This window comes from Henckelia pumila, chromosome 1 (assembly GCF_033568475.1).
Source record: "Henckelia pumila isolate YLH828 chromosome 1, ASM3356847v2, whole genome shotgun sequence".
Taxonomy (NCBI): Eukaryota; Viridiplantae; Streptophyta; class Magnoliopsida; order Lamiales; family Gesneriaceae; genus Henckelia; species Henckelia pumila.
The window spans coordinates 82771190-82843278 of record NC_133120.1 but is presented as its reverse complement, the minus strand read 5'-3'; the positions used below and the strand labels follow the sequence as shown (position 1 = coordinate 82843278).

The following is a 72089-nucleotide window of genomic DNA, read 5'->3' as shown; positions in this document are numbered from 1 at the left end:
CTCAGACCCGAGGGATGAGATTCGTTGCCCGCTCGATCGGTATGATTTTACCAATCGAGCGAGGTGTAATATTTTAATTTTTTTTTATTTGGTTTGAGTATTCTTTTAAATACATGATTAATTGTTTATTAATCGTTAATTGCCCTAAGATGAGATTAACAACCCGAGGTCCCCATAGTATAGATATGTGTTTTAAATTTAAAGAAAAATATTTGTGGCCAAAGATAATCCAGATGTTCGATGGTGCAGTGTTCTCTCTTAGTCGTAACTGCTCTTTCCCCTTTTCTGTTTTCAGGATCTCTCAAATGGCATATTAAACGGGGGATTGGTACTGACTAGAAGATTAAAGTCTGCGATCTGTCTACTACAGTCTTCAATTTTCTGGTGTTAGGTTCTCCTAATTTGGTGTTTAATTTCTACGGTAAATAATAACAAAAGACACGGTCATATACACTTGGTCACATTTATGTATTGTCCTGTTGTATTTCTAAGCAAACTTGCTGTTTTTCATTTCATTTACAAATGTGTTGAAATTGATGTTTTAATAAAGAATTGGACGCTCTACTTGTTCCATAGGGATGTCAATTTTTCCCGCGGATTCGGGTACCCGAGAGAAAAACCCAAAACGGGGCAGGTTTGAGAAAGTATTTTCGGGTATGGGTTCGAGTTCGGGGATTTTTAAAAATCCCCGAAATATATTGGGGTGGGTATGGGGATATCCTCATACCCGAACCCGCCCCGATAATTATAATAATACAAATATTTTAATTATTAAATTTTATTAAATTTAAAATATTATTAAAAAATAAAAGTAAAAGTATTATTATTATTATTTCGTTTATATATATTTTTTATACATTATATATAATACATTCGTTTATGATAACGTAGTTTTTTATAACATAAAAATATTATTTGAATCTTATTCATGTTACGTACACATATAAAATATTTATATTAATCTAAATATATATATATTATTTATTTTTATAAATTTAAAAACAATATATAATCTTGATAAATTTTTGATACATAATATTTTTTAAAAATATTAATTTTGATTTATAGAAATATTTTGTATTTAAAATATTTTTATTAATTTTAAAAGTTAATATTATAATAAAAATTGACCCAAAATATTTTAGGTATTTTATTATAAAATTGAATAATAATTTTTATATTCTTATATAATAAAATTTACTAATATATATATATATATATTTATATATATTATAATATAATTTATTTATTATATATATAAATATAGAGGAATGTTAGGGGTGCACGGGAACTTGGCGGCCACTTCATTTCTTTTTTTTTTTTTGAATTTTTTTTATTGGGCTCAATCAATTAATGTAACGTCTTCTTCCATAAGCCTTTTCCCATGCTTCCTCAATTCAAAACGTGGTCTGGAGGCCCTCTCCTCTCCTCCCCTCCCCTCCCAACCCCATCCCATGGCGGAGAACGACAGAAGAGGTGGAGGAAGGTGGAGAAGGAGATCCGGCAGCTTCTGTAAGAAGATGAAGAAAACAAAGCTCACAAATTGGGTTTTATTTTTATTTTTTTTAAAAAAAGATCAGCCCAACTGGCGCCCAAGTTTCTCTGCACCCCTAGGGTGCAGGGGAACATCACCCTATAAATATATATATTTTCGGGTATGAGTATGAGGATGGTGACTTGATCCCCGCGGGGATGGGTATGGGGAATCCTCGATAAGAACTAATGGAGATAGGGGCGGGTATGGAGATCAGATTTGAATTTGGGGACGGGGATGGGAAGACGTCCCCGTCCCCGACCCGCCCCATTGCCATCACTTCCACTTCCACAGCTCTTGCACACTCAGTTGAAGCAAAAACTTCATATACACTTGTTTGAAAAATAAATTCGATAATTTAATTTGTTATGAATGATGTTATATTTTTAATTTAATTTTTTTATTGTTAGCACTCTTATCTTCATCAATATTTTTATTTTATTATTTTTATTACATATTATTATTGTTATTATTTCTTTTCTATTTAAAAACAAAAAAAAAAAAAAGAAGAAGAAGAAAGTCTTAACTCTGCATTATCTATCTCATATTATAGATAAGAATTGTTCTCAATTAATTAATTTCTAAAAGATGCTAATTTATCTTTTATTTCATTATTGATTTTGTAGAAAATTCGTCACTATATTTTTAGTTGTTTATTTTATATATACTTTTTCTGATTTTAATTATAATTTGTACTTTTGCAATTTCACAAATATCTTTTTTTGTGTTTTTTTTTTTGTAGAATGGGTTCAAAAAAAGACTAATTAAAAAAATTTATTTTAAAGATTATTTTTGAATTTAAGATCCAAAATTGATTACGGCAGTTAAGGGAAGTTCATTTTGGAAATTCGCGCTCATAACTGAAAATCAAGATTTATGCTAACATATTCAAAGTTCCCCAAAAATACCGGAATGGGCTCGGGTTAGCGCTGTTGCAGATCTGCTGTGGTGTTTCTATTAGGAGGATCACAGACATGTTGGCTGCCACGGCGCCACGTATAATCTGAATCTGTCCAATGGAAACTTAATCGAGCTGCGCGGTCGGGTTCCGCCTGAGATTTGAATGTATTCGATACAAAAGCTGGCTGCAGAAGTTCTAGAGATTGCATATCACGTTCCATTGACAATTAGGAAGAGTTGGTGGTCGATGAGGATTTTAGGGAGAAGACAAGTGTAGTTTGCCACCATTGACGCCCTAGTGTCTCGACTTTTGGCTGATCGTCTGCTTGTGTAGCTATGTGCTTTCTGTGGCCAAATTATATTATAATCCAAGACAAATATCTGTGGCCAAATTATAATCCGGCTCTTTCCCGTTTTCAGGATCTTTCAAATGGGCTATTAAATGGGGAATTGCGATCTGTCTACTAAAGTCTGCTGCAATTGATTTGACATTTTTTTTGCCATTGGGATGACAAATTTCCCCGCGGGTTTGGATATCCGTGGAAAAAATCCGAAACGAGGTGGGTTTGGGGTGTTAGGCACATGCAGCTGCCATATTTGACCAACCCACTAAAAAAATTCATTTCACATGAATTTGACAAATGTTGAGGCCTACAAGGATTTGTCAGATTTGAAAATTTAATGGAGAAGGCCGAGAGCAATTTTCATGTTCACATTTTTTGGAAAGCCTACAAATAGATGCCTTCGTCCCTCATTTCAGATATCCCAAAAACGAAGCAATACACAGCTTTTTAAAATAGAGAGAGCATAAGAAAAATAGTGAGAGTTTTCCTGATTGTTCTCTTGGTGAGTTAGAGAAATTATTTTCTCGGTAATACTCGGAGTTTGGGTTGGTGAGAGAAAGTGTTTTGTACACACTTGTAATATTTCTCCGGTTATAAATATTTGCAACAGCTCCGTGGACGTAGCCTATATTGGGTGAACCACGTAAATCTTTGGTGTTCTTGTTGATTATTTTATTCCGCAATTATTATCGTCATGTTCGCTCCGGCATATCCATAACATGAGGAAGTATTTTCGGGTATGGGTTCGGGTAAAATCCCTGAAACATATTGGGACGAACCCGCCCCGATAATAATAATAATAATAATATTATTATTATTATTATTATTATTATTATTAATAATAATATACAAATAATTATCAAATTTTATTAAATCTAAAAAAATTTTAAAAAATTAAAATTAAAAGTATTATTATTATTTTGCTTATATATATTTTTATACATTATATATAATACATTCGTTTATGTTAACGTAGTTTTTTATAACATAAAAATATTATTTGAATCGCATTCATGTTACGTACACATATAAAGTATTTATATTATTCTATATATATATATATATTATGTATTTTGATAAATTTAGAAACAATATATAATATTAATAAATTTTTGATACATAGTATTTTTTTAAAAATAATAATTTTGATTTATAGAAATATTTTGTATTTAAAATATTTTTTTAATTTTTTAATTTTAAAAGTTAATATTATAATAATAAATTTGACCCAAAATATTTTAGGTATTTTATTATAAAATTGAATAATAATTTTTATATTCTTATATAATAAAATTTACTAATATATATTATAATAAAATTTATTTACAATATACATATATATATATATATATATATATATTTTCGGGTATGGGAATGGGGATTTGGTCCCCGCAGGGATGGGTATGGGGAATTCTCGATAAACAAATAATGGGGATCAGGGCGGGTATGAAGATTGGATTTTAATTTGGGGACGGGGATGGGGAAGACATCCCCGTCCCCGATCCGCCCCATTGACATCCCTAATTGCGTGTAACTTGGTGTGTTTGTAGATTGACAAACCCAATTTTTTGAATCTTCATGGAATTAGCATAATGTGTTATGATTATCCTAGGATTTACCTACCGAATGATTTTTCCACTGCTTCTGTTTTGTTGAGTTTGCGGTAGTATGATTTTTCGTAAAACTACACAGGTGGATAATCTTAATAAAATGTTCATCCACCACCCTTGCAAGAAGAGGTGTGCGGGTAAAAAACATAGGAGATATCTTCATCCGCATATACTTTTAGAAATTATTTTGTACGTTACAGTGCATGTTATACATGATGTGATGACGCATGTCTGCCATGCTTGGAACTCAATAATCAGTACAGACAAGTTCATTAGCGATCATCATCAAAATTCAACTCCTTGAATCTTAATCATGAAACGACCAAGAACCACAAAGGGGATTTATGTTGAAAGTCGAAGAGGTCGTCTTGAGATGTGCAAGTTCGATTGCAGGGATTTTTATTTTTTTTGCAGCAGTGTTAATGGTTTGGTGTTGGCCAACCCCGCCAATAAAGAAGACCATAGCGTTCTTTATATTGTCAATCCCTTCACAAAACAACGTGAACCTCTTCCATGGGAATCAGGTGTGGTACTCCGGACAACTTTATCTTTTACCGAGGCTTCGATGAAGTATAAAGTTGTGAGCTCGCATTGTCCCAATTCTCTACCAAAAATATCAGTGCTAACAATCGGAGTTGATAATGTTTGGAGGTACCTTGAAATGCAGCACATGTCATCGTTATTTGAAGGTCCATTTGCTACTCGTGTCTATGTGCACTGGATCAGCGAATCCTCTGTGGTGACAATGAATGTAGAGACTGAAATCATTTATGAGTTTGCTCGGCATGTTCATCAATTTGGATCTATGCTCCTAGCAATGGGTCGTAATCTATCATCTTGTCATTTGTTCCAACTTCCAGAGTCAAGTGAGTATTTGATGGAAGTTACGGAAATGAATCCGGAAAATGTAGAGTGGACCAAGTTTCTTAGCTCCGATTTGAAACCTCTTAGTGATAGATTCAAAGGCTTGAAATCGGTCAATCTCTTTGGTGTGTTAGCTGGTGGGGAGGTATTTTTATTCGGTATTTCTGGTTCTGAGAAACTTTGTGCAGCATATAATGTTTGGGCAAGAGAAATTCAATCATTTCAGTTAGGAATGAAGGTTCTAAATTGTTATCCCAGAGCTCATGTGAACACCGTGATTTGGTACGAATGAGGAACAGTGGTGTTTCACAAAATTTGAGACTTAATTATTTTGATCGTCGATGTTTGCAACTGTCGTCCTATATGGTATTTTCTTGAATTATATTACATTAAATTAAAATCTCTCTCTTTTGTCTTCCTTGCAATTACCAAACTTATTTAAATGAACTAATATATGTCCTTGTCGAGTGGTCAGTCGTAATTTTTATGGCATTCACAGGGAGCGATAATAGATTTTATGCACCTGTAGCAATAAACAAAATAAACAAGTGAAGTAGTGGCGGATCTACACGATCCCAAAAGAGTGCAATCGTCAATTTAATTGTATTAAGAATATCAGGTTTTTGATTTGGCGAAGAATACAAATAAATATGACTTTTTTGGGAAAATTTTCTAAGTGGATACGGCTTCACACATTCCCACAGCTAACACATCTGTAATTCATTGTGAATTTGTATATTTGTCTGATACTTGTGCAACCACCATTAAAAATATCATGGCACACTACTTATTTAATCGAAGGAAAATGCAACACCCTGGACCGGCATATGCAAGATATTCCATGCAAAAACTTAAAATGTTGGAACACTTCAATGTATAAGAAACAGAACAATCAATGCTTTCTTCACGCATTATCAAACATCTCAAAGAATAACTTTAGTATAGACTCTCCGCTGAAGTGGTGCAACGAATGACGAAATCATATGATGTTGTATGACCATCAATATGATAATGTTTCACATCTCTACGGCTATAGAAAGAAACACTATAAGAGATACAATGACGCAAGACACAATGATGTAAATTTAAAACTTGTAGCGACAACTAAAATTCCATGGAATACTCGTACGTGTCTGACGAAAAATTATCTACCTAATACTGGTGGTCGTATGTGTTTTTTTAGCCAAAACTGATCGTTGCTTGCATGCAAAGAGACAAGTTGTGAAGCGTAGCTCACTAGCTGAAAGGCGCATGTGACATAAGCTTCTACAATGTTTCATATGTCATGAAAACAATGCCAACACTCGGAACAACCTTGTAGTATTCTGGCATGATTCCTCTTTATAAACCACGCAGCCCTTCAGTGCGGATTGTGTATCGAAATATTTCAAACAATCCGGTATTATACACTCGGGCACGACCAGCAACCCCTTAACCAGTTGCTTTCTTCTCCTCACAAGATCCAGTGTAAATGTTGTTGCAATGAACAATAACATAGAAAAATACATAATGTATTGATACTCACCGAACAACAAATTCATTCATTCCAATATTTAAATCCAATATTTCACATGATAGAACTATTTTACTAGCTAGAAATTAAACAGCAGTATTTACAGCCATTCACCACTAAATTTTTTAATAAGTATTAGATGGTTAATTAGTTAGTTAGTTAGTTAGTTAGTTAGAAGATTAGTTAATGTAATTATTTCATATAAATACGTGAGTTACTTTGTATCTGTAATCATCATTTCAGTTTATTCAATACAGAGAAGATTTCAAGCTCTCGTGTTCATCTTGTTCTTCACTGTAATATGGTATCAAAAGAATATTCACGCATCTTGCGCTTTGATTTTTCTTGATTCAATGGAATTCGCATCTCGATCGATCTTCTTGTTCTTCCTGTAGTACGTTGAATTTTCTCAATGAATATCAACAATTTGCTTGGATCTTCCATATAGGCTGACAGATCTGTTGTGGATGATCAGCTTAATCAATTTTTCATCCATCACACGGATAATCCAGGAATGATTCTTGTTTCTCAACTCCTCAATGTCAAAAATTATGCAGCTTGGAGCCGTGCGATGATCATTGCTTTATCAGCCAAGAACAAACTAGGGTTTGTTGATGGCTCGGTTTCTAAGCCTGAAGGTTCTGATGCAGTTCTTCTTTCTTATTGAATCCGCAATAATAATATCGTAATTTCGTGGATCTTGAATTCCGTTACTAAAGAGATTGCTGCTAGTATAATTTTCTCTAATTCCGCTGCTGATATATGGAATGATCTTTGAGATCGATTCCAACAAAGTAATGGTCCTAGGGTGTTCCAGTTACGCCGCGATCTACTCCGTCTTGTGCAGAATCAAGATCCTATCATTGTTTACTATACAAAATTGAATACATTGTGGGATGAACTCAGTAACTATAGGCCAAGTTGCACTTGTGGTAAATGTACTTCTGATGACGTCACAGAACTCACCCAATATTTTCAACGAGAATATGTTTTCTCATTTCTCATGGGTTTAAATGAGAGTTTTGCTGCTATTCGTGGTCAGATCTTATTAATCGATCCTCTTCCTTCGATTAACAAGGTGTTTTCCCTTATTTCCCAAGATGAACAACAGAGAAATATTGGATTCCCATCAAATTCACCTACTGATGTTTTGAATATTGTTGCGTTTGCTGTTAAAACAGACAAAACTCATAAAAGTCATGCCACCAACTCAAGTTCCAACACCTTCCGAGGCCCCAAGAAATAACGTCTTTTTGCACTATATGTCATTCTCCAGGGCACACAATTGATACCTGCTACAAGATCCATGGATATCCTCCCGGATATCGTCATAATACTCGACCACCGAATACCAACTCGTCTTCTGTCGTCGTCAATCAGTTGTCGGCACCGCTTACTCACGCCGCTGCTCCATTATCTAATAATACTAGCCTTCGTAATTTTCTGCAAACTCTCAACCAAACTCAGTGTCAACAACTCATGACAGTTTTATCCAGTCATCTCAATTCTACGATGACTCTGCCACCATCAAATGAAGGGCCCTCTAACACCTTTCACACAGGTGCATGTCTATCTATTACAACCCACTCTATATTCTCTAATCCATCTACTTGGATTTTTGATTCAGGTGCCTCAAGGCACGTGTGTTTTGATAGAAAAGTCTTTTCACATATGCGACCCCTTCATAACTCTACGGTCTCACTTCCGGATCAAACATATTTCTCTGTTGATTTCAGTGGTGATGTCTGTTTGGGCTCTCATCTGGTTTTGCATGACGTTCTTTATGTTCCGCAGTTTAAAATGATATTCAATCCTTGATGCATTTTTCATTCAGGATGTCACCAACCAGATGATGATTGGCAAGGGTAATTGCATCGATGGCTTATATGTTTTTTCCTGTACCCTCTCGAATTCTTGTACTCTGAAGGATAATCCAGAACTTGTTGAGCATAAGAAGGACACTTTACATGCTGCTGTCGACAAGATTTCTGTACTTACTTGGCATAATAGACTAGGTCATCTGTCTGATCATAGGCTTGATGTACTGAAACATACTTTTCAATTTGATATTCCAAAGAATTACATTTATACTCCTTGTTATTTTTGTCCGCTAGCAAAGAAAAAACGATTACCGTTTATCTCACAGAATCACACGTCTCAAAATGCATTTGAATTGATACATTGTGATACTTGGGGTCCACTACAAACAATTTCTCACAATGGACATCGATACTTCCTCACACTTGTTGATGATGCCATATGTTTCACATGGGTTTATTTACTCAAGAATAAATCGAAGGCTGCTCATGTCATTATTCGATTTTACAATATGGTGCTCATCCAGTTTTACACAAAGATAAAGACTATACATTCCGATAATGCAAGAGAATTCAATCTCACAGAGTTTTTTCATCAAAAAGGGATTATTCATCAACTTTCATAACTCCCTCAGCAAAATTTTGTGGTAGAACGAAAGCACCAGCACTTTTCAAATGTCGCAAGGGCCTTACTTTTTCAAGCTCGTATCCCTTTGATGTTTTGGATTGAGTGTGTTCTTACAACAACCTTTTTAATTAACAGGACACCATCCCATATCCTTCATAACCAGTCACCGTTTGAAGCATTGTATAAAATTCCAGTTGATTACGTCTCTTTACGGGTCTTTGGTTGATTGGCCTTTGCTTCTACATTAACTCAGGCTCGCACTAAATTTGAGCCCCATGCCAGACCTTGTGTTTTTCTTGGATATCCGTCTGGCATGAAGGCATATAAGCTACTTGACATTAATACTAATCAAATTTTTGTCTCTAGGGATGTGGTATTTCATGAAGATATATTCCCCTTCCATTCGAGGCCACATACCACTATGGTCGTTGATCCATTTCCAGAGTTAGTTTTTCCCCATCCTCAATTGGCTGCCTAGGATGTAATGATACCAGATGGTCTTTCCTCGACAGTTCTTGAACAATCACTGTCCTCTCCTATTTCGATTATACTTCTCCATCGACGTTCGATGTGTATTTCTCGAACTCCCTCATATTTACAAGAGTTCCATTGCAACATGTTGTCAAATACATTGGATTTACCTCCAGTGGATTCCAAATATGATTATCCTCTGTCAAGTTTTATTAGCTACAAGCCATTGCAACTCTCATATTGGAATTTCGTTCTCAATTTTGTATAGAAATAATCATGACGAGCCTCTCATGCCCGACTTCACGATTTCTTTGGATGAACCTCATTCTTATGCATGTTTCCCTCCTATGATATGCCTCCATAACTTGTTGGTGTTGTTGAAGTGCCATTAATATCAGTTCTTGTACTGGATCATCATCTCGCTCATCGATTTCAACATGTATTTCGTCTTCTCTTGTCGAGTTGTAACTTGAGATAGAGCTGTCTGTAGAATGAGATATGTTTGGAGGAAAAACATTCTTGTATATGTGTTTGCGAAATGTATCTTAGTAGAATGTAAATCTCGTAGCACAATGTATATATATATAGTTATTATCATTCAATAGATACTTTGCAACGACTAGTTTGCAACGGTTATTTGTTGACGGCTAGTTTGCAAAGTTGATAAAAATTTAAAATCACATTAATCGAAAATAAAATAATTAAACATTATAATCACTCGAAAATAAAATAATTAAACATTACAAATCACTCGGAACCACAATAATTAAAAATTACAATCACTCGAAAATACAATAATTAAACAATACAATCACTCGAAAATACAATCGAAATGCGCAAACAGTTTATATATCCCACCTCGACCTGATATCCTACACATACATTTATGTATGATAAGTTGCTTCGTAGTTATCTGTGAGGTGTCTTTGTTCAAGATCTCGTACTCCTTCAACTTCAATCGACGATTCTTAGCTTCAGCATTGGACAAGGAAGCTTTTGCCTTAATCTCCTCAACTTCGAGTTGTTTTTGTTTCAGATCGACTTCAGACCTCTTTACGCTTGTGTACTCATTGAACTTTGCAAAAATATTGTCATAATTTACTGCCAGATCCTCCATGGTCGATTTTACTTTGTCTTTTCCCTTTCTTTTTGCTGCCTTATGACCCATTGGACGAGTATCTTCGTCATCTAGGTCTATACTCACATTTTGGTTGGAAGGTGTGTTTCTTGCTCCTGAATCGGAGTTATTTGTATTTTTTGTGGCCACAAAATGATCATCGAATTGTGGAGTAAACATTGGATGATATTTGACAATTCTACACACATGCTCGAGATTGAATGCAACACCATTATTTTCGTCACGATATTTTTTGTACGCAAACCTCAATGTATCTTCGTCACTATGACCACTGCGATATGAACTATAAATACTACTGTAATTTGCCTAGAATAGATTTACCTTCTTTTAGTGTTGTGCCAATGTGACCGTATAACATTTTTCATTCTTTTGTTTGAACCTGGAGGACGATTCTCATTGTAGTAGTTGGAAACACGTCCCCAAAAAGCATTTGCCTTCTGATCATTGCCGATTATTGGATCATCGCTGATTGTGACAAAACTTCTCGCCAACACCTCGTCTTCAACCTTTGTCCAAGTTGAACGCTTTCTCGTACTCTCAGTATTTGAAACCGTTTTTTCTAAATTACCCACCTCGATTTGGGATTCTCGATCAGAAAGTTGAGTCTCCGGGACAAAAGTCTGAGTTGTGAGTTCATTCGGCATCGGAGATGGAAAATGCATACCAGTTGTGTTTGGAGTACCATAGCCTTGAACAACCGGCAACGTGAAATGTGGATGACTCATGTTTTGCCAATATTCGGCTGGAAGCGGTTGATGTGGACCTCAGGGGCATAATTCGGATGATTCATAAAATTTCCAAAACCTTGGAAATTTTGAACATTTTGTGGAGAAAACTGCATATTTGAAAATAGATGTGGATATTGATGATTTTGTGGAATTTGTGGATTTTGGGAAGATGAATTTTCTTGCAGGTTGTTTGTAGAATTCAACAAATTTGTAAGAAATGCTCTCATATTTTCATCCATTTCGGATAGAAAATAAGATTGTAGAAACTTAAAAAAATTAGATGAAGAGAATATGAAGAGTAAAATTTGAGGGTATAGTGAGTTGAAATGAATACACATTGGTAAGTAATTATAGATGGGATTTGAAACTAGCCGTTAACTAACCGTTACAAATTTTTTTAATTTTTTTATTTAATTCAAATTTAATAAAAATTAAATTGCAATTTTTTTTGACAAGAATTAAATTGCAATTAAAAATATAATAAAAATACAAAATCAATCCGTAGGGAAAAAGCAAGTAAACAAATCATAAAACAATACTATTAAAAAAAAAGGCTGCAACCGCATGGGGCCCGCATGGGGAGCTCCCCCACGCGCCCAAACACCAAGCACGCACCGTAAAAAAATTTTAAAAAAAGAGATAGGGACATTCAATTGTCTGAACGTCCCCCCTTTCTCTCTCTCCATCATCCATCATTCAATACGAAAGTTGGCTGCAGAAGTTCTTGAGATGGAATGTCATGTTCCATTGAAAATTAAGAAGAGTTGGTGGACGAAGAAAATTCTAGGGATTTGAAACTAGCCGTTAACTAACCGTTACAATTTTTTTATTTTTTTATTTAATTCAAATTTAATAAAACTTAAATTGCAATTAAAAATATAATAAAAATACAAAATCAATTCGTATGGAAAAAACAAGTACACAAAGCATAAAACAGTACTATTAAAACAACAACAAAATTAAAAAGAAAAAAGGCTTCAACGGCATGGGGCCCGTGTGGGGGGCTCCCCCACGCATCCAGACTCCAAGCATGCGCTGTAAAAAAAATTAAAAAAAAAAGAGAGAGATGAACATTCAAGTGTCTGAACGTGCCCCCTCCATCTCTCTATTATTTTCCTCACCCATAATGAAGAATAATGGAGAATGAGTGTTAAATGAGTGTTAGTAATACCCATTGTGGGTATCCTAAACTAAGCGTAAGATTAACTCTAAAAGTAACAGTTTCCCCCCAAAAATGGTCATTGCTTATGCACATGATCTTGATCTTTATCAGATCAATTTCCATGGACAACACGTTATGACCGTGGTCACACGCGAATCTCTGATCGTTGATGATTTGATAGTACCATGTTTATGGGATTGCTTTAGCGGCTAAATGGTATCGGAATGACGGCGAATTAGGGCCTCTTGTAATCAACAGGGATCACAGGCATGTTGGCGAACATTTACAATCTGAATCTGGCTAACGAAAACTTTATTGAGCTGCGCGGCTTGGTTCCGCGTGAGATTAGAAGGCATTCAATACGAAAGTTGGCTGCAGAATTTCTTGGGATGGAATGTCATGTTCCATTGAAATTTAAGAAGAGTAAGTGGACGAAGAAGATTCCAGGGATTTGAAACTAGCCGTTAACTAACCGTTACAATTTTTTTTTAATTCAAATTTAATAAAAATTAAATTGCAATTAAAAATATAATAAAAGTACAAAATCAATCCGTAGGAAAAAAACAAGTACACAAATCATAAAACAATACTATTAAAAAAAATTAAAAAGAAAAAAATAAAAAGGCTGAAACCGCATGGGGCCCACGTGGGGTGATCCCCCACGCGTCCAAACGCCAAGCACGGGCCGTAAAAAAATTTTAAAAAAAAGAGACATTCAAGTGTCTGAACGTTCCTCCCTTTCTCTATCCATCATCCATCATTCAAGTGGGTACCCTAAGCTAATCATAAGATTAACACTTAAAGTAACAGTTTCACCCAAAAAAATGGTCATTGCTTATGCACATGATCTTGATCTTTATCAGATCAATTTCCATGGACATCACGTTACGACCGTGGTCACGTGCGAATATCTGGTCGTTGATGATTGGATAGTCCACAATATTGCCAACTTCCATGTTTATGGGATTGCTTTAGTGGCTAAATGGTATCGGAATGACAACGGATTAGGGTCTCTTTCAATCAACATGATCACAGGCATGTTGGCGATCACTTACAATCTGAATCTGGCTAAAGGAACCTTTATTGAGCTGCGCGGCCTGGTTCCGCATGAGATTATAAGACATTCAATACGAAAGTTGGTTGCAGAAGTTCTTGAGATGGAATGTCATGTTCCATTGAAAATTAAGAAGAGTCGGTAGACGAAGAAGATAATAGGGAAAATACAAGCGATGTTCACCATCGTTGACGCCCTGGTGTTGAGAATTTCGCCTGATAATCTGCTTGTATAGGTATGAGTTTTAAATTTTAAAAAAAAAAACAGAAATGCTGGATGGTCCAATGTTCTCTCTTAGTCATAACTGATATTTCCCCTTTTCTGTTTTCAAGATCTATCAATAGCATATTAAATGGGGGATTGGTACTGACTAGAAGATTAAAGTCTATAATCTGTATACTAAAAGATGTTACTAAAGGATGCAATAGAGATGAAAATGGGCGGGACGGGGATGAGGATTTCTTTCCCATCCCCATACCCGCCCCGATCCCCATAATTTTTATCGTGGATTCCCCATCCCCATGGGGACCAAGTCCTCATCCCCATAACCATATCCATATATATATATATATATATATAATATTAGTAAATTTTATTATATAAAGATAGAAAAATTATCATTCAATTTTATGATAAAATATATATAATATTTTGGGTGAATTTTTTTTATAATATTAACTTTTAAAATTAATAAAAATATATTAAATAACAAATATTTATATCAATTAAAATTATTGTTTTAAAGAAAATACTATGTATCAAAAATTTATTAAGATTATATATTGTTTTTAAATTTATCAAAATAAATAAAAAAAATATACATATATTAATATAAATAGTTTATATGTGTACGTAACATGAATGAGATTTTAATAATATTTTTATGTTATAAAAAATTACGTTATCATAAACGGATGTATTATATATAATGCATAAAAATATATATAAACCAAATAATAATACTTTTAATTTTAATTTTTTAATAATTTTTTAGATTAAATAAAATTTGATAATTAAAATATTTGTATACCACATCATCATTATCATTATCATTATTATTATTATCGGAACGGGTTCGGGGATTGAGATAGCATCCCCATACCCGCCCCAATATGTTTGCGGCGATTTTCAAAAATTTTCGAGGAGTGAAGATATCAACGGATGATCCAATCATGAGCGTTCCAACACATATGACGGGTATGAGTTTTGATACCATGTTAAAAAATGAGACTTGGACCTAACTCAACCCCAAAAACTAGCTCAAGGGAGAGAGTTATCCAAGACCATATATTGAACTCCCAAGAACTCTATCCTACCGATGTATCTATCATACCGATGTAAAACATATTTCAACAGATTCCATTACGAGATATGGTCATTACGAGTTTTTAGTGATGTCTTTTGTTTGATGAACGCACCTGCGGTGTTCATGGGGATTTGATGAACCGGGTGTTCCGCGATTATCTGGGCAAGTTTTTCGCAGTCTTTATTGACGATATTTTGGTCTACTCGCGAAGAGTTGACGAGCATTCGCAACACTTGAGGCTGGTATTGCAAATTCTCCGAGAAAAAAACATTTATATGCCAAGTTCAGTAAATGCGAGTTTTGGATTGACCAAGTAGTGTTTATTGGTCATGTAATTTCTTGGGAAGGCGTATCAGTTGATCTGAGTAAGGCTGAAGTTATTTTGAATTGGTCGCGTCCGATGACAGCTTCAAAGATTCGTAGCTTTTTGGGTTTAGCGGGGTATTGCCATAGATTTATCGAGAATTTCTCACGGATCGCTAGACCATTGACACAACTGACAAGGCTTTTTCCTTTTGTCTGGGCAAGCGAGTGTGAGCAGAGTTTCGACGAGTTGAGGAGTCGACTGACTACCACACCTGTTGTTGCGTTACCATCGGGACCCAGAGGCTATGTGGTTTATCTCGATGCATCTCTTCAAGGGTTGGGCTGTGTGTTTACACAGAATGACCGTGTGATTATCTATGCTTTTAGAAAGATCATGGTTTGATATGCCTATTAAAATTTCACACGAGTGAAGTGTGTATGTTCAATATTTACAAGGATATTTGGTGCAAATAACTCTAAAAATTAATACAATATCATGGATGACTCATTGCAAGACCGTCTAATAAAAAATGTGTTTACAAAATGTGACATTTTGTCTATAAATAACTGCATTCTCTCTTTATTTTACACACAGTCTTCAATTTATTCCGCCCAATTCCACATACACAATTTAATTAACATTCTTCAATATTTTTTTTTCACAGCTAGTCTCCACGTAGTCTTATTTATTATCACTAATAAATTAAAAATTAATTATACTTAGAATTCAAAAAATAAATATAAAATATGAAAACAAGAAATGATGATATTCAAATGTAATATTTTTTTCATATAAAAAATGCATATGTTTGTTATTAACTACTAAAATGACCAATATAAAAGTATTTCAAGGCTTGAATATATTATTACTAGCAAACTGGCACACGCGTTACGTGTGTAACAAAATAAAAAAATATTTATTAATTTTTTTTACTTTTATAAATTTAAGATTAATATAACTCGTAATTCCATAACTTTGTTGATTGCGTATTAAAATGTATCCAGATTTTTACAAAATCGAATTCCTTTCTTTTAGAAAAGATAATCATACGGTTTCAAAATTCCAATTTCTCTATATCATAAAAATTGAGTGTGTTAATTAGAGGGAAGTTGAAATTGAGTGTGTTAAGTGAGAGAATTGAAAATTTATTGCATAGTACATGTTTGAAGGAAACAAATTAGAGAAAATGAGGGAGGGTAATATTGGTATAAACAAAAATAGACCAAGATACTAAACAGTTATTAAGAGGTACTCACACGTAATAAATAGTAATAGATGAGTTAAACTATCTTTAATCGAGAAATTATCTTCATATTTCAATGTCATATGTGTGACATATGAATATCTCATATTTTAATGAAAATTTACATTAAAATAATCTTCATATCTCAGTTTAGTTTGAATGATAAAATAAATAATATATAGATAAGTAATGTAATATAATAAAAATTAAATAAAAAATGATAGTGTATATAATTTTTGATTTGATTGATAGATTATAGTTTATTTGATTTAATTGATTGAATTTTATATAAAAATACAAAATTACCATTTTGTCCTCGTAATAATAAATAAAATGTGAATAATATTATTTATAAGAGATAATATAGTAATTTAAATTCATTAATTTGATTGATGTAAGATAAATAATTAATAAATTGATAAATAATATAACGAAAAAACATGATATTAGATAAGATAAATAATACATACATTAATAATAATTCCTATCAAACGGAGCCTATTATATTGATCGATTTATAGCACAGAAAAATTGTAGTATTATTTTAGACCGCTAATTGCTTCACACACTCTCTCTCCAATAAAAATAAATTAGAAAATTATAAATCGTGTGGTATTAAGTAGATGTGTCAAAATGGGCTAGGTTCGTCGGGTTGGCCCGCCCCGCCATACAAAATAGGTGGGTTGGGTTGTCATTTTACCAACCCGCCTAGAGGTGGGCCGGCCCGCCTAATGGTGGGTTGCGGGTTGGCCCGTCAAAATCCGACAAATTACACATAGGCCCGTTGGGTTGACCCGACCTGCCACTTAAAATAGGTGGGTTGGGTTGGTGTTATTCCAACCAGTCTAAAAGGTGGGCCGGCCCGTCCCGCCCCATCTAATGGTGGGTTGCGACGGGTTGTGGACTGACCTGCTCTGCTGACCCGTTTTGACATCTCTAGTATTAAGTTCAAACATGGGACGAAATAATATCCCCACCAAATCTATAAAAAAAAAATAAAACGAAAATCGAAAAAGATTAAATCAAATCAAAGCCTAAAAAATTGGTAACGTACACGAGACACGAGTCAAATCTTTAAAGTCGCACTGATTTCCCGCGTCATCTCCCTCCCCGTGTATATGCGTATTATATATGTGTAGTGTAATATTATTATTTTTTTGGTAGTTGTGTGTAGAGTAATTTAGCAAGGCCTTTTGAGTTGAATCAGTAACATGAACGTGAAGCGAAATCGAAAGTGCAAGAAGCCGCGCACGCCTCCCAATGTCAGTTCTATTCAAATGCCCCAAATCTCTGCTTTGTTTTTTTTCAAGTTGCACATTTCTCTGAAGGATTTTTGTTTTATTTAATTGATGTATTCAGCTGTTTCTGGAGGAAGTAATTGGATTGACTGCCAAAAATGGCAACGGTTTGGCATCGAGCGTTTCGAGTTCAAAGTTCGCCTACATTGCTGGTTGTGTGGTGGTCCTGTATGACCTCAATTGTGGAGCTCAATCGCACCTCATGGTGTCTAATCGAAAGCCGAAACCATTGAGCTGTGTTGCTTTATCCCATGATGCAAGTGTTGCTGCAGCCGGAGAGGTATGGCTATTCTACCTTTTCCCGGGCACGTAAATTTACTGTGTAGCGGCAGTGTGTTTGACTGCTCTGATTTTAGGAGGTGATTGAGTTACATTTGCTGTGGTAAAATGGAATTGGGTCTGAATATATTATTCTGCTGGAGATTTTTATCTTGCAACTATTATTAAGTTAACTTAGTATGTAGATTAGACTTCTTAATTCAAACATTTTTAAGTAGATAGTCGATTATACTGGAATCGTTTCCTTTTAGGATTCTATCAAGAACATCTTTGTTAAGAATGGTTTTTGTATGTCTCATAAGTGGTAAGTCCGAGAAAACAAGTGAATCACGTAAATGCTTGGGAAACGTAAGATCGTATGAGTTGTTTACTCAACAAGTGATGCTATATGAGGAAACATTTCAAATGTAAACAACAATTGGTTTTGTGGACTACCATCAAGAACCTCACAAATCACATGTTAAAGACAGAGAAAAACTTTAAGACTGAAAACTGCCACGATATATTCAAATTATTTCAGAACAAAGTTTTGTTGTGAAGTACATTGGTGGATTATTGATGGACAATCCTTAAGGATGGATGCTCGATCCATTAAGTTTTTCTCAGGGTCCCTTTGAGTCCCTATGGTGGTGAATAAAGAAGGTGGTTTGGCTTGTCTTCTTTCCTTATTTTTTTTTGGGTAAAAAGAAACACTAGTCATTCCTAGAAATGGATATTTCAATGCAAGGAATTATTTTAGCAGTTAGAAGGCGTTATTCTTTAAATACAAAAACATCTGCGTAGAGTTACCGTATTTGCAAGAAGATGTTATTCTAAATATGTTGTTTCGAATGTCACAGGATTAGTTGTAGATTTCTTATGTTTATTTTATTCTCTCTGTTTTTGGTTCTTTCAAGTTTTTATTTGGCTTGGAAATAAATGGCAATGCCACAGCAAGCCAAGAAGTTCACTAGTAATGTCCATGTTTTCACTTTCATGTTGTTGCAGTCAGGTCATCAACCTGCAGTGCTAATATGGGATCTCACGACCTTATCTCGTTCACATGAACTAAAAGGCCATCAGTATGGTGTGGCATGTATGGTTTTTTCATCTGATGGTCAGTCACCGGTCGAGATAGTTGGAAATTGAATGATGTTTCCTTGTTATCCTCCACAAACATATCATTCTTATCCTTTCTCATCCTGTATTTTGTTTTACAGGTAAACACCTAATCTCTGCTGGATATCCTCGTGATGGGTGTATCTGTCTCTGGGATTGGCGGAGGAACACTTTAGTCACAAAAGTTAAAGAACCTTCACTTTCTTCTCCTGTTACATCCATTGCCTTTTCATCAGATGCAAAATTCTTCCTAACTGCTGGAGAGAAAGACTTGAGGTTCTGGAAAATTGGCTGGTCTGCACGATCTCATGCAAGTATTAGATCCGTGGCATTGAACATGCATAAGAAACTTGATTTTGGTCATTGCAAGGATGGGTCATTTGTTGCTGTTGCATCTCCCCGCAGTACCGGTCATAGCTCTGGAAATCATATTCATGCTGGTAAACTACCTTTCTATGTGTTGACAAATAAAGGTAAATAAGTGTGCTTGCAGTTCATATGTTGATAACATGTCCAATGGATTAGCATTCTTTCCAGCTGTAATTATTGCTTCCCCTTTTGTTAATAGGAACTTTATGCTGCATATATCCTGGTTCATCAATCATCAAATCTGTGGAATTACAGGTAGTATGGTCTTCTAACTAGTTAGCGCACTTCTCAAAATTGATATCAATTCAAGTAATTTTATCCGACTATCGGTTTTTTTGAAGTGTAATGCTGTCGATAAACACATTCTTGTTGCATTGTGCTCACACGCGGTGCCATTTGACAAAAAAACTTTGTCTATTAAAAGCTTTCTGATGCCATTCAATTACACTGTTTTCATAATCCAAAGTGTAGTAGTATAAGTAGTTTATCCAAGGATAAGATAATAACTACTTACATGAAGTTGTTTTATTATCTAATCCAGAATGACCTGTTCGAATTGATTCAACATATCACTCTGCTATGGCCATAGTGATCATCGTATAATTTGTACAACTCTTCTTGCAAAACATTTTTCTGTAATAAATATAGCAGGTGTTGCATGCAATTGCAAAATAAAAATTGCTAGGAGTTGGCTGTCAAAGCACAACATTTCTGCTAGCTTATTTTAAGGGGACAACTCAGGAATTGTACAATTGTTGTTATTGATTTTCAATAAAACGGCATTTGTCCAATTGTCATGCTGTGAAACATTTTGTTTATTTGATCTTGGATAGTTGGCTCATTTTTTTTTATATCGAATACTAACTGAAAATCTGACATAATGTTGGGTTTTGTCTGAATTACTTGTGTTAATTCCGTTCACTTTCCACTTTCATTTGTCATGTATTCATTTTCGCTCCAATATCAGGTTGAGAAATGTTTTGCACTGTCAACATCCTACAGTTTCATTGCCTGTGGATGCAACAATGGAGTCGTGAAACTATTTAGCAATGATTCTCTTACATATGCTGGCGACCTTTGGTATAATGAAGCCAGGAGATGCAGAGGGTCAAATGTTGCGGACTGCAAATCAGATATTAATGAAGTCGAGCCCCAGAATCGGCCAACACTTCCAGATGCCATTGCTTGTCATTTTTCAACCTCCGAGAAGCTTGGCAAGTGCTAACTTTCTTATTGTGGGATATAATTTTAACAGTATTCCGATTGATGTTTTATCTCGCAGTGGTAATTTATGATGACCATAGCCTCTACATATGGGATATCCACGACGTACACAAGGTACTTCGTAAGATTATTATAGCTCTGGTCACATTTGTCTTCTATAATTTACCATCATTTTCTAATTCATGAAACCAATGTTTTTTTTACCTGTGTGAGTGATTCTGATTGTAGTAACACCATAGTATCTTGCTCAGGCTACTAGGTGTTGTGTGCTAGTCTCACATAGCGGATGCATATGGGGCATTAAAAATGTTCCATGTGAAAATATGCATGTTCCTTCTCTATCATGTGCTGTTAAAGGATGCTCTGGAGGATTATCTTTTGCTACATGCTCGACTGATGGTACTATTAGGCTGTGGGATCTTGCACTGCAACATGCCTTGTCAGAAAACAGTCTGTCTATTGACACAGAAGATGTCTCCACGGAAACCGTGTGCTTGGGTAAGTGGCACCTTTCCAAAAAACTTTTTATGGAATCGTTCGAAGTTCTTCTTGATCATAAATTTACCGGGATATGCTCTGTTCTCGCAACGGCGTTGCAGTGAGTGCTGGAATTTTTGAGCGTGAAGCTGTGGCATTTGGTGCCCGCTCTCCAGGGTTTCGATCGATGGCAGTTAGTTCAGATGGAAAGCACATTGCAGCTGGTGATTCCGAAGGAAATTTACACGTCTTTAATTTGTACACTAACGATTATACATTCATTCAGGTATTGAAGTAGCCTTAACTTTCAATTTATTCATCCTGAAAAAGACTAGGGTTATAGAATCACTACCGTCTCTTTGCCCTGCCTTACCCATTTTTTCCTTCAAATATTTTGTTGCTATCTTTTGGTATGTATATAGGATGCTCATGACACGGAAATCATTTCTTTGAGCTTTAATATGGAAAGCTGGAAAAACATTGTTCCAACCGAAGATTCAGAAAGTCATGTACTCCTTGCCTCTGGGGCACTAGATGGAACAGTCCATCTATTTGATGTTCACAGGTTTTTATCTAAAAGTTTGGCATGTTAAACTCACTCCGTCGTCTCATTCTCCTCCTTTTAAATCAGGAACTTTAATCTCATTGGGAGTATTGACTGCCATTCATCTGCCGTAACTGCGATAAAGGTCGCATGCAATGGTCACCAGATTCTGAGTTGTGGTGCTGATAGGTGAATTCTTTCAGATCATGTTGCTATTAAATTTACGGAACATGGAAGACATGTTTATGTATAATTTAAATGGATTTCACCTGAACAATGACATTTCTCTTGTAGGTCTCTCGTTCTCCATAATGTAGCCATGAGTAGTATGGATTGTGATATTTCTTTCCGCAACAGGATTGCAACTAGTTCAACTATTTATGATATGGATGTGGATTCTCAGATGAAAGTTGCTCTTACTGTGGGGCAGGTACCTTGGCATGCACTGTCAGTTTTAATGGTGAAAGATTTTCGTAATTGGCCATGTAATCAGCATTGATTATGTGGATATAATCAGCATTCAGAATGTCTCACATTTTGCTTTGTGTGATGGCCATCATGACTCTCACAGGATAAGAAGATAAGAGCTTTTAATATCCAAACTGGAGGGCTTGTTAAGTCCTTTAAACAAGATGAAGACTTTGGGGACCCAGTAAAGGTACACCAATGTGGACCACAGTCCATAAGAGCTATATTCTCATCTAGTGACCTTATATTATTTTTGCAGGTAGCTACTGATGGAAGCTCCAGTTATTTGGCTTGCTCTTATTCTTATGGATGTATCTGCATATATGACTATATAACTGGGGAGATGGTAGCACGGGCAACAGGACATGGTGATCTCATAACGGGCATTATCTTTTCATCTGATTGCAAGCGTCTGGTTTCCGTAAGTCTTTTCGTCTTCAATTTTTGTTCTATTAGTTGCAATTTTCTAATGGTTTGTAAATCAACTTTTCAAACAAGAACTCATTTTCTCATGCGTAGAGATTAGCAATAATGCATGATTTAACACAGCTGAATCTTTCTGAAAAAGGTTAAAAATATTTTCAAAAGCATAAATAAAATAGCTTTTCTAGTTCTATTTCTTCAGTTCAATATTCCTGCCAAATGGTTGTTTTAGTAAGATATATTTCTTGTCTTAAAGCAGTAACTTGTTCTTATTTATTCTCTATATGGTCAATTAAATATATTTGCCATTGGGCATCATGGGGTAATAAAACTGGAATGGCTCATGGGAATATGGTTGACTGTTTTAGTGCTTTCTGTTTGTAATCAGTTTCTTTCCAGTGGTCAACTTGCTTAATTACTTTGGTCCTGGAATGAAAAGTGTCAGTGCGAGAAGATTATTTTGCTTTATAATACTTGCGCAGAAACACAAGGAAACTTGCATCTCTGGTAAAGAACAGAGGTTGTACAGCATTTCTGGTTCTGCCAACTTTATTAATTGGTAGTTCACATAAGTAGTAATTCCAGATACTTTTGAGTTTGTTGTTGACTTGCTGGTGACTTCAGGTTGCTGCTGATGGTTGTATATTTGTTTGGAGACTCCCAGCAATTCTAACTTCAAGGATGCTGCAAAGAACCAATGAGTTATTTTCTCAGTATTCACCAGAAAACATCCATCAGCCAGTAGCCATGAATCCGATCAAATCATATCGAGTGGATGATCGCAAGTTGAAAAGCTACAGCAAAGAAATCTCTGCAAACAAAAATGAGAACCAAAATTGTGAGGAACTGTTCTTAGAAGAAAGTAATAGCCCTGCAAGTGCAGCTTTTAGATTCAGCATATCTCGGCTTCCGAAATGGGCACGACCTAAAGTTATAACAAAAAACTCTATATCCGTAGACATAGATTCCATTTCGTCCAAGGTAAAACATGCAATGGATGATGAAATACCACAGTTCTAAGTTTTTCCCAAATTTTGTTTGCTTAAATATAATTGTCTTTGGCTGGTTTTTAAACACAACATGCTCATCGCTTGAATTAATGACACAACTTCCACTAGTCTCTAACTGATAGCCCACAACTGAATCCTTCTGAAACAGTCTCGTATACGTACCATACTTCAAATTTATCTTCCCACAAAATGCAGGTTCACCATGGTTTTGAATGTTATAGCTATTTATTACATAGTCAATCATAATCCCTTTGCGTGTGCTTTTAGATTGGACCACAAAATCTTGCTTCCTTGGTTGAGGGCAGTTTATTACCAGATTCTGCATGTCTTGAATCAGCAAGTCTATCCAAAAAAGGTGGCAAGAAATTTCCAGGGACCTTGTCCACAAGTTCATCAGAGACAGATAGCAGCCAAGGATCTCCAAGTCCTCAAGAAACTTTAAAGTGAGCAGCAGTTTTGATTAGGTTTATTCTACTCGTGTCTCTTGCATTTATGTGTGTGACTTGAACAGAAATGGAATGGATGCTCGCTGGTTAACCATTCATACAGTGTGTATGGGGCTATTAGATTCACCTGAAAGTAGTGATGCAAAGGGTGTGATTGTGCCTAGGACTTCAACAGACATCACATGTAAGACTCTGCTATTTGTGTGTTACAGTCATTCATGAATATGCTTTGTTAAAACCACATATTCTGGTGAACGATCACTACTTGCGTGGTGTCCATACAAGCAAATAAACAAGTAGTAATGTGAAGTGCATAGTATGATCTGACAGTCACCTTCAGAATTTTATGACCAAGTATTAAGTTATGCAGCCCGAGTTCAAGTTCTGGATACAACTCATGTTAGCAAGCGCATGAAGCTCTCACTTACAAAGGATGTCCCTTTTGAGGAGAATAAAGATTTGGTTACTGGTTGTACTGAAAATTTTTGGACTAGCGAGTCATACTTTTGCCACAATGATGGCATCCCCGACATGTCAAAAAGTCTTCAAGTGACAAAAGCTGATACATATGCAACATCCGAGGCAGATTCTCAAGAAAATGACTTCTTTGAAGTGAATTTTGGGAGCTTGTCTGCACAAATGAAGGTTTGCAAAATTTCTAACAAAGGATAATTTCCCTTTTTTATCCTTTGAGCAGATAATGAATAACCATAAGCATCATAATTTTCTTTCAGACAGATAAAAGGAAGTCTTCAGCTAAAAGAAGTAGCTATGTTTCACAATTTCTTGTGCGAAGGGATCTTCTTGAGGGCAGAACGATATCTTCTGACAAGCAGGCCCGAGATTCAGCTTTTGGATATCTGCCAGATGCCAAAGAGCCTACTTCAAATTTTATGGCGTTGAACCCTTCAACGTCATTGCTTAATGGATTTCACGTGTCAGAATCTGGGACAAAGGCGAATATATTGGTAATGAAGTAATTATTCTCTGTTTTATTGTCGTCAATTTTGTATCTTACTGGGACCTCATACTAATCTTTCCAGTTTAGCTTAGTGCCACAAAATGCACTTTGTTTAGTTGGGTATAAGCTCTGATACCACTCCATCAATGCAACATGTATACATACTCTCATGGCGGATTATTGACACCCAATTCTAAAGTTTATAACATGTTTACAGGATTCAGGAAATCGATCACCCATCACATTGAGGCTAATAAGTGATATCGCTCGGACTGATTCTGTTGAAATCCCTGTTAGCATTGCAGGTTCTGAAATCCCATTGAAAACAAATGTCATAGATATCAAAGATGAGGAAAAATGTGATGCTGGTGAACTCCAACTCGACTTTAGTTTATGTGAAAAGGCATTGCAAGATTTGGAATCTGCATCTGAGAATGCACTTCATTCAGTTTCCAAATTAGTAAACTTCAATATTGGGAAAGATAAATCAGCGGACATGAAGTTTCTGTCATGTACTGATCGAGCGGCTGTTATGATTCCATCCATAGCAAGAAAAGTTGAGGCAATAGCCAAGCTACTTCAGCCTGCCAGCAACTTATCCAATTGAAAACCTCAGGTCGGTTCTTCAGCTTTATTCGAATCGTCTCAGGACTTATTCTAGTGATATCAAGCATATGTTGAGTCATGGTAGGTATGACTATTTTCTTGCGAGAAATTCAGAGCTCAATGACCATGATGTTTTGGCATAATTTTTATGCATGTCATTAGTATTTTAATTGGTATTCCTAAAACACACCTGAATGCATTTGATATTCTCAAAATGTCATTTTTAACTTTCTAATGAACATATTCACATTAATATGTCTTTGTAAAAATACTAAATGTAAAACTAACTACAGAGTATGCGCGGGACAAATAGAAAGAAAATGAGGGATCACGGAACAGCGGAAGTAAACCACTGACCACAGTGCAATCAGTATGGGCTTTGTTTGACCAACTTGGCTTCTTGGATCTTTGATGGGCTTAAAGTTTGCCCTATTTAATATTTCCAGTGTGTGGTGAACCGGCCTATGAAGGTCTTATTGGGTCTATACATTATTCAACATATTATACCAAAAAGAAATAATTAAATCTAGCATCAAATTATAGCCAAAAAGATAACAAATTTTTAATCTTTACATGTGGTGGGCACCTTCTTTTTCCTCTCAGTCACCAATACATATACATGTATGTAAAAGAAAAAGGAAGAAAAGTGGAAAGAGAAACGAACGGCCATCTTTACTTTTCCTCTAACCTTTCACTAAGATATTAACTATTTGTGATGATTTTCATGCAATTCTGATATTAAAAAAAAATAATTAAGGAAAAGCTTTTTTGACTGCTTATTTCGAAGTTCGAATCATGTCATATGATAATGTAATAACTCTAGAGGTGCATGCATAATGATAAGTTAAAGATCTGTTTGGAATATTTTGTAAATCCCCAAAAATTGTTTGCATAAAAATCACATTATCACACCATTTGTATGCGTTGATAGCTTTAGTAACATGCCAAACTATAGATTCTTTCTTGGGATTCATTCCTGCGCTCAACCTTAGAATCATTTTTTGGAGATCATAAAAATTATTGGGTTTGTCCATGTACTGCTTTGGATTTTCAGTATTTATAATCTTTAATTGTGTATAAAAAGATACTCCAGCGTTAGCTAGCAAAAGTATGGTCATGATTATTTATTTTTTCAGAAGAAAACTATGACAATTACTTCATGTGTTTTTTCCCTTTCTAGGCTTAGATGAGATTTTGTGCATAGGCATTTTGGGTCCAAAATGAAGGCTTCTATAATAGTGGGATATTACTCAACACAATGCTCTTTATTAGACAACTTGTTTTATGTGGGGATAAGCAATCATTGGAATTCTTCTTTCTTTCTGCCTTTTAATTCTCTATTACAACTTCCATTATATATAGTCATCTCGTATTGAAACATTTAATGCTACTGCCTAATTTTGGAAATCCAAGAAACAGAATGCCTCCAATTAGAAACATGCATATATAAAGGATAAGATTTAGATGCCCATTTTTTTTGCTGTGATTATTAACAATAATTATATTCAATCGGATTCGGGACAACATACATTATTTTATGTACTGACTCCCACGAAATTTATAGTGCACGCGTGCTATTGATTTCTTGATTACTTAATTGATTTACAGAAGCTATATTATAGCAAGAGAAGCACTATTCAAGTTGTTTCTCTTATAGTCATTAAATTATGGTGTGCCTATATTTTCACTTGAAGAGGTTGAAAACACAAAATAATGTTTGGCTCTCAACCCCCCTCGAGTTTGGCAGCATGTGGCCCACCTAGTCATGGAATTATTGTTGCTATTATAAATAATAAATATATATATAAAACGAACAAAAAATGAAACATGTCCATGAACAGGAAGGCAGATTTTGATTCTTACTGTTTTAGGATCATTATATTTTTGTGTCTGTGAAACGTGTTTTTTTTTTTTACACTCATCATTTACTTCATGCCCTCACGGAGTATGAGCTAGTTGGATCTGATTGTTTTTCGGTTCATTTCATGAACTAAAATGAAAAAAAACGATTTCTCAAAATATAGAACGAAACTGTATATCGAGTGTTATTTTAATATAAGAATTGAAATAATAGAGTGATCGGTTTTGACTTTTTATTCGTGTAAAAATCATGTCGAAACATGAAATGTGAATTGACCTCAGATTTTGACGTCCAAGGATGCCTAGGTAATTATTATGTTGTCACCCAAACGCTATTTTTATTTTTAACCAAAAAAATTAATTTGGAATGTAATGAAATCAGAACAGAAGCTCTACAGCTGTTGAATGACATTGAATTATTACGTAATTAAGAATTAATTGGACGTGGTACTTTGTATGTAGCCAGGCCTGTAGAATGAATGATGTATGCATAATAGGGTGTACATGTACATACGTACACGAGTGACAGTGATTCAGAGTATAGAGTATAGACTTATAGAGTTAAGTGGTGCTCCAACTCAGAATTTTTACGTTTAATTTGATATGCAAGTCAAAAAAGGAGATTTGAAATGTATATTAAATTTAATAGCGCAATATTTTGGGTTGTGCGGAAGGAAAGCATAAAGAAATCCAATGATAAAATTAAAGATTAAAGTGAAAGGGAAAGGGCAAGATGAATGATGAAACTGGAAATGCAAAAGAGACGGAAGAAAGAGAGCACAAAAACAAAAAGAAACCCCAAACCGAGAAAAAAAAAAAAGCAAAAGCAAAAAGCAAATAAATTGGCGCAGAGAAAGCGATCTAAGAATGGCGCACACAGACACAGGTGATGGCGTGATTTCTTGCTTTTTCTTTTTTTCTTTTTGCCCTTTCGACAAAGAATCTTTAAAAATCCAAAGCTCCCCCAATCCAAACAAAATTGTAAATTTAATAATTGAGTCATTTGTACACTACTATTTTCCCTGCATTGTGTTTGCATGAGCTAGCGGGGTGGCGCAATGGATGTGAATAATTCCGTTGTCACCTTCGCTGACCCAACGGCGCCGCCGCCTCTACCGCCGCAGCCTCCTCGTTCCTCCTTCAGCTGCGACCGCCACCCCGATGAGCAATTCTCGGGCTTCTGTCCATCCTGCCTCTGCGAGCGCCTCACGGTACTAGATAAATCATCTTCCAACACTCCCTCTTCTTCTCGCCGCCCCTCCTCCGTCTCCGCCGCCGCCGCCATCAAATCTCTCTTCTCTTCCTCTTCATCGAAGCCCGCTAACGTTAACTTCTTCCCCCCTCCACCTCCGTCGAAACCTTCCAAGCCCACGTCTGTTTTGTTGCCCCAACTACGTCGTACTAAGTCATTCTCAGCTTCAAAGAACGAATCTTTAGGCCTCTCTTTCGAGCCCCAGAGAAAATCTTGCGACGTCAGGGGAAGAAACACTCTTTCATCGCTCTTCACGCTCGATGACGATGATAAAACGATACCCTCTGCTTCCACCTCTCGAAACCACGCAGAGCGTAGCCAGAATGCTATACGATACGAGTCATGTATAGCGAATAAGCATGTTTTGGAGGAACCCGAAAACGAGGAGAGTGTCAAAGATCCTGAAGATATAGAAACTGGTTTTGTGGATGAGGAGTGTGATACAGATGAAATCACTCCAGTTCCAGATTCCCATTTGGAGAATCTAAGAAGTAATAGTGAAAGAAATGTGATTACTTCTGAGATGGTGGGAGCAAACTTTTTAAATATGAGTAATAATCTGGGGCTCATGAAGGATAATCTAGATATTGGCACTCGGGAGAAGAAGAGTTCTGGGAAAGGATTTTGGGCTGCTGCCTCCGTTTTTAGCAAGAAATGGCACAACTGGAGGCGGAAGCAGAAGATCAAACGGCAGAATAATGGCGAAAACTTACCTACATTACCTGTGGAGAAACCAATCTCAAAGCAGTTCAGAGAAACTCAGTCCGAGGTTGCGGATTATGGGTTCGGGAGGAGATCTTGTGACACTGATCCTAGATTTTCACTTGATGCAGGCCGAATCAGCTTTGATGATCCGAGGTATTCATTCGACGAGCCTCGAGCCTCTTGGGACGGACATTTGCTCGGTAGGAGTTTCCCTAGGATGGTGGCACCTATGGTTTCTTTGATGGAAGACTCCCCTGCCGCACATGTACAGCGCTCTGATATGCAGATTCCGGTGGAAGAACCACCATCAATGACATTGAACTGCTCTACCGAGGATGAGGCTGTACCCGGAGGGTCTGCACAGACAAGGGAGTATTACTTGGATTCTTTTTCGAGGAGAAGGAAGAGTCTTGATAGGTCTAGTTCGATGAGGAAGATGGATCCTTCTGTGGCTACCGAGATTGATAACAATAAGGTTTTGCCTGCAGGTGTGGATCACTTTCACGGGCCAAAAATATTGATTGGGGAGAGAGATTTGAGGGATTCGAATTCGTGTTCTTTTAGGGACGACTGTTCTGAGTTTTTTGAGTTGAGGAGTGGGCTTAGAGATGGTGATTCTGTGATAGGGAATGCAACAAGAAAAGAGTTGAAAAAGAGTAGACGGTGGAGTTGGAGGATATGGGGATTGATAAACCGCCATGGTGGCAGGAACAAATTCGGGGATGAGGAGAGATATGGTGGATCAAACGGGGTGGAACGTTCATTTTCCGAGTCTTGGAGGGAGTTGAATAGGGAAGGGAATGCAGATGGGAGAGGTGGACACGAGAGAAAAGTGTTTAGGAGCAATAGCACTGTGAGTTGGAGGAATTCAAATCACATTCATCAGGCACCATTTGGGAGTTTTAGGAAATCAAGTATTGAAAATGGATATGGAAATGTGTTGGAAAAGAGCCGGAGTGGGAGGTTTTCTCTGAACCGTGGCGATAATGAGCCGTTGAGGATTTACTTGCCGCCAATGAGGAGTGGACGAAGAGGGGGAATGAACCTCAATCCGAATAACTCTCACTCAATTGCGAGAAGTGTCCTACGTTTGTACTGATTTTCGAATTTGGAGGTCTCCTCCGCTGGTTTGGTTCCGTTTGATTCAATGTTGTATTTGCTGCATTTCTTGTGTAACCTACCATATTTACAAATTGGATTCAGTGCATTGGTTAGGAATAATGAGAAAGTCTCGTGTTTCTTTGCTTGTGACTGTGTTTGAGAATGTTTATATTCAGTCATTTAGATGACAGAATTGGTTACTTAAACTCTTCTTGTTGAATTAATCTGCAATCGGTTTGTGTAGAGTTTATGACTTTGGAACAGGATCTTGTCAAATGAAACTTATTCCAACAGTGGGTTCTAACATTTTGATTGATATTCATGATTGTTTGTTGGCCAGCTTTTGTATCAGCCCCCAAAGATCAACACTCCACCAAATTTTATTTTCATCTATTAAAATGCATGTTTTAGATACGTTATTCGCATAGAAACAAGGTATATACAAATATTTTGTTATTTAGATCGTGTCAAATTTATTTTGAAAAATATAACCCTTTTCAGTGTATTGAAATACAGTGTTAAAGTTTACCAAAGTTGAATAACCAAATGACCACATACTTTTATCCAATGAATAGATTGGTTCTTTTTACCAATTTTATTTTACTTTTTTTATAAAAAAAAAAAAAAAAAAAGAGACTGTGAGAGTCTGAGACCCAATGGTCATTTGGGTCTTGGGTACAACTTCATAGAGGCCCACAAGTACTGAATTTAAATGTCATCTAGCAGCCAGACCAAGCGCAAATATATAGTCATTTGGGTTCGGATCCAATTTCATAAAGGCCCACGAGTACTGAATGTGTTGTTTTAATCATCATCATCATTTTCTCGAGTTTTAGCTTCTGCTAGCCACTGGGTCCGAATTTCAAATATTATTCTTCCTTATTTTGGTGTGGGTTTTGTGGTGAGGGATGCATCGGGTGTGAATTTTTTCTTCTTTTTTTGCTTTGGCTCGTCGTTTTTCCGGATCATTCTCCCCTCGTTTCTCGGAGGCATGTGTTCAAATGAGAACGTCGATGGCCATGCGGCATCAATGGATAGTGTGCATATTGAAAACCGATGTTATTAACATAGTTCATGCATGTTCATCATAGATCTATAGCATTCTACCTATGAGCCTTGTGGCTATAGAAATACTTCAAAGTATTTCTTAAATCTAAATGTTTAGATCGATCATCCAATTTGAAAATGCACATGAGTTCCAATAATAAAAAAATTAACTTAGGTTGGAATTTGAAAGTACGGGAGGCAGTGACAGTGCTTTGGTTAACCAACCTAGATAATTTATCTATATATTATCTATTTCTATTACCCCTATAAATATATGAGTTTTATTTGTGAATTCTAAAAAATGACCTCTTGTTGTTTTGGGGCTCATGTTCTTTTCTCTTCTCTTTGGCCAAAATTGTCTCTTCCAATATCAGTGATCAATAATTAATGAACAATAATTAATTAATCGATCATTAATCATCATCATCATTGGTCATAATTTATGTCATTTCTGTCTAACTTAATAGGCTATTTCACATTTATTTGCATTGATCTTTTCGTATTCTTCCCTTCCCAAACTTCCAAACAAGATAAAGAACAAAACATACGATGACATATTGTATGAGAAATCTCTATATATATTCCTTTTGGCTTCCTCAAGTTTGGGTCGATTGCAATTCATTGAATGCGCTTGCTTCGTTAAAGAATGCCGGTAAATGATTTTGCTCTATTACCCTTGCGAAAGGGGACTTCCTTGCTGAATTGCTGATTTGGTGGAGGAACTATTCGTTTAATTCACATCGAATCTCCGGGTAAGTTTTATATAAAAGCGTCATTTATTCAAAAAATTCGACGTCGACGTTCACATTTACTTGTCACATGTTTTGATATATCTATCAGATATTATGTCAAGTTCTCTAAATATTTTGAGCAAATTAAGGTTCACTCGATTTAAAATATAGTTTCCCTCGATTTAGGGTTCCTTACGTACCGGTTATATATGATGCTAAAGTGAAAAGCCTTGCTACTTTGATGATGACTTAAGGAGATTACATCTGAAAAACGATTGAGCAACCTGGTAGTGGTTCGGGCCATTTGTTTGAAATGATGCAGTAGTTCATCTTTGAAAATGTAACTAAACTAGGTATCAAATTTTTTTGTTTTCACGTCACGTGTTTTCTAGGAATTTTAGAGTTCTTATTTTATCATTCCTTTCTTCAAATTATATTATACACGAAAACTGGACACAAAATATACTTGAAATTTAGAGGAAGGATTCGAATTAATTTTTATGTGGCTACAATTTATTCTTACACTTAATTTACGATTTATAAAAATTTTAAGTTCTTCGGAAGTCCCAAGTTTAAAGTTATCGACACGTTTTTTTTTTCATTAAAAACAATTTATTAATTTCTTATAAAACTTCTACATACTAAAATGTCAAGATTTATGTAGAAATAATTTTTGGTTTAAAATTAAATCATTGCCAAAATAAGAAACTATAATTGCTTTATAAAAATCTAAGTTGTATTACTATTTTTTTTTTATCACATTTGAAAGTTCATGGTCTAAACAAATTATATTTGTAATTATATGGATTGTAAATTAAAATGTTAGCAAAAAAAAAAACATAACAAGATGCATGCTTCTTAATTACAAGAATAATCTGCATATAAATTACAAGTTTGATTGCATTATTATTGAAGAATTAATCCAGCATTATTGATCATATTTCATAATTATTTTTATATTATGAAATATTGTTCTAATAATATGAATGATGCGAACATCATAAAATGAATATACAGGCGTAGGTTCTTTTTCGAGTTGTTGTTTTTCCTTTCTATTTTTTCTCATGTCTGTTTGTAGTAAGGGGCCTCTCTTTTATACGCATTGACCCGGCCTCTTCCATGATTGCCCAGAATGGCCCAACTGACAACTGTTTTTGTGATGGGATAGTTGTCACGTAGGATTGACCCCCCCTAATACTAGGAAGAGCCCATACCGAGCCCATACTGTTACACCATGCTGCCTAATGATTTGATTTGCAGTAAGAGTCTGCCACACGTAAAGGAGGTATGGGCTTCCTTTTATATGAAATGACCCTGGGCCCACCGAGTATTACGGGCCCCTGGTTTCCGGGTATTTATCCTTGATATCTGGGCCCCTGAAGGAGCTCCTAGGTTCCCGGTTTATGAGATGACCCCGGGCCCATCACCCGGGACTTATCGGGATGACGCCGGGCTCCCGTCTTGCAAGCCGACCTCGGGCTCACCGTCCGGGCCTATCAGGATAACACCACACCTCCGACAAATAGTCGGGCTAGAACCTGTTTCGCTGTCCCGAGAGATTAATATGGCCCTTCCCCGGTGGTCCTGTGTGGTACACTGAGCTCCACGTCAGCCCTAAATGCTTCGTAGTACGCGTTGTCAGGATCTTGTTAGAGGTCGCTTTAGCTTCCCAAGCACGCTTTGCGCATCTCTTCCGTTCAATTCAAAATAGACGGCTTATATTGCCCAGACCTTTTATTAATACTCCAGCACTTGTGCTTTCTCTTCACCTCCTCATTGCCTCCCTCCCCCCCCCCCCCCCCCCTCCGCGATTGTCACTGATTATCCGTCTTTCGCTTCCACTTCCGTCATTCATCTCCCGCACACTTTCACTCGCCTCGTAATTACGTAAGTATTCTTTTTTCCTTCATGTCTACTGGTACGTCCTCTACCTCTGGGGCGAATGCCAAAGGCTCGCCTAGAGACGAAGAGCCTAGCGGTGACTCGAGCAATGCTCGTTCCGCTTCGGCTCTTCCTTCCCGACCTCGCCTTTCTAGAAAAACTTCCCGCGCAAAACACTCCGTAGCCTCGTCCTCCAATGCGAGGGGAAGAGGAAAAAAGAAAGTGCAGAACCCCACCCCCTTGCCTCCGTTCCGCCAACCCTAGGATGGTTCACACATCTTCCCAGCACCTTATCGCAGGGGGCGGCAGAGGAATTGCGTGGCTCGGGAGAAATCCCCTTATCTTATACTTTGTTTCGCCCCTTATCAGGGAGCACACCCGATACCCCTCCGTCGGGTTGTCATACCTTTTTTCGGGATCAAATCCGTAGCGGTCTTCGCTTTCCCATTCCTCCTTTCTACCTGGCAGTTGCCGACTTTTTTCGAGTTCCGGTTAACCAATTTCATCCGAACTCCTTCCGAATTATGGCATCCACCTACATTCTTTTCAAAATGCATAACTTAGCCATCACCCCACTCATCTTTCACTACTTTTTCTCCTGCCGTTTTAACGAGGGGGCCTTTTTTTTGGCCGCCCGGCAGAATGCTCGCTTCCTTTCCGATATCCCTTCTTTCCTGAAGGGATGGAAAGAAAGGTACTTCTTTATCCGCCCCCCGGCCCCCTTCTCTTTTAGGATCGGGTTTTTGTCCAGCCTTCCCCCTCAACCTGAACTCCCTAAAAACTATAAGGTTGAGGAGCCCTACGTTCGCAGCCTGGCTTTAGTGGGCAACCAAAACTTCTCTTTCCCTGTCCTTTTAACGCATGAGAATATGATAGCTTACGGGTTGAGTACCCGGATGGAAGATCCCCTTAACCAGGTGATCGACGCTTACTGTGCTTCGGGTGGAAGATCCCCTTAACCAGGTTGAGCTCCCGGAGCACCGTAAGCGTCGATCACCTCGTTAAGGGGATCTTCCACCCGGGTACTCAACCCGTAAGCTATCATATTCTCATGCGTTAAAAGGACAGGGAAAGAGAAGTTTTGGTTGCCCACTAAAGCCAGGCTGCGAACGTAGGGCTCCTCAACCTTATAGTTTTTAGGGAGTTCAGGTTGAGGGGGAAGGCTGGACAAAAACCCGATCCTAAAAGAGAAGGGGGCCGGGGGGCGGATAAAGAAGTACCTTTCTTTCCATCCCTTCAGGGAAGAAGGGATATCGGAAAGGAAGCGAGCATTCTGCCGGGCGGCCAAAGAAAAGGCCCCTTCGTTAAAACGGCAGGAGAAAAAGTAGTGAAAGATGAGGGGGATGATGGCTAAGTTATGCATTTTGAAAAGAATGTAGGTGGATGCCATAATTCGGAAGGAGTTCGGATGAAATTGGTTAACCGGAACTCGGAAAAAGTCGGCAACTGCCAGGTAGAAAGGAGGAATGGGAAAGCGAAGACCGCTACGGATTTGATCCCGAAAAAAGGTATGACAATCCGACGGAGGGGTATCGGGTGTGCTCCCTGATAAGGGGCGAAAAAAAGTATAAGATAAGGGGATTTCTCCCGAGCCACGCAATTCCTCCGCCGCCCCATGCGATAAGGTGCTGGGAAGATGGGTGAACCATCCTAGGGTTGGCGGAACGGAGGCAAGGGGGGTGGGGTTCTGCACTTTCTTTTTTCCTCTTCCCCTCGCATTGGAGGACGAGGCTACAGAGTGTTTTGCGCGGGAAGTTTTTCTAGAAAGGCGAGGTCGGGAAGGAAGATCCGAAGCGGAACGAGCATCGCTCGAGTCACCGCTAGGCTCTTCGTCTCTAGGCAAGCCTTTGGCATTCGCCCCAGAGGTAGAGGACGTACCAGTAGACATGAAGGAAAAAAGAATACTTACGTAATTACGAGGCGAGTGAAAGTGTGCGGGAGACGAATGACGGAAGTGGAAGCGAAGGACGGATAATCAGAGACAATCGCGCAGGGGGGGGAGGCAATGAGGAGGTGAAGAGAAAGCACAAGTGCTGGAGTATTAATAAAAGGTCTGGGCAATCTAAGCCGTCTATTTTGAATTGAACGGAAGAGATGCGCAAAGCGTGCTTGGGAAGCTAAAGCGACCTCTGACAAGATCCTGACAACGCGTACTACGAAGCATTTAGGGCTGACGTGGAGCTCAGTGTACCACACAGGACCACCGGGGAAGGGCCATATTAATCTCTCGGGACAGCGAAACAGGTTCTAGCCCGACTATTTGCCGGAGGTGTGGTGTTATCCTGATAGGCCCGGACGGTGAGCCCGGGGTTGGCTTGCAAGACGGGAGCCCGGCGTCATCCCGATAAGTCCCGAGTGATGGGCCCGGGGTCATCTCATAAACCGGGAACCTAGGAGCTTCTTCAGGGGCCCAGGTATCAAGGATAAATACCCGGAAACCAGGGGCCCGTAATACTCGGTGGGCCCAGGGTCATTTCATATAAAAGGAAGCTCATACCTCCTTTACGTGTGGCAGACTCTTACTGCAAATCAAATCATTAGGCAGCATGGTGTAACAGTATGGGCTCGGTATGGGCTCTTCCTAGTATTACGGGGGGGTCAATCCTACGTGACAACTATCCCATAACAAAAACAGTTGTCAGTTGGGCCATGCTGGGAAATCATGGAAGAGGCCGGGTCAATGCGTATAAAAGGGAGGCCCCTTACTACAAACAGACATGAGAAAAAATAGAAAGAAAAAACAACAACTCGAAAAAGAACCTACGCCTGGATATTCATTTTATGATGTTCGCATCAATGAACTTTATCTCTATATCAAGGACGTTGAAACAAGTCGATTGCATTATTATTGAAGAAATCCAGCTGAATGAGATTTGATAAAATATTTGAGTTTTATCAAGGGATTTTGAATCGAGTCAATTTGAATTATTGATCGAGAAATAAGAGGTGGTGAGATGAGACATAAAATCGTTTCTTTCATATCATTTATTGAAAATCCAAAAGATACATAAAATATATTAACATTAGTGGGAATTTTTTTTTTTGTCCTGTATGTTTGGCTCTATGTGATTTTGGTCATCTATGTTGTTGGATTTCAATTTTAGTCTCCATCAATGTTTTTTTTGACAGTTTAGTCCTTTATATGGTGTAGTGCTGATCTAGCACCAATGCAGCGCTGAAGTAGAGCTGGCGTGTGTAGTGTCATATCAGCATTTTCGACGAAAATTGACTTAAAACTCTCAAAAAAAAAAAACCGAAGCATACATGATATATAAACTGAAATATGAAAACATAAAGGACCAAAATCACAATTGAAAAAATTATCTACCAAAATTCTAATTTTTCAAAATAAACCATTTTCTTACAATGATAAAAAAAATTTAATTAAAAAAAATTGACAAATGTAATAATCGATCAAATTTCAATATAAAATTGTTCCGAGAAACTTACAAAATATAAATATATCGACTTGTTCATGACCTTTTTTTTTGGAAAAAAAACACGACTTAAAAAAAATAAAAAAAATGACAATAAAGAGGTTGTTGTCAAGACTCAAGATATTTGTTATTCACCAATGTTATATATGAAGTTACACTCAAAGAAGAGAAAAATATTTGAAAAAAGATATTAATTGATGAAAATGTGATTAATTACTTTGTTCTTATCACAAAAATTTCTCCCATATGCATACTTTTTGTAAATTTCTTCAACATATGTGTTTTAGATTGATCGATGACATTTATTTTTGTAAATATTTATATAACAGAAAGTTTACTAGTCATATTCAAATCTTTTGCATCACGTACAACAATACTAAGTGATAATTTTTGTTGAGTGTAATAATATTTGTCACTGCTTGAGCGATCGAACTATGATGCTTGACCTGCTGTGCGGTTCAAAAGATTTGAGTTGCATCATTTCCACCAGTTATAGCTTTTGGTAAAGCGGCAAGCGCTCGGTCCTGCATTTGGTATCAAAGCCAAGATTATGAGTTTGATTCTCATTATTGGAAGGAATGGAATTATTGAAAGAGAGATTGTTTGGTGCAATATTTGTCCCTGCTTGGTAGGGCGATCATACCATGGCGCTTGAACTGCTGTGCGGTTTAAAAGATTTGAGTTGTATAATTTTCACCAGCTCTAGTTTTTGGTAAAACGGCTAACGCTCGGTCCTACAACTTTGTTATGTGATGCGTCATCATATTATTTCCCTGAAAATTGGGTCAATTTGTTATTTTTTCCCCCTTTCAAAGCTTAGTATGAACAAAATTTTTGGTAATCTACATCGGAATCTCAGTTTTGGTATCTTTGATCTCTGTCTATTTGTCAACCACTGTAGTAGGAATAGAACATTGATCATGGATTCTGAATCTTTTGTTCACATCATATACTCATATGAGTTCAAAATGATTTTAAGAAATAATCTTCGGATATTATCTATTTTATTTCAGATTTTAATTTTATTCATTTGGATTTTCATTTGTGCTTTTCGACTTCAAAGTTTCGGTATTTCACATGCAACGCAGATGCACTTTTTTAGTTATTACAAATATTTTTTTTATTACAAATATTCTGCCGACTGCAGCTTGGTAATAGTACATTGGGTACAGTGAACCTTTCATAAAGACTTTTTTTTGTATAAAATAAAATAAATTAATTAAAATAAAAATTCCCTCTTGGGTGATTACTACAGTAATTGATCACCAATGCTCAAATCGAGGAAAATCTCAGCATTTGATTTGTTAATGTTATGATAGCTCATGGTTGGCTCATTTTATGCATTTGGGTTTTAATATATTTTTAACTGGAGAAAAATAAAAGAAAAACTTGTGATTATTATATTATATAATTTGTGTGATCGTGTCCATGTTTGGTTATAGAATTTTGGATTTAAAATTTTTAATTATAGTTCTAAATTTTTACGAGAAATTGGCGTGGAAAAAAAAAAGGCTGCAACCAACTTTATATTTTCATTATTTAAATGTATTTACTGGTATTTCAGGAACACGTATTCGAGCATTAGCCTTTTTTTGTGTAATGGAAATATTTATGTAAAATAATTATGTGCTTAAACCTTCTTTTTATATATATTTTTAATTTTGATTAAAGTTCGGGGTCCTAGGATTTTAATCAACTTTATTTTCTTCATTGTGTCTTTACATTTTGAAGGATAATGGATTTTCTTTATAAATTTGAGGAGAGATTTTTGTGTTCAAATTAATTTTTAAACAAATATATTTTTTGTTTCCATCAAGGTAGCTTTGTAAAAATGGTAAATCTTAATTACCCGGACCCAATACTTTAATTAATTGTTTCGTTGGGTCAAATGTGTATGGGTAAGAAGAACATTAGATGTGTTAATTTATGGGAATCTCTATGCATCAAGCTGATGAACATTAACAAACGTCATATCTTAATAAGTAAAATTGATCACTGCCTGCAACACCAACAACTAGGAAGGATAAGATCGATTGAGACAACATCTGTAGTAAAACACGTCTCTCTCTGAGTTCATGAGCCTAACGTACGGTTCTACCCATTGACACCCAAATAAGTAAAGCGCAACTTTTCATATCCACTCATTCATTATTAAGTGTAATACAATACATTGTAACAAATAGAAAAGAAATAGTCAAATAGAGTTTGCCCAGAGAGTTGTGCAGTTGCTAACAACAATTAATATAATTTTAAATGTGGATGAAGTCGATTAATTGGTTGGATTATAGAAAGCATGTGTACGTATAAGCATTAATAATTAGATTACTCTAGAGTAGATTCTCTCATACAAGTACCAAACATATTTATTATCATTGGTCGAAAGTGACCCACCAACAAATTGGTATTTAATTATCTCAAAAGAAAATAAAAAATAAAAAAAATTAATAATTAAAATTTAAAAGTTTCATTAGTGAGGTACAGACCCCACAAACGGCTTCCACCCAATCATTTTCAGACACCTCTAATCTGTCTGACCGAACAATTTTGCCGTGTTTCCATACATCCTTAAACTAACAAACAACATGACTTTACACACACAGCAAGATTCACTATCTATAATTATTTTTGAATAACATCATATCCTTAAATTTTTAATTCGATTCCTGGGGAATTTTGCTTGTCTGTTTCACTTTTAACCCCCCCACCTTTATACTGTATACGTAGTTTTCTATATATCCATTCACATGACAGATTAATTTGTTTTGTTTTCTTGGCATAGGTTCTCTGTATCTTTCTTCACTTTTCCCCCCTTCTTTATTCATCTTCCTAGCCCAATAAAAAAATGCAGAATCCATCATCCCCAAGCACGATCATCCATGTTCTTCTTTTTTCTTTTTTCCCAAGTACTGTTTCTTGAAAGTTAACTGAGCATTATCCTAATTTCCAAGATTCCTCGACCCCTAAAGTGTTTAGATCATTCTATTAAAATCTCCCAACAACGTACTCTGCATCTACTCTAGTGCATGTATAGGTGGTGGGATTTCAAGAAAAATGGATTGTTTCAGCTTGGATTCTGATTATTGTAACAGCTGGCCTTTTTTTGAGGGAAATCATGGGGTGATTACTAGATGGACGGCTGAGGAGAACAAAAGGTTCGAGAATGCTCTGGCGTATTTCGATCAAGATACTCCCGACAGGTGGTACAATGTGGCGGCCATGATTCCGGGGAAGACGATAAGCGATGTAATGAAACAGTATCAAGAATTGGTGGAAGATGTTAGCGACATAGAAGCGGGACTGATACCCATTCCACCTGGTTATAATTATAATAATGCAAACAACAGCTCTTTCACGTTGCTGGAGTGGGTGAATAGCCGTGGACATTGTATTAATCCGGTTCGAAAACGGAGCTCGTCGGCTCGGGGTTCGGACCAGGAACGGAAAAAAGGAGTTCCCTGGACAGAGGAAGAACATAGGTGCATGATCGATAAGTGTTAATTTATTAATGCTTAGCCAAGGGCTTATATTGTCTAGGCTAGGGTTTACTATATATATGTACTTAATTGTCTAGGGTTTAATATATTATATAGACATATATATTAATTACCTCAACATTTTCTGATCAATTATATATGTTACATATATATTTTTCAACATCCTCAGGCAATTTTTGTTGGGGTTAAAAAAGTATGGGAAAGGAGACTGGAGAAACATAGCGAATAGTTTCGTGACGACTAGGACGCCGACGCAGGTGGCGAGCCATGCTCAGAAGTATTTCACCAGGCAACTTTTGGGGACCAAAGACAAGAAAAGATCGAGCATACATGACATTACAACTGCCAATCTCACACCTGAAGTTGCAAACTTATCTCCTTCAGTACCCTATCACAAAGATCATAGTACTCCTTATTGTTCACCTCAAAAATCAACCTTAATCTCTCAGCCACTACAAGATCTGCACGATCCCGACAGGATCGGACTGCTGTGGGGAGCAACCACATGTGATTCCGATCATTTTCAGTGTCGTAATCCGGGAACAACGACGGTGTTCAGCCCGCCAAACAGCAGCAGCTCAACTATCAGCACGTCTTATGAAGGAACCCCTCCTACATTCGGAATAAATTTGCTCGAATGCGTAACACAGCACGAGCTCTGGTTAGAACCGGATGACATGATTTTCTAGTCCCAAAACAAGATTCCACCATCGACGCGCGCGAAGTTATTATTTAAGATTCAAGAAATGAATGCTGCTAATGATCATTGTTCTTCTTTAATATGATTCCATTAATAGACAGAATTTAATTAATGGATTTTAAAAACCGACGATCTACGTGTTCTAGTGCTTGTTGCATCGACTCAATTTGATCCTTCTTCTTCATTCTGTTACTTTTTCGTTTGTAGACATATTGCATGCCTAGCTAGCTAGCTTGTTACTGAGAAAGTAATAATTTCTTTTTATTTGCATGTACCTATATACGCACGCCTCTTTAATTTATGCTGTTGCTAGAAGTGATATTATGTAATATCTGTATTTGTTCCAGCAGAAGCTTGAAATCCCTATATACTTGTCCATCCATATTAGTTCTACCATTTATTCTGTATATAGGTCCCACGCCCACTATTGCAAGAATTATTTTCTTTCAATTATTCCAAGAATTTCAATGCCACAAAGTCTTTTGACAAATGACAAATCAACCCCACTCTTTCTTTTTCAAAGGGGGAACCTTTTTTTTTTTTGGGTTCTTTTTTTTTTTTTTTTTGCAAGTTGAACCACTTAAAAAGCTTTGCTATACTTATTCTTAATTTCTAATCATCATGGTTTCCCCCCTAGGTATATTAATTTAGACTAGCTAATATATATCTAATCTCAAAGCCTAGGTATATTTATTAGTTTTTGTTTTGCGATTGTTTTATTAATTGTTGTCTCACTAGCTAGGTTTGATACCTTTACTCGGAATGAGAAATGAATGCCACATCTCTTGTGTGAAAGTAAAGAGATCAAAGCTCAAGTGAGTACATTTATCATCTGTGGCATAAATTAGGTAATACTTCTCTCTGGCGCGTGTCCTTTACAGGCCCCAACAAAATATTCACATGATCAGCCAGCTTGGTGGAAGCTTTTGAAATATATATATCAATGCTATTAATTAAAATTATCTCTCTAAGTTAACTAATTTTTATTTGTTGGTGAAGCCCTTTTTAAAATTCCTTAAATGTCCATCGTACCTTTTTTTAAAGACAAAATATATTGCAAATGTAATTAAACACCGACTTAGCTGATTTTAATTCATTTTTTCATCTAATTTAAACTATCACGCATCTTTTTAGTTTGCTGACCAGATAAAAGTAGAGTAAGTTTTTTGTGATGAAAATTAATATTTTTAAAATGAAAAAGTAATATTTTTTCATTAGTCGGTCAGGTGGGAGATCTGTTTCACAAAATATATAATAAAATTGTTTTATAGGAGCTTTTTGTGAGGCATGTACTTCACCATTACAATCTAATGAAAGGTGAGCATGCAAGTTATATTAAATAGTTATTTCACCCATATTTATGTGTACAATAAATTATTTGGTTTCGCTCATTGTAATTTATGATCCGTCAAAAGTTATAAAATTTTCTTAAAAAAATAGGTTTATGTTAGAAAATGTAAATAACAATCGGGCTGGCCTAGCTAGTGCTTTTCCTTTGGGCTCCCCGTAAAAGCCCACTACACAAAGCTAAAATCTTATGTTCCGATTTCCATGGGCCGTCAACGAAGATTAGATTAAGCTTAAGTGCTTAACCCGTGCAAAAGAGAGAGAGAGAGAGTTTCGCGATGGAATCGTAATTGAATTTTATCGTTGAGCACAGGGTAACGTGGCAACTTGTATAACTAATAGATGAATGTCACGTATAATAAAATTTTCAATTATAGTGGTTTCAAAACTTGTGATCATTTATGTTCAAAAAAAAAAAAAAACTTGTGATCATTTAGTACTCTAAATGGGATTTATCTTGAAATGATTTTGCCCAAATGCAATTTTTGTGCAACCTGCAGACACCAAACAACGATACCAGCTAATTATATATAGGGAAAATAAGTTTTTTGGTCTAGTAAATTTACCCCCTTTGAGTTTTGGTCCAGTAACTTTTTCAATGTGGGTTTTGGTACACTAATTTTGCATTTTTAGTGTTTTTTGGTCCAACTGCATACGTGTCAGCTTCTGATTGGTCCACGTCATCATTTTGGACCAATTAGAAGTTGACACATATGCAGTTGGACCAAAAAATACTAAAAATGCAAAGTTAGTGTACCAAAACCCATATCGGAAAAGTTAATGGACCAAAACCATAACATTGACATGTTAATGGACCAAAAAACTTATTTTCCCTTATATATATGGAAGAAAACTTTGTCCAATATCATCATTTTTCTTGGCGAATCTCCCTTGGCATTGTTGTTCTATATATGCAGAGTTCCATGCACCATTTAGCTTGTATGATTTGCTCTCTTTTGTGCTGAGGAATCTCCCAAGTCCCAACACACTTTCATAAGAAAATTAATTAGAATGCTTTTAACTTAATGTTAAATATATTTGAGTAGTGAGGGAAAAGATTTGAAATTGAATTTGGTTTGGGTACTAATATAATATCCATGGCTTCCCCACCACGATTCAAAAATGTACTCTTTGTCTCTCGCACAAGAAACATTTATAGGTAGAGAAGCACATACAGGTTCAGATTTATGATGCATGCATGCATGGGACCATATACGTGGGAGCAAAAGTTGCAGTTGTGGGGTCATCTTTTATCTTTTGTGTTGCATGTTAGCTAGCGATCTGATATATCGAGTAGTTAAATTAAATGGTACAATATTTCACATTCTACCAAAAATCTTTTCTTCACTCAACAAAATATACCGATGGAGATAAAACATATAATCTGACTCTCTCTTAATTTTTTTATTTTTTTGTTTCTTTTTTAAACAGAGAAACTCATAAATATATACATCTCTTTTAATCATCACAACAACCCATATATATATACTTCAGTCTCTCTCACTCACACACATAAAACAAAAAAATGAGAGGGAGAGTGAGTTTCAGCCCTGAACCAACCGGGGCGGCGGCAAAGTCCGGAGAAAACAACAAGGGATCCTTGAAAATGAACAGGTGGAGGTTTTCTCCGGCGAGATTGCTGAGGCAGATCGGGACAAAGGTGGAGATGGCGTTGTGGTTTGTGACGTCGCCGTCGCCGTCGCCGTCGCCGCCGCCGCGTAAAGTTTCTTCGGCTACGTTTGCGAAGTCGCGTTCGTATGCGGAGAAGCTGGATTGCCAGCGGGCCGAAGCCATTGAGGATTGCATTGATTTTTTCAATTCTTTTTCTTCTTTGCAAAGGTCAAATTCAGTGACCAGCACTTGTTAAGCTAGCAAGTCATATATATATGCATCTTAATTTGTAGATATTGACATATTGTTGCTTTTAATCATTTTTTATTATTATTTTCTCCTAGATTAATTAAAGTTCGTGTATATATTATAATTAAGCATTATTTTGATATTCTAACTTGGTTTTTTTTTTCTTTCCTGAGAGTGCCAGAAAAATGCAAATTTGCTGTTGTGTCGGCAATTTTAAATATCATATATGTTAACTTGTATATTGGAGGAACATGACTAAAATTCAATTCAGTTAAAACATAAATTAGCTAGAAGCCCAAAATCCAATGTTGACTACTTATTTAAAAGACCGAAAACCAAATAAGTCAAACTTAAATGGTAACTTTGTCTCTCTCTTTTTTTTTTTTTTTTTCAAATTATAAGGTGTATATATTCAAATTGTGTTTCCTACAAAAAAAAAAAAAAATTCCTTCAAAAAAAAATATTCGTGTTTCCTAATTACTTGAAGAGTACTCGTGTTTCTGTATTTTTTTTAATTATTTAAACTCATGTTCTTTTATTGAAATGTAATTGATTGATTTGTAACTACAAAAAAATTAAGTTTTAACTTTTAAGTTCATTTTATATTAGGGATTGTAAATGAATTTACAAAAAATATTAAAATACGTAAAGTTACCCGACACGATAAATCACAATGCACATGTGACAAGTCATCGCTCTGGAAATATACCTTCCACCTGAAATTTATATTTTGTTTTTCACCTTTAAAATCTTATGTTTTTGTTTAATTTCATTTGTGATCGATCACTTTCGATGTGACAAACTGATAATCATGTGAGGGAGAACTAGATTTTTTTTATAAAATAAAACAAAAACTGTTAAAAGAAATACAATTATTCGATCGAGTATATATCTACTTTTTCGTTCAAAGTAGAAATTTAACTGTTTAATTGTGATACTAAAATTAAATGAGAAAACACACGTTATATATAATAAGATATATTTTCGCGCATTGCAGTTTTGCATTGCACCCTAAACTTTTGGTTTTTTAAAGACAATGCCATGTTTTTTTTTTTTAAGAGAATGCCATGTTTGGAACGTGACGTTCTTAATTTCGCAATACAAAAAAATCTTCTTATTATTTTATTTATTTTTAAATTTGATAAAACTCCCCACAAAAAATTAGTGAGCTAAAACCATTTATGCATTTTTTAAATTATTTTGATTTTATTAATATTTTAAAAAAGAATGAATTTATTATTCTAAATAAATTAAAGAAAGCTATCTATGAGTAAATAATATTATAAATATATGATGCGTAGCTTCATTGCGCAATTCCCTTCCGAGTTCCTGCTCTAGACCAAATTCATATATTATCCATTAAATAAAAAAACAAAAAACAAAAAAGGAAACCATAAAAGTGGTTTGCACTTGTTTGATTATGGCAAGAATGAAGGATGAATGATACACCTTTATCTTGAAAAATCCAACTCTTACTAGACTTAGTTCAATCAGGTCCAGTAAGAGTTTCAAATCCAAACAGGCCAGCCCATAAAAAAACACAACATTTGTACTTTCGTTTGAATATTTCAAAGAAATTGAATGATGTCTATGCAACCTTTGCTTGGAACTAATTTTATTTCTGATTCTTTCAACTAATTAATAAATTTGATTAGCTCCTCAATTTCCATATACAAATTTGTGAGATCCGAGATCGTTGTATTTTAGGGATATCTGACATGTCGAAATCGGCATAAGTATTCTATTGATCGATGCATTTATGCACTTTGATCGATTTGTATACCTGGCGATATTTTGTGTTCGTTCTGTTGGGATGCAACAATTATCTTTGATGGATACGATCGAACCATAACATTCGGACTGATGTACGGTTTAAAATATTTGAGTTACATTGTTACCACCAGTTATAGTTTTTTGTAAGGCGGCAAGTGCTCGAGGATAAAAAAAAATCAATTATTATATGTTTGTTTTCACTTTGACGACGTACAAAAATTCAATATCGAGGGAAAAAGAAAAGTTGTTTTGTTTTGCATGAACAGATGGTGAAAGTAGAAAATGACTACACAAAAGGCAGAAATCCTCAGAGGGAGATTGGCAATGGGACTTGGTCTCCTTCTATGCCTACCACTTCACATGTTCTTCCTCCATCCATAAATCTTCAATGTCTGCATCAAAAGTGATACAAATCCAACTTGTCACCGTTGCCACACACATCAAATTTCAACAACCTCAAATTAACTTCATAATTAGAAATACAATTTATATCTCTAAATAGAAATTTTGAATTTAAAATATATAGAAGTTGTAAGCCTGCTATACACGTGTTCTGGGGAAACCCTTATCAATATAATATTTGAATAAAAATCTGATCGAATAAATGTATTTTTATATATATAAATATAAATATGCGAAGGAGATAGGGGTCACCTCGTAGAAAACATGGTGGGTGCTAAGATTTAGAAGCCAAGCATGCATGCATACGTACGTGCGTATAATAATGATATGATAAATTAATATATAATTATCAACTTCAGCATTAATTGAATTATATTATATAGTAATTTAATACTAAAATTTTTTATGGGACCTGCTTGCATACATTTTGTGCGACATTACAGAGCAAAAATATCAAAAAACTTTGCCAACTGTAGCTTGTGGCGGAGCTTTAAAATGGATTGGCTCAAAAGTCATAAATAAATAATCCTCAATTTGACCAAACAAAGATCGCTAACATGTCCCGTCTCACTCCCAAAGTCATAAATAAATAATCCTCATTAAGATTAAGAAATATTTGTTGTTTTATAGTAATTTTCTCATTCCGTTTCCTTAATTCAGTCAAAACTATTCATGTCTCATTAATTCTTAAGTACGAGTTTTTTTTAATTTAATGAATCAATTTATTTTCTTTAAAAAAAAACACACCAGCTCATCCGATCAAAAACACAATTATTCAATAAAAATTCTTTTACTATTAATTACTACTTATTTTAATAGTGTTTTGAAAATAACAGTAATATTGAACTTTGTCCCTATAATAACTCTTCTGGTTTTACTTGCTCACTCCCAACCAATCCAAAAACAATTCCCAAACTTAAATAATATAATATACATTTCACTAAAACACATTTCCTCATGATGATTATTCTTATATTTTTTCCCCAAATAGTGAGCATGAAATATATGATAGGAGATGGTTTTATGGGGCTAATTGCACATTTTTAAAAAACAAGAAATTTTAAATACGGTTAATTTTACCCCTGAGGGTTTTTCACCTTTTTTAATTAAAAAAAAAGATTTTTTAACCGAGGTTGATATAATTTAACTATTTAAGAATATGAGATTTTACTTTCCTTAGAGAGATGTGCACGTGAGGCGCACGTGTACGCCCCGTGGATGTCTGTTGTATTGCTGTCGTCCCGATAACAAACCACCCCTGGCCCCTTTTATTACCACTCATTTAATCACATTTAATTTACTTGTCTATCTAATAATACTCCAATTTTGTAATTTTTCTAAGATTTTTATTCATGTTTTGAGTATCTGGGACTATATTAAGGGCCCATTTTTAGAATTATTTAAGAAATTTAATCTATTCATTTTAAAATTTTATGGGGAAAAAAGGGGTATTGATATATATTTGATAATGCTTCTTGTATTTCATGAATTCCGGAATCTCAAACTATATTTTTTATTTGCTGCGATTTTATGTGGCAACGAGGAGGGCGAGAATAATAAGAAATGAAAATGTGCCCAGATAAATTAGATGGGCTGGCCCATTACAGCTTTGACAATAAATAAACACGCGTTTGGGCTGACAGAGAAGTTTCATTTGTCGGGTTGGGTAAATATCGAATCCAGATTGGAACCATATCTTATTGGGCCCCACAAAAACTTTTCGACCACAGATATTTCGGGCCCTATTCTAATTCCTACCAGAAGTGTATTGTTGAAGGCCCCTCATTCATGGATACTATTAAAATTTTTTTTTTGTTCAAATCATTTAGAATATTTACTAGTTATTACATAGCTGGAATCATCAGCCCCCTCGACATATTTATTGGGACCTCTCTAGAAAGACAATATTATATTATTCGAAGCATGAAATTGAGATACTCGATATTTGTTCAATAACATAGTAACATTTATACTTGTTTTGGAACATGTATAGAAAATATGTATATTATTTTTATGACGTGGAAATCTGTAGTCATTATCCTTCGGTGTGTATTGGATAAACTCTGGAATAATTTTTATTATTAGTATTAATTTTAAGGCTCTAACAAGTGCTACATATCTTTTTTTAAAAGATCTATAATATTAAAAATTACAAGTTTCACAAATTTTGTAAAGATGCGTATGGAGTCTATGGACATTGGACAATAATTTGAAAACGTATATAGCATGCGAGATTCACGAGTCATGTGCAATCATATTAGAATTAAAAAAAAATAAAATAATATATTTCCATGATAAATACCAACTCGTTATGGTTCTAAATTCAAAATGTGGATCATAATTAATAATTCTAAATCGTGTATTAAGGTAGGCATCCCAAGTTGACCCCATCATTAACTCTGCCAAATTTCAATTATGATGCAATAACTGTATACTTAACAGCGTAGGTATGCCAATAAATTCAATCTTTAGTGGTTATCTGCTCAAAAATCTCATCATTAGTCTTTACTATATTATTATTTTTACATATCACAATAGTATTCAGGTCAATTTCGTTAGACAGGTCATAAAGAATCCAACTCATAAAAAATATTATATTAATGTCCAAAATATTAATTTTTATTGTAGATCGATATTGATCGTGTCAAACCGTTTTACTGAAAAATGTGAATTGTAATATGGTTGCCCCGTAAGCAATAGTCGTTTGATGAAGACAAATAATGTGACAGATGATCTCACATGTTAAGCTCGTCTCTTGTCACACACATATATGATTAGCCATAAACAAATATTAATTAAAGAAATGGATTTCATTCATTAAACGACGGAAAGCTAATATTTATAATTTTTTAAAAAAGAAATACTAATTCTATGAAATAATAATCTTGATTGAATTCACACAATAAGGCTGCACATGGTGACCGCTATCAGTTTGGATACCCCTATAATAATTTCGAATTATTTTTTACAATCAGGAAATATAATTTCTCAATTTTCCGACCAATTTAATGATTATGATTTATGTGTATTACTGGAGTAAATTTCTTGGCCAAACAAACAATTTACGAGTAAATTCTATGTAACATCGATTAAGTCGTGGAATCAATAATTTCTTGATTTTTTTTTAATTGGAAATGGTGTGTACATGACGCCATGCTTAAGTCATTAGTGAAGCAAAATCAATGAGAAATAGAGTAGGCCAACACTATCTCCTCCTAGTAATCATAACTAACACACATCACCGATAATTTCCTAATTATCATCATCATAATATATAATATATAATAATTGGGATTCTTAATTAATTAATTAATTGAGCATGCATCCAATTATCATCTGGCGGTGCACATTGCCTCATCCGCGTGACCGAGGAAATTAAATATTTGACCAATTAAAATAACGTTATCATTCCATATTAATTAATTAATTAAAATGCACCATTTACTTATTTATTACTCCAAATTATTTATATATATATATATATATATATATATATACTAAATTGAATTTAACATGTAAATTTCTAAAAAAAAATTTAATATGTGTTTTGGATGACGATGCAAGATTTCAATTTGACAGATATTTAACATAAAAAATTATTTAATATGTCTGAAAAATAAAAAATATGTCTCACAAATTAACTAATTAACGGTCTCACGAGTATTTTTTGTGTGATTTGAATATGACCGGCCACACACACTCGTATTTTATTGAAACATATGGTTACCTGCTCCGACCAACATGCAGGCAAATCTTGAAATCAATTAATTGAAATATTTGGATAGAATTGAATTGTTTTGATATATGAACTCGTTTGTAGGCGTATTGTGGTTTTAAATTAATTTAAAAAATTCAGACAACGATGGGCTTCCAACGGGACTTATTATGACTGTACAATACAACTGCGTGAATTCATATTTAATGTTTTCGATTTTTAATTAATTTGAAGTGCATGTGTAGATGGCTGGCAATGGCATTTGTCCAAAGTCTCTTTAATATATATTTCAGACGGATTGACTAGTGTAATAGTTATAGGTGGACAGAAATAGCTAGCCACTGATACTTTTTCTATGGGTGGATTGCTTCTTTAATTCCTCAAATTTGTGTTTTAGCAGCAATTTTTTTTTTTTCCATGCGATAATGAAAAATGATGATACAATATTGAAAAATTATGGATGTTATATCGAATAATTGATAATACGATCGATGTTATATCAACATTCGATAAAACATGATTAAAAATCAATCAATAATTAAAAAAAAGTATGATGATTTGGATCAATACACGATTTTGACAAGTAAATTTATAACGGCTCACAAAAAAATCGAAAGGAACCGGCCACAATTCGAGCTTTAATTTATTTCAAACTTTTTTTGAACTCGGCCTCTAGTTTGAATTAGTCGAAATTTTTTCGAGTCAAATCTGAAATAGAAAAACTTTATGTTCTAATTTTTAAAAGAAAAATAATAAAGATCGAGCTCGGCTCAATCTATTTGAGCTCATTAATCAAGCTTCACTGCACCATTTTATTTCAGTTTAATAAATGAAAGCAGGCTACAGAATTGCATGTTTGGATCGTCACCATGAAATGAGCCAACTGATCAATCCCATTTTGAGCAAATTTTTTGGAAAAAATAATAATAATTTGACATTCTAAAATGCGCAATCATCAATTACCTGCCCGTCCCTTTAAAAACGTATACATAGTTATTCCTAAGGGTGTGTTTTCGATATACTGTATCAAAAATATTGGTATGAAAAAAAATTTATACCGATACCAATATCGAAATTCTGAAATATTGGTATGGAAAAAATTCATACTAATACCGTATAGAACCCGAAAAAAAATTCGATATACCAAAAAAATGTATATATATCAAAAAAAATTCGGTATGGTATCCCGAAAATTCGATATTTTGGTTCGATATCTCAACCTCGACTTATTTCCAAAAAACATTATATTCTTGGAGGAAGAAGTACTAGAAATTAATTTTAAATTGTACAAAACAATAGAAAATAAAATTAGCAATCCTCTGTACGTTGTAATTAAAATAGGAAGCCCAAGAGATAAGAAAACATGTGTTAGAAGCCAAGCATGGCAGGCTCCAGCCAATGAGCAATAAGTAAAAAGTCAAGGTCAAATTCATCCACCTCAGGGTTAAATCAAGGGCAACTTACAAATCACTTCCCAAAGCCAAATTTAACTTTATTTTTACTCCCTAATTGTTTAAACTTTATTTCAACTCTCTATTGTTTAAATTGTTCCAAAAATGCCCTTGTTCTTAGTTTAATCATTATTATTATCAAATATGGAATCAAATTCGAAATTTGACTCACTAGATTCATCAAGATAATAAATATTTTCATCTTCTGATGAACATTCAATTGTTTCAATTGGATAAAATCCAAAAGTGTATAATTCTTCTAAAAGTTTAACTTTGTTTTTCTTTTCATTTCGTTTTGGACATTCATTTGCATAATGACCTTTTTCATTGCACAACCAATATGCGCAGTTCTTTTCTTTACCTTTTGAGCAAGGTGGTTTTTTATCATCAAACTTTTTATAAAATTTTCTTTTATAAGGTTTTCTGAAGAAATTCCTTCTAAATTTCTTTTTCTTATAGGGAATAAATTTCCTATTAAAATATTTATAAGGTTTATTAAATTTATTTTGTTTCTGTCGTTTTAAATGTCTGTGTGACATGTTTGTTTTGCAACCGTATTCTTTCACTGTGAATTTCATTTTGTCACAACAAAGTTTATTGTTTTGTTTGTAAGATCTGGATATTCTTTTATTTAATGTTACTTCATGACATTTCTTTGTTATAACATCTTTAATAAATTTAATAGCTCCTCCTAGTGTTTTGGCATAAGCGCTAGTTAAGAATTCATCTTTACTATTTATTAGTATATTAGGTATTTTATTAAAAATACTTAATTTATAATGTTCTTTTTTATCAGCATCTATTAACTGATAATAGTTTGTTTCATAGTCACATATAAATTCTTTTAGATAACATAAATTACATAATTTTATATTATCCAGAATAAAGATTGCTCTATTTTGTTCTATATTTTTGGCTACTAAATTAGCGTCATTATTAGAAACTCCTAAAAATTTTTGGTACAAGGCATCAACAAATAGTTCGAAATATCGATGTCCTGTCATTCCTTGTGGTAGATTAGTAATTACTAAGTTTTCAGCCCAAATTCTTACTGCTCCTACCAGTGTCATTTTTATCATCTCATGAGTTAAAACTTGAATATTCTCACTTTTGTCTAATAATGGTGTTAATTGAATTTGTACTGATAGTTCATTTGCCCAATAATCTATCTTTGATTTTCTTTCTTTAGCTGTTGAACAACCTAAATCTAAGATATTCTGTTTCACAAATCCTGATGTTTTTGATTCTCTAAGAATATCTCTAACATCTTTATAAGATCCAGAGTATTGGTCTCTGTTATATTTAAATTCTTCATCATCTCTTCCACCACTACCTTCTACATTTGTTCTTAGATTTAATCGTGGTCTAGAATCATCTTCAGATTCTGATTTTGAAATATCCATATCTCTATACTGTTCTGATTCCTGATGTGAATGATATAATTCTTCTGTATTTATTCCTATTTGTTCAAAATCAGTTTGGTCTGTTTCACTAAACATCTCCATACTTATGTTTGCTATAACTAAGGGTTTTTTTTTTATTTTTACTGTAAATTAAAAAATAAATTTCAAAAATACCGTGAATTTAAAAAAATTTCAAAAATACCGTAAAACTCCAAATCTGACAACGGATGCTCAGGTGTACGTGGTAGAGTCCGCTAACACTTGGAGCAGATGCTGCATCGTGGCGTGTGGCAGTGCACACGCCAGCAGCATCCGCTGCCACTAGGAGCGGACGCTGCCACATTGGCAGCGTCCGCTCCTAGTGGCAGCGGATGCCCCAGATGCTCCATTAATTTTGTTGCGCCCCACCCACCTCTGTGAATTCAATAATTCATGTTTCTTCCTCCATTGTCTCTACGACATTTCTTCTCTTCTCAATTTTAGTTTCTTTGACCGTAAATTTCTCCGTCATCGTTCGTCCAATTGCAAATCCGAGAGTACTTTCGGAATCCTTGCAACAAGATTTTTTTTTTACACCAATTTTTCGAGTTTTCTTCGCCCTCTCAAAAACATCGTCCGACCAACCGTGTTTTTTTTCATCGTCGTTCATCGCCTCCGATCGTTGTTCAAGCTAGAAAGAACATATTTAGGTTGGTTGGAGCTCTATTTCAAAATTTGAAGGTAAATTTGAGAGTAGGGTTTTGAAATTTGGGTGTTTTGGTTTAATTGAGTTACTATAATTGAAATATGTTTAATTGCTGCTTGTAGGTATTAAAAAAAAAAAAAAAAGTCATTCGAAGGTATGGATTATTTTTCAGAATTTTTTAAAGCATTATTTTGAATTTTAAATTTATTTTAATAATATGTTTTAGTATATATTTCAAATTTCTTCTTTTTTATAATTAAATATATTATATTAATATAATAAAAATTAAATGTATTAATAATAAAGAATAGTTATGTTACGTTTTGTTATTATTTTAATCTTATAATATATATAAATATAGAATTATATATATATATATATATATATATATATATATATATAAAACGCTATTGTTATTATATTAGATATATATGAATATATATTATCTTATTATTGATATACTATATAAATATAGAATATATATTATTAGATTGAAATATATATTGTTATTATATAAGATATATATGCGTATATATTACCTTATTATTGATATACTATATAAATTTAGAATATATATTATTAGATTGAAATATATATATATATATAAACGTTATTGTTATTATATTAGATATATCTGCATATATATTACCTTATTATTGATATACTATATAAATATAGAATATATATTATTATATTTCAATATTACCTTATTATTGATATACTATATAAATATAGAATATATATTATTATATTGATATATATATATATATATATATATATATACTTTATTGTTATCGTTATTATATTAAATATGTGTCATATATAGACATATATTGTTATATGCATAGATTAAAATTTATTTTATTTTATTTTATTTTTATGTTTTGTTATTTTGTAATTTTATAATATGTATTTATTGGTTTGCATTATATAATTGTTAGTATATTTGTCAAGATGACAACAAATCGAGGGTCAATAGATTCCAGTGTGCTATATTTACAAACAACACATATGTCGTCAGAAGTTTTCACAAAAACAATTGATGACATAGTTCGAGTCAAACGATCCGATAATTTGATTTGACAGTTATTTAATGATCATGGTCTGCACAGTCGTGTGATTGCATATTTAAATAACATGGGGTTTTATGATGTTTTGCTGTGTGGATCTCGACAATATGATAATCATTTAATTACTGCTTTGTTTGAACGATGGCGACGTGAAACACATACCTTTCATTTTAGATGTGGTGAAGCAACCATCACTTTACAGGATATTTCCATTATTTGGGGTCTGCCTATTGATGGTGAGTGTAACACCCGGAAATTTTAATACGTAAATTCGCATGCATAATTAGGGAAATTAATTATTTAAAAAAAAATTTATATTTGGGTTAAATGAAATTTATGTGTTATTATGTGAATTATATGCATGATTTAAATTTATTTTATCATTTAACCCGCAGTTATTGTATTTTTAGATTTTTGAGAATTTTATTGAGTTGATCGCGTAGACGGGACCGAGGACGGACGAGATACCAACTTTTGAGCCAAAAATATTTTATGAGTTTTATGAGCCTTAAGATATTATTTTAAGGTATTTTGTCAAGAAAATTTTTAGTATTTAGTTATATATTTATTTAATAATTGATTTTTGGCCAAAATAAGTTATTTTATTGACTTTTATTAATATTTAAAAATCCCTCAAGTCTTAATTTCGGGATAATGGTTTTAGTATCAGATTATTATTATTTTTAAGAGTTTTAAAGATTTTGTTTAAGGTATAATATATTTATTTTGAGTAATATCTACTATTAATATATTATCTCATATAATTTAAACCTAAACCTACCCTACCCTATCCCCACTCAGCCGACAACTCCCTTCCCCCTCACCTTCATTCTCACGCTTCAACAGAAACAAGCAGCCACCATAGCCGATCAGTTTTTCTTTGAAGTTTTCGGTCCGTTCGTCGTTCCAGAGACCCGTACACGCGATATTCTTCGTCAATAATTTAAAAGGCATGTCTAAAACTTTTATTTGGCCACCATATGAGCTATTATTCATGCATGATATTTTTATTTCAGATTTTTATCATGAAAACTTTGAATTTATGCAAGCATGTACGGTTTTGTTGCATGGTTGATGGTTAATGGTCTCACTCACATTTTTCCTAGCATGGCTCGGTCCAGGGCTGGTGACTCACTGTCAAGGGGTGTCCTAGGGTCCCTAGGAGTCTAGTGTTCAAGGTGGATTGGTTGTTAAGGGCTGTGAAATCCATGAACGATCGGTTTTGTGTTGGTTGCAAAGCAGATTACGGTGGTTTTCGGGATTCCGAAAATGGTTCGCTAGGCTGTATAGGTATCGGGTTAAAGCAAGGGATGGCTCGTTGGAACCGTATTGACGTTGGCTAGGTCGAGGCTGTGGAGCTCCGGCCGGTGGGTGGCCGGAGCTGGCCGGCAGCAGGCCATAAAGGCCTGCTGCTACACGGCCGAGACCTGCACAATTATGTGCAGGTCACGTATGTGGGGAGGGGGGCTACGGGTTGGGGTTTTGGGTGGATCCGGGTTGGGTTAGGGTAGTGGGTCGGGTCTGTAGGGTATTGGGTCGGGTCAGGTGAGTCCGGGTTTGGGTTAGGTGGGCCGGGCTCGAGTGTTTTTAATGTTTAGGTGTTTAATGTTTTAATTGGTTTTTGGGCAAATTAATTAGAAATAAAATTATTTGGGCCTCCAAATAATTTTATTTGGTCAAAATTATTTTTAAGTTAGCCCGATGATTTTTATGGGCTTGTGGGCTCATAGGAATTTTTGGGCCAGTCAGTGATTTTATTGGGCCAGTCCAAGAATTTTTATAAATTAATTAGTTAATGGGCCTAAATATTTTTAATTAAGCCCAATAATATTTAAGTAATTTATTTTAGTTAAAATTATAATTTTTAAATTTATTTATTTAATCCTGGGCTTTAAGTTATTTAATGGGCTTTAAGTCAGTTAAGGGGCTTAGTAGAGAGACCAGCAGTCTGGGCCAACCCATGAAAAATAACTAAGTCCGAAATATATATTTAATTGTTTTTATGCATGAAGTTTATTTTAAGTATAAATATATTTTATTATGAAAAAAATTAATTAAATATATATTACGGACATATTTTCAATGCATGCATACATGAAATAATTTTATGATGAATGTTATGTGAGCAGAAAAATATTTTTATGGAAATTGAAGTGATGTGACAGCATAGAAGTGGTTTTACCACTGACACAGAGGTAGTTCTACTACCGGCATAGAAGTGGTTTTACCACTGGCACAGAGGTAGTTTACTACCAGCATAGAGGTGGATTTATCCACCGCCACGTACGATGGTTCTTTAGACTGATCAGTCGGCACAGTTATTAGTCACATTCATGGATATGACCATACTCAGTTTTTATGTTTATGACATGCTCAATTATGTTATGTATGATGAAGAAAGTTATGTTATGTTTATGATTTATGATTCAGCATTTATGTTATGAAAAATGTTTCCATGCATGCTCATGTACATGTATATGTGTTAGTATCTACGTGATGCATTATTTTTAACCTTGTTATAAAGGATTAGACATGTTGAGCCCCTAGGCTCACTACGCTTATATGGTGCAGGTGAATATGATGATGTCTATGTAGCTCCTACCGGTGGCGAGGACGTATGAGCTCACGGAGCAGTGGACCCCGTGACCGTCGCAGTTATTTAGTTTATTATGATTGAATTTTGAAACATGTTTTATTTTAATATTATTCCGCATATGAGATTTTTTTTAGCAGCACTGTTTATTATTTTAAATTGATGCATTAAACATTTTTAAGGATTTATTTATTTATTTAATATTTTTCAGGTTATTTAAGAAATATATGTTATTTTTATATACATATATGTATGGGCGTATATGTATAGTATTATTTTAAAAAAAAAGTTTTTCTACATTTTATTAGTAGTAGGCGTTACAATTGGTATCAAAGCGCGGTCCTTGGAGGGTGTCTACTGTCACGTGAAGCTCAGAAATCCTGCTACCGGTCTGTAAGTTTTAAATGCTTTATTAAGATTTAGAAGGAGCTTATGTATTAATTTTAAGTATTTCATGTTCAGTAAGACTTTTGAAACCCTTAGTTATGCATTGCGATTTACGTAAAGAAATATGTGATGGTACAGAATGCCTCCCAGACAGATGAATAGACGCGGAGGACCTCCACCTCCACCTCCGCAGAACCCTCTCTCAGCATTGGAGCAGGCCAATGCTAACATGATGGCAGGGATCACTGCTTTGTTAGAGCAGTAAGCTACTCGTCCTAGGCTCACACACGATGAGCATGTAGCTGAGCGGTTCCAGAAGAAGAGACCAAAGGAGTTTACAGGCACCACTGATCCGCTCATTGCTGAGGGGTGGATTCGATCATTGGAGTCTATATTTGACTATATGGGGATTACAGATGCTGATAGGGTCAAGTGTGCGGTGTATATGATGAGAGGGGATGCAGCCTCTTGGTGGGAAGGCGCTGTTAGGGGCGTGAACCTACCTACTTTGACGTGGATAGAGTTCAAGCGTATGTTCTATGCCAAGTATTTTACTGAGGATGTGCACAGCCGCATGATCCGGGAGTTCATGAGTCTCCGCCAGGGGGACAAGTCTGTGGTGGAGTACATCACACAGTTCGAGAGAGGGTGTCGCTTTGTGCCCCTTATTGCTGACAGTGCACCGGATAAATTGAGACAGTTTGTTGATGGGTTACGGGCTGACATTAAGCATGACGTCCGCATGTTGGATATCGCTACTTATGAGGCTGCAGTTAGTAGAGCATTGCGCTCTGAGGAGGGGAGAAGAGATATACAGAAGGAACAACAGCGTAAGAGACAGTTCCAGCTGGAATCTTATCAACCATCTTCGCTACCACCCATAAAGAAACAGTCCACAGGGCCATCTAAGGACCTTAACCAGCAGAGTCAGCAGGGTCAGCAGCAGCAGCAGCAACAGAGGGGCGGGGCCCCTAAGTCAGGAGGAGTACCACTTTGCCCGAAGTGTCAGAAACCACATTCGGGTCTGTGCCTGAGTGGGTCGAATGTGTGTTTCCATTGCAAGGAGCCGGGGCACATGTCCATGAATTGTCCCAGGAAGAAGAACACCACAGGAAGGGTGTTTGTCATGCAAGCAGCTGAGGTGGACCCAAACACCTCTTTGATCACCGGTATGCCATAACTTATTCTTTTAAGGGACCTTTGGTGAAGTTAAAAATATTTTGTTTATCAGAGTGCGCAGCAGAAGCATGACTTTTGGAATACCGAAACTTGGGAACTAGCTAGATAGGCGTGGATTTAGTAAATAGGATTTTGAGAGACTCCGCTATGGATTTTGATCAGTCGAATTTTGAGGACGAAATTTAATTTAAGGGGGGGAGAATTGTAACACCCGGAAATTTTAATACGTAAATTCGCATGCATAATTAGGGAAATTAATTATTTAAAAAAAATTATATTTGGATTAAATGACATTTATGTGTTATTATGTGAATTATATGCATGATTTAAATTTATTTTATCATTTAACCCGCAGTTATTGTATTTTTAGATTTTTGAGAATTTTATTGAATTGATCGCGTAGACGGGACCGAGGACGGACGAGATACCAACTTTTGAGCCAAAAATATTTTATGAGTTTTATGAGCCTTAAGATATTATTTTAAGGTATTTTGTCAAGAAAATTTTAGTATTTAGTTATATATTTATTTAATAATTGATTTTTGACCAAAATAAGTTATTTTATTGACTTTTATTAATATTTAAAAATCCCTCAAGTCTTAATTTCGGGATAATGGTTTTAGTATCAGATTATTATTATTTTTAAGAGTTTTAAAGATTTTGTTTAAGGTATAATATATTTATTTTGAGTAATATCTACTATTAATATATTATCTCATATAATTTAAACCTAAACCTACCCTACCCTATCCCCACTCAGCCGACAACTCCCTTCCCCCTCACCTCCATTCTCACGCTTCAACAGAAACAAGCAGCCACCATAGCCAATCAGTTTTTCTTTGAAGTTTTCGGTCCGTTCGTCGTTCCGGAGACCCGTACACGCGATATTTTTCGTCAATAATTTAAAAGGCATGTCTAAAACTTTTATTTGGCCACCATATGAGCTATTATTCATGCATGATATTTTTATTTCAGATTTTTATCATGAAAACTTTGAATTTATGCAAGCATGTACGGTTTTGTTGCATGGTTGATGGTTAATGGTCTCACTCACGTTTTTCCTAGCATGGCTCGGTCCAGGGCTGGTGACTCACTGCCAAGGGGTGTCCTAGGGTCCCTAGGAGTCTAGTGTTCAAGGTGGATTGGTTGTTAAGGGCTGTGAAATCCATGAACGATCGGTTTTGTGTTGGTTGCAAAGCAGATTACGGTGGTTTTTGGGATTCCGAAAATGGTTCGCTAGGCTGTATAGGTATCGGGTTAAAGCAAGGGATGGCTCGTTGGAACCGTATTGACGTTGGCTAGGTCGAGACTGTGGAGCTCCGGCCGGTGGGTGGCCGGAGCTGGCCGGCAACAGGCCATAAAGGCCTGCTGCTACACGGCCGAGACCTGCACAATTATGTGCAGGTCACGTATGTGGGGAGGGGGGTTACGGGTTGGGGTTTTGGGTGGATCCGGGTCGGGTCAGGGTAGTGGGTCGGGTCTGTAGGGTATTGGGTCGGGTCAGGTGAGTTCGGGTCCGGGTTAGGTGGGCCGGGCTCGAGTGTTTTTAATGTTTAGGTGTTTAATGTTTTAATTAGTTTTTGGGCAAATTAATTAGAAATAAAATTATTTGGGCTTCCAAATAATTTTATTTGGTCAAAATTATTTTTAAGTTAGCCCGATGACTTTTATGGGCTTGTGGGCTCATAGGAATTTTTGGGCCAGTCAGTGATTTTATTGGGCCAGTCCAAGAATTTTTATAAATTAATTAGTTAATGGGCCTAAATATTTTTAATTAAGCCCAATAATATTTAAGTAATTTATTTTAGTTAAAATTATAATTTTTAAATTTATTTATTTAATCATGGGCTTTAAGTTATTTAATGGGCTTTAAGTCAGTTAAGGGGCTTAGTAGAGAGACCAGCAGTCTGGGCCAACCCATGAAAAATAACTAAGTCAGGAATATATATTTAATTGTTTTTATGCATGAAGTTTATTTTAACTATAAATATATTTTATTATGAAAAAAATTAATTAAATATATATTACGGACATATTTTCAATGCATGCATACATGAAATAATTTTATGATGAATGTTATGTGAGCAGAAAAATATTTTTATGGAAATTGAAGTGATGTGACAGCATAGAAGTGGTTTTACCACTGACACAGAGGTAGTTCTACTACCGGCATAGAAGTGGTTTTACCACTGGCACAGAGGTAGTTTACTACCAGCATAGAGATGGATTTATCCACCGCCACGTACGATGGTTCTTTAGACTGATCAGTCGGCACAGTTATTAGTCACATTCATGGATATGACCATACTCAGTTTTTATGTTTATGACATGCTCAATTATGTTATGTATGATGAAGAAAGTTATGTTATGTTTATGATTTATGATTCAGCATTTATGTTATGAAAAATGTTTCCATGCATGCTCATGTACATGTATATGTGTTAGTATCTACGTGATGCATTATTTTTAACCTTGTTATAAAGGATTAGACATGTTGAGCCCCTAGGCTCCCTACGCTTATATGGTGCAGGTGAATATGATGATGTCTATGTAGCTCCTACCAGTGGCGAGGACGTATGAGCTCACGGAGCAGTGGACCCCGTGACCGTCGCAGTTATTTAGTTTATTATGATTGAATTTTGAAACATGTTTTATTTTAATATTATTCCGCATATGAGATTTTTTTTTAGCAGCACTATTTATTATTTTAAATTGATGCATTAAACATTTTTAAGGATTTATTTATTTATTAATATTTTTCAGGTTATTTAAGAAATATATGTTATTTTTATATACATATATGTATGGGCGTATATGTATAGTATGATTTTAAAAAAAAAAGTTTTTCCACATTTTATTAGTATTAGGCGTTACAGTGTGTAACACCCGGTATTTTAAATACGTAAATCCGCATGCATAATTAGGGTATTTAATTATTTAAATTTTAGATTTATGGGTTAAATAATTATGTGAATTATTTGTGCATGATTTAATTTATTTTTTTAAAGCATTTAACCCATAATTAGTGATTTTACGATTTTTAGTATTTTAATTGTTTTGATCGCGTAGACGGGACCGTGGACGGACGAGATGACAAATTTCTAGTCAATTTATTTCATGAGCCTTTTTAGAGCCCTAAAATATTATTTTGAGTTTTATTATCTCAAAATTTTTAGTATTTAATTTTATATAATTTTAGGAGTCCATTTTTATCCAAATTTAGCCATTTTAATGACTTTTAATTATTTTTAAAATTCCCTAAATTTGTAATTTCGGGATTTTTATATTTTTAGCTTTAATTATCAGATTTTAACTTTTAATGGGAGTTTTTAAATTTTATATTTTTTATTTAAAACTTTTAATTATCCTAAAACCTATTTTAATTAAATTAAAAACCCAAAACCTAATCTACCCAAAAACCTAACCGATCACTCACCTCCATCAGCCGCCACCCCCACTATTCATCATCTCCTTCGACCGAGACACCTCCAAGAACACCATAGCCACGTTTTTGAAGGTTCAAAGCAAGTCGTCGTCGTCTCGTCGTCTCGGAATCGTCCCACGCTCGTTTTTCTCTTCAATTTCGGTGAAAGGAATGATTTCCTTCTATATTTTTCGTGCCTATAAGATATATTAGTGTGTGTATTGGGTATGCATCAAAAACATTGAATAATTTTCAGAAAACAAATTGTTGTAATTGTATGCGCATGTCTCTTGTTTGGGTTGATCATGTCCACGTTTTTCATAGCCATGGATGTTCTAGCTGCTGGTAAGGGTCCCTAGGGTGTCTAGGGTGAGTCTAGGCTCGGTTGGCTCGTTTGGTTCAAGCCAAAAGAGCCTAGAAATCGAGAGGTTGCAGATCGGGCACCATGGTCGCGCAGGCTAGGGTTCTCGGGAAGGAGGCTTCGGCTGGGTGCGTGGGGCTGCATGGAGCTGGGTTCTTGGGCAGGTTAGGACCGCCCAGACGTGGGCTACGTCTGGGCGGCGGGGCTCCGGCCAGGGGTGGCCGGAGCAGGGCGGCAGCAGCCCTAGAAGGGCTGCTGCTCGCGGCGGCCGAGAAGAGAAGGGAAGGGAAGGGCTGGTCGGGTTTAGGGTTTCAGGGCTGGTCCGGGTCGGGTCTGGAAGTTAGTGGGTTAAGTTAGTTGGGTCCGGGTCCGGGTTAAGTTAGTTGGGCTCGGGTATTTTTATTTTTAAGTTTTTAGTTTAATTAATGGTTTAATGGGCCTAATTAAATCTCAAAATTTAATTGGGCTCCATTTAATTATTTTTGGGTTGAATTTAATTATTTGGGCTTAAATAATTTTAATTATGTGAGCCCACTAATTTTTATGGGCTTTAGGGCCCTTGAAAGTTATTGGGCCAGTCTTTGGGCTTTTGGGCCCATTGGGCCAGTTTAAGTTGTTATTGGGCCTAGAATGTCTTAATGGGCTTTAATTAATTTTATTGGGCTTAAGTATGTTTATGGGCCAGATTTAAGTAATTGGGCTTGAGAGTTTAGGGCCAGCAGTCCAGTACAATCCATGAGAAATTTGCATGTGTCCTGATTATATATTTAATTATTTTTATGCATTGAAGTTATTTTAATATTTATATGTTAGTAAGAAATTAAATTAAATATATATGAAGGACACACATTTTATTTAAGTACATGCATTCATGAAATAATTTTATGCATAATTAAATGTTTAAGGTTGAGCAATAATAAAATATTTTAGGTTGGAAGTTGAAGTAGTGTGACAATTTAAGGGGGATTCGTCCCCATATTACTGCCAATTTAAGAGGTGATTCGTCACCGCCACGTACGTTGGTTTCCACGCTGATCAGTATTTAATGTATGATTTAAGGTTACACTACGGATACAACCATGCGATGTTAGAAATTTAACTGCTCAACAATATTTATGTATTATGTTATTTAAGTTAATTTAAGTTATGTTTATGCCATGATATTTTTAAGCATGCTCATTCATGTATATGTTATGTATTAATATTTAATTATTTTAAATTATTTTAAACCCTTGTTATGTTAGCATGTTGGGCCTCTAGGCTCACTACACTGGTATGGTGCAGGTGAGTTCGTAGAGGAGGATGTAGCTCCTACCGGCGGCGAGGACATATGAGCGGACATGCAGTGACCCCGTGACCGTGATAGATGTCTGAGTCACATTGCATGTTTAATTACGTCAGCATGTTACACTTTTTAATTATTTTTCAGTGGTTGTGGTTTTGAATATTGTCAGTGCATGCAAATTTTACATCATTTTTCTTATGCAGTATTTTTAATTAAATGTTCGACTCAGATATTTATTTTATTTGAAGAATGCAATTTTTATTTAAGTTATTTATTTATTTATTTATTTTAAATCTTTTTATTCTGTGCATGTATGTATGGGCATATATGTGCATATTTTATTTAGTAAGTATATATAAAAAAAAAAAAAATTCCGCATATTTATTTATTTATTAATTATAGAGTTAGGGTCGTTTCAGTTGGTATCAGAGCACGGTCCTCGGAGGGGTCATTACTGCTATGCGAGCTCAGAAGTCCACGCTACCGGTCTGTAAGTTTTAAGTGTTTATAGTATGATTTAATTCTTTGGATTTAAGTTAGCATTACTTTTAAACAACTTAGTTATGCATGGCGATTTACGTAAAGAAATATGTGGTGGTGCAGAATGCCTCCCAGACCGATGAACAGACGTGGGGGATCTCCACCTACACCTCCACCTCCACCTCTGCAGAACCCTCTAGCAGCATTGGAGCAGGCCAATGCGAATATGATGGCAGGGATTACTGCTCTGTTAGAGCAGCAGGCTACTCGCCCTAGGTTGTCCCATGAGGAGGACGTTGCTGAGAGGTTCCAGAAGAAGGGACCCAAGGAGTTTGTTCGTACCACCGATCCTTTGGTGGCTGAGGGATGGATTCGCTCTCTGGAGTTCATCTTTGCTTATATGGGGATCACAGACACCGACAGGGTGAACTGTGCGACGTACATGCTGAGGGGTGACGCAGCGCTTTGGTGGGAGGGTGCTGCCAGGGGAGTTCACCTTCCTACACTGACATGGACAGAGTTTAGGCGTATCTTCTACGCCAAGTACTTCACTGAGGATGTGTGCAGTCGCATGATCCGGGAGTTTATGAGTCTCCGTCAGGGGGACAAGACAGTGGTCGAGTATGTGAACCAGTTCGAGAGGGGCTGTCGCTTTGTGCCTCTGATTTCAGATAGTCCACCAGAGAAGTTGAGGCAGTTTGTGGAGGGTTTGAGAGCGGATATCAAGCATGATGTTCGCATGGCAGACGTCCTTACTTATGAGTCTGCAGTCAGTAGAGCCTTGCGTTCCGAGGAGGGTCGGAGAGAGATCCAGAGGGAGCAGCAGGGAAAGAGGCAGTTTCAGGCTGGGTATCAGCGACCATCTTCGCAGCCTCCTGCGAAGAAGCAGTTTACAGGGCCGGCTAAGGGCCCGAATCCACAGCAGAGGCCACAGCAGCAGAGGCCACATCAGCAGAGGGGCGGGGCCCCTAATGCCATAGGTTATCCTACTTGCCCGAAGTGTCAGAAGATGCATTCGGGACCTTGTCTTTTGGGAGCGGGAGTTTGCTACCACTGTAGGGAGCCAGGGCATCAGATAGCTAACTGCCCAAGGAAGAAGAACACCGCTGGTAGAGTGTTTGTGATGCAGGCCGAGGAGGTAGATCCAGACACCTCCTTGATCACCGGTATATCTTACCCCTAGCATTTTAATAATTTTCCTTTGGTTAAAATTTCGTCTTTATTTTGGAATTGTTGTTAATTGGGTATTTAACTGCATGTTAGAATAGGAAGCATGTCTTACTTGTGATTAGAATTAAGAATTAGTAGTGTCTCGTCGGGGAAAATTTAGTAGTGGTATGAAATTGTTGGGAATTTTCTGCGTGCAGGGAGAATTCTTGTAACGTCCGGAAATTTGCTACGTAAATCCGCATGCATAACTAAGAGATTTAATAAGTTTAAAATAATGTAAAAATGTGTTAAATTGTTTTTATGAGTGATTATTTAAATTATGTGATTTATTTTCATGTTTTAAATATTTTTTCGGCATTTAAATTTGTTTTCTGTGGTTTATGAATTTATTTGAGAAAGTTTATTTTATGATCGCGTAGGCGGGGCCGTGGATGGACGAGATGTTTGTTTTCACCCAAAATATTTTCGGAGATTTTTAGGAGCCTTAAAATATTATTTTAAGGTATAATTTGAAGAAAATTATGGTATTTATATATATGTATATTTAGATGTCCGTTTTTACCCAAAATAAATCATTTTAATGACTTTTATTAAGTTTTAAAAATCACCTATTTTATTATTTCGGGATTTTTAAGTTTTTATCAAATTATCATGTATTTTTTTAGTTTAAATTTTAGTAATTATCTACCCAAAGTATTTATTTAAATATTTAACCTAGACTACCCAAATATTATCCTAAGATTTTCTACCCTATCTCACGCCTCAACTCCCTAGCCGCCTCCCTCAACCTTTCTCCATCATCTTCATCGTTCCAGCAAGATTTTCACAGCCCCGTAGCCGAGCTTTTAAGATTTTATATTGGTTGGAGATCTGTTCGTCCCGGAGAGCCGTACGACGCGACATAAACGTTATTTCTTGCAAATATTCATCAAGGCACGTTTGAATCCCTTTTTGAACACCATTTAAGTCATATTATTCTGATTTTAGCATGAAAATTATGATCTTGCATGATATATGTGGTTTTAATGAAGAACATTCATGAACATGCATATAACCTACGTTTTTAAAGCTTATGAATCAATTTTATCACGTTTTTCTGTCATGGATTGTTCTAGCTTGCTGACCAATGGGTTGAGGGTTGATATAGGGTCCCTAGGGTCGTGTTTGGATGACGGTTCAGTGGCTTTAGTCGTTGGTTTGGGCTAGGTTCATGCTGGACGCAGGTTTAGACGCAAACTGAGCGGTTTGCGTGCGAGGGCTCGTTCTTGGTCCACAGGACGAGTTTTAGGTTGGTTCTAGTTGAGTTATAATCCCAAGACCATTGGAAAGTTTTCCAGGTGGTTCTCCGGCCAGTGGTGGCCGGAGATTGGCGGCCGAACGGCCGGAATCGGCGGTCACGTTCTGCACGAACAGCAGCAGAGGTGCTCTGTTGTTTTGGTTCGTTCTCCTTCTACAGGGCTCGGTTTAAGGTCAAATTTTTTGGGTTAGAACCGTCTGGGTGTTGGCTAAGTATGGGAGGTGGTTTCACATCCAAAGGTGGCCTGAGCAGGCAGCACGATCAGATTTTCGGAAGCCGCTCAGGGCTGCCTCGAGTTGGGCTTAGGGAGAGGTAAGCTAGGGTTGTGTCTGGTGTTTTGGCATGCCGGGCTTGGGTTTTCGGGTCCGGGTTGGGTTTAAAATATAATGGGCCAAGTTAGTTTGGTTCGGGTTTGGTTTATATTAGTTGGACTCGGGTATTTTTATTTTGAATTAAATAAGAGATTAAGTTAATAATAAATGAGTTTGGGTTCGAGTTAATTAATTAATTAGACTAGTTTAATTTTAATTATGGGCTTAATTAATTAATGAAGTGAGCCCACTAATTTGTCATGGGCCGTGTGATCCATGAAAATTATTGGACCAAGTTGTGGCGGGTTTAGTAATTTTATCGGTCAAATTTATAAGTTAATGGTTAGTTAATAATTTTATTAATTTAACTTTAAGTTAATAAGTTGATGGGCCTAAATTATGTTTTTAGTAAGCCCATTAGTTTTTCATGGGCCTGGGGGCCCATGAAGCTTAATGGGCCTTTCAGGTCAGGCTTTTGGGTTTTTGAGTCAGTCTAAAAATTTATGGGTTTAAGTTAAGTGGTCAGCAGCTCGAACAAGTCCTTGGAAAAATAAACGTCCGTAAATATATATTTAATTCATGCATGCATTTTTATTAGATATATAAGTATGATTTTTAAGAAAATAAATTAAATATATATTTACGGACAAATTTTCATGAAATAAAGAAATAAATGATATTTTTTTAAGTTCATGCATCATGTAAGAATTTTTATGATAAGTTTAAATGTATGTTAAGAAAAATATATTTGTATGGAAGTTGAAGTGAGGGTGGAAAGTGATGTGGTTGGAGGCCGGGATACCTGGGCCCGGTGACCTTCCTAATGATGTATAAGTATGATGAGCTTATGGATCCAGCTGAGAGGGCTGGTGAAGTGGCAGCACAGAGGTGAAAACCCCACCGCCGCGTACGTTGGTTTATAGATTGATCAATCGCTCAGTATGATGCCACCGACATGGATACGACCTGTTGAGAACTAAGAAATTATGATAAGACATTTTATGAGATTTATTAAATATGATGTTTATGTTTAGCATGCTGATGAAGCATTATAATTATTTATTCATGTTTATATGCATAATATTTTAAGAGCATGCACGTATAATTATTATTCACGTATTTTATATGATGTGTGCTTGTGTGTGGTTTCATTTTGTTATATAAGGATAGAACGTGCTGAGCCTCTAGGCTCACTAGATTTAAATGGTGCAGGTGAGCAGAATGTTAATGAAGTTAATGTGTTCCCGACTGGTGGCGAGGGCATATGAGTATCTAGGCGGCTAGAACCCGTGACCATTGCTCTAAGATGATTTTTATGTTGAGACTAGAACATATATTTCCGCATATGTATTATTATTATAGATTTTTAGTATATGCATGAATTTTACATTTAAGTAATTATTTTCTAAGTTTTCATGAATTTTTGTGAAAGAAATATTATTTAGGAATTTTATTATGACATTCTTATAAATTATTATTTAGTAATTAGTTTTAAGTATTTAATTGCATGCGTGTACCTTTATTGTATTTTTTGTGTATTTTTATTTTAAATTAAGTAAAGTTATTTTTAAGTACGATATATATATGTATGGGCATATATATTTATATTCATTATTTTATAATAAGAGATTTAAAAAAAATAATTCAGTAGTAGTTTTAGGATGTTTCATTTGGTATCAGAGCCATGGTCCTTGGAGGGTTACTAGCCTGCTACACGGAGCTCAGAAGCCGCACTGCCAGTTTGTAAGTTTTAAATGTTTTAAATTATGTTTTATGCATGAGACACATGATTTTTGTTTTAATGATTTATGAAAATGATAATTTTAAGTTATGAAAGTCTTAAAGTTAAAAAAAAAAATTAGTTATGCAATGCGGTTACGTAGAGAATTTATGGAAATTACAGTATGTTTCTGAGACACGTTACACACCAGGATGACTAGAATGATATTTGTTTAAAAAATTAAGTTTGATAATTTATGAGACGTAATTTTGACATTTAGATTTGTAGATTAAGTTATGATTTTAGATTTTAAGTTTGACAAGTTAGGAATTTTTTTTTCTTTTTGAGATTTAAGTTGAATTTTAGATATATAAATTAAGTTATGTTTTTGGGATTTAAGTTTAAAAAATTAGTTTTGAAACATTTTAGTCATGTGTTATTAGACGACTAAGTTAAATCAAATTTCGAGGACGAAATTCCATTTAAGGGGGAGAGAATTGTAACGTCCGGAAATTTGCTACGTAAATCCGCATGCATAACTAAGAGATTTAATAAGTTTAAAATAATGTGAAAATGTGTTAAATTGTTTTTATGAGTGATTATTTAAATTATGTGATTTATTTTCATGTTTTAAATATTTTTTCGGCATTTAAATTTGTTTTCTGTGGTTTATGAATTTATTTGAGAAAGTTTATTTTATGATCGCGTAGGCGGGGCCGTGGACGGACGAGATGTTTGTTTTCACCCAAAATATTTTCGGAGATTTTTAGGAGCCTTAAAATATTATTTTAAGGTATAATTTGAAGAAAATTATGGTATTTATATATATGTATATTTAGATGTCCGTTTTTACCCAAAATAAATCATTTTAATGACTTTTATTAAGTTTTAAAAATCACCTATTTTATTATTTCGGGATTTTTAAGTTTTTAGCAAATTATCATGTATTTTTTTAGTTTAAATTTTAGTAATTATCTACCCAAAGTATTTATTTAAATATTTAACCTAGACTACCCAAATATTATCCTAAGATTTTCTACCCTATCTCATGCCTCAACTCCCTAGTCGCCTCCCTCAACCTTTCTCCATCATCTTCATCGTTCCAGCAAGATTTTCACAGCCCCGTAGCCGAGCTTTTAAGATTTTATATTGGTTGGAGATTTGTTCGTCCCGGAGAGCCGTACGACGCGACATAAACGTTATTTCTTGCAAATATTCATCAAGGCACGTTTGAATCCCTTCGTGAACACCATTTAAGTCATATTATTCTGATTTTAGCATGAAAATTATGATCTTGCATGATATATGTGGTTTTAATGAAGAACATTCATGAACATGCATAGAACCTACGTTTTTAAAGCTTATGAATCAATTTTATCACGATTTTCTGTCATGGATTGTTCTAGCTTGCTGACCAACGGGTTGAGGGTTGATATAGGGTCCCTAGGGTCGTGTTTGGATGACGGTTCAGTGGCTTTAGTCGTTGGTTTGGGCTAGGTTCATGCTGGACGCAGGTTTAGACGCAAACTGAGCGGTTTGCGTGCGAGGACTCGTTCTTGGTCCACAGGACGAGTTTTAGGTTGGTTCTAGTTGAGTTATAATCCCAAGACCTTTGGAAAGTTTTTACAGGTGGTTCTCCGGCCAGTGGTGGCCGGAGATTGGCGGCCGAACGGCCGGAATCAGCGGTCGCGTTCTGCACGAACAGCAGCAGAGGGGCTCTGTTGTTTTGGTTCGTTCTCCTTCTACAGGGCTCGGTTTAAGGTCAAATTTTTTGGGTTAGAACCGTCTGGGTGTTGGCTAAGTATGGGAGGTGGTTTCACATACAAAGGTGGCCTGAGCAGGCGGCACGATCAGATTTTCGAAAGCCGCTCAGGGCTGCCTCGAGTTGGGCTTAGGGAGAGGTAAGCTAGGGTTGTGTCTGGTGTTTTGGCATGCCGGGCTCGGCTTTTCGGGTCCGGGTTGGGTCTAAAATATAATGGGTCAAGTTACTTTGGTTCGGGTTTGGTTTATATTAGTTGGACTCGGGTATTTTTATTTTGAATTAAATAAGAGATTAAGTTAATAATAAATGAGTTTGGGTTCGAGTTAATTAATTAATTAGACTAGTTTAATTTTAATTATGGGCTTAATTAATTAATGAAGTGAG

General features: G+C 35.5%; 4 protein-coding genes across 6 annotated transcripts; all 4 read left to right on the top strand.

Moving 5' to 3' along the window:
* Positions 1-17761: 17761 nt before the first annotated feature.
* LOC140874102 (uncharacterized) lies at positions 17762-26268 on the top strand. 3 transcript variants are annotated; one of them, XM_073277379.1, is made up of 21 exons: positions 17762-17881; positions 17979-18197; positions 19184-19292; positions 19396-19767; positions 19863-19918; positions 20631-20877; positions 20946-21001; positions 21139-21385; positions 21487-21650; positions 21787-21929; positions 21996-22097; positions 22203-22338; positions 22480-22566; positions 22636-22797; positions 23424-23780; positions 24077-24252; positions 24321-24439; positions 24626-24900; positions 24990-25223; positions 25434-25832; positions 26116-26268. In XM_073277379.1, the coding sequence occupies exons 1-20, from the start codon at positions 17831-17833 to the stop codon at positions 25821-25823; spliced, it is 3702 nt and encodes a 1233-aa protein (XP_073133480.1). In that variant the 5' UTR covers positions 17762-17830; the 3' UTR covers positions 25824-25832; positions 26116-26268. The 3 variants fall into 3 exon arrangements, with proteins under 3 accessions (XP_073133480.1, XP_073133479.1, XP_073133482.1); XM_073277378.1 differs by lacking the exon at positions 26116-26268 and having other exon boundaries at positions 25434-26022; XM_073277381.1 differs by lacking the exons at positions 17762-17881; positions 26116-26268 and having other exon boundaries at positions 18159-18197; positions 19188-19292; positions 25434-26022.
* A 2167-nt stretch (positions 26269-28435) lies between these two features.
* On the top strand, positions 28436-30885 carry LOC140874886 (protein OCTOPUS). The gene has a single exon (XM_073278354.1). It carries the CDS (start codon positions 28741-28743, stop codon positions 30736-30738), a length of 1998 nt encoding a protein of 665 aa, XP_073134455.1. The 5' UTR covers positions 28436-28740; the 3' UTR covers positions 30739-30885.
* A 9682-nt stretch (positions 30886-40567) lies between these two features.
* On the top strand, positions 40568-42286 carry LOC140892220 (transcription factor DIVARICATA-like). The gene is made up of 2 exons (XM_073301041.1): positions 40568-41312; positions 41500-42286. The coding sequence occupies exons 1-2, from the start codon at positions 40888-40890 to the stop codon at positions 42017-42019; spliced, it is 945 nt and encodes a 314-aa protein (XP_073157142.1). The 5' UTR covers positions 40568-40887; the 3' UTR covers positions 42020-42286.
* Positions 42287-44902: 2616 nt separating this feature from the next.
* LOC140866575 (uncharacterized) lies at positions 44903-45244 on the top strand. Its single transcript, XM_073271605.1, has one exon. The coding sequence runs from the start codon at positions 44903-44905 to the stop codon at positions 45242-45244; it is 342 nt and encodes a 113-aa protein (XP_073127706.1).
* The last annotated feature ends 26845 nt before the right edge of the window (positions 45245-72089 follow it).

Coding starts and splice junctions, on each gene's coding strand:
- LOC140874102 (XM_073277379.1), top strand. CDS start 17,831: ATGAACGTGAAGCGAAATCGAAAGTGCAAGAAGCCGCGCACGCCTCCC. Junction 19,768..19,862: donor CTATGTGTTGACAAATAAAG/GTAAATAAGTGT, acceptor TTTTGTTAATAG/GAACTTTATGCTGCATATAT. Junction 22,098..22,202: donor CTGAGTTGTGGTGCTGATAG/GTGAATTCTTTC, acceptor TTTCTCTTGTAG/GTCTCTCGTTCTCCATAATG.
- LOC140874886 (XM_073278354.1), top strand. CDS start 28,741: ATGGATGTGAATAATTCCGTTGTCACCTTCGCTGACCCAACGGCGCCG.
- LOC140892220 (XM_073301041.1), top strand. CDS start 40,888: ATGGATTGTTTCAGCTTGGATTCTGATTATTGTAACAGCTGGCCTTTT. Junction 41,313..41,499: donor TGGACAGAGGAAGAACATAG/GTGCATGATCGA, acceptor CAACATCCTCAG/GCAATTTTTGTTGGGGTTAA.
- LOC140866575 (XM_073271605.1), top strand. CDS start 44,903: ATGAGAGGGAGAGTGAGTTTCAGCCCTGAACCAACCGGGGCGGCGGCA.